This window comes from Camelus ferus, chromosome 18 (genome assembly GCF_009834535.1).
Source record: "Camelus ferus isolate YT-003-E chromosome 18, BCGSAC_Cfer_1.0, whole genome shotgun sequence".
In the NCBI taxonomy this organism is placed as follows: domain Eukaryota; kingdom Metazoa; phylum Chordata; class Mammalia; order Artiodactyla; family Camelidae; genus Camelus; species Camelus ferus.
The window spans coordinates 5,121,044-5,191,528 of record NC_045713.1 but is presented as its reverse complement, the minus strand read 5'-3'; the positions used below and the strand labels follow the sequence as shown (position 1 = coordinate 5,191,528).

Here is a 70,485-nt window from a genome sequence, read left to right as displayed (position 1 = left end):
TCTAGAGAACTGGGAGAATTGGGACCAAGGAAGAAGGGAGCATCACTGTACATCCTTTGTATTTTTCACGTGTCCTATGAATGTTTTACTTATTCTAAGTCGAATACAGAAACACTTTTTAAAAAATACCTAAACAATCTTGTCACTGGCCAAAGAACCAACTCTTTTACTGGCTTCCAAATCTAAAGAATAATGACTATAAAAAGGGGAAACAACTCATATGTCCATCCGCTGATGTATGGATGAGTAAAAGGGGATGTGTCCATACAACAGAATATTCCTCATCTACAAAAAAAGGAATGACTGCTAATGGGTGTGAGATTGCTTTCAGAGGTGATGAAAATGTACTAAGAGTGAGGGTGGTGATGATGATTGCACAACTCTGCGAAGATATTTTTAAAATACTGAACTGTGTGTATAGTGGAGCCAGCTGGCACTCTCTAGAGTCATAACCCCCCCACTCCTGGGCGCTCTGTACACCTGGAGCCATTGACACCTTAACCCCCACTTCTCACTACAGGACCCTTCTCATACCTGCATTTCTGCAGGATAAAAACATCTCTTGTTGTGTTTTTACCCTGGCAAGACTCATCATCCCAGGAGAGAGTCCATCTCACAATATCCTAGGTGGACAGGTCTCACATTCTGCCCTTATTAAAGTTGTAAATCCTACAGTTCAGAGAAGTCCCTGACATCTTACAACCACGCAGCCCCCTACTCCTTGTGTGCAGAGCCCCTTCCTCCCAGTAAAAGAGCCTGCAGTGCCCACCCTCGGGGTTCACACAGGCTATGGCCCGCTGTTGCCTATAGCAGGGTACCTGTTAAACTTCCCTAAACTTTTCTCGGTCTCTGGTAATTCTTTCACCAACCCTCATCATTGGCCTGCCAAGTTGTACCCACAACATGTACTTTAAATGGGTGATTTGTATGGTATATAAATTCTATTTTAGTAAACAACAACAACAACAACAAAGCAAAACAAAATGATGACTATACACTACATTTTTCATCAATCAAAGTTACATACACATGTAGGCTTACAGTTTCCTGCCAATTCCCCTCCGTTTCTCCTCATCTTCTTTGCTGTCCAAAAAGAATCACTTCTCACCTTGTTAAGCACTTTCTTTTGGTCCTTATTTCCATGCTGGTAAATACGTGTGTTTTGTGGCTAGCTGTTGTCCTATATTTTAGGTGTTATCTCTTGAGTCCTGCTAATGATGGTTATTAAAACCACAGCCCACCTCCCCGGCCCACATGCCAATGGAATTATTTATATACCTCTTTGACTTCCTGTTAGTCATCTTTACAATTGAAGTAACAGCCTTGGAACTTTATTTATTTATTTATTTATTTATTTACTTGGAGGGGAGAGGTAATTAGGTTTATTTATTTATTTATTAAATGGAGGTGCTGGGGATTGAACCCAGGATCTCGTGCATGCTAGGCACACACTCTACCATTGAGCTATAACCTCCCTGCTGGGCCTTTATTTCTTGACCCATCCACTGCAGGCAGTATCTTTTCACACTATGCGATGAAGCTGTTGGCATCCTTGCCCTTCCCTTTGCTCTGCATGCCCACCTCTGCCTCCCCACTTCAGCCATCTGAACCTCAATATTTCCATTACTGAGGCTGACGACATTTGCATTCTACATGTGCGTGCTTTGCTTGGTCTGTCCCTTGAGCCTAAAAGTCATCAGGCAGCACTGACACTGTTGTAACGTCATACAGGGGATACACAGCCAAACCACCCTGATGATTACAGGGCTCTTCTGCGCAGCTATCCTCTTTCTGAAAGTTCTTTCTTTTTCCGCCTGGCACGATTTAAAAGAAACAGACCTCCACCTCTTCATGGATCTGGTGTATCAAGTTTTTTCCTGAAACTTCCTCCAAGGTTCTCAGACACTGCCTTCCCCTCCAGCCCCCATCCAAATGAGTTACTGTGAAGCATGAAGCTGTGTTAGGATTCCTATCTGTGTTAGCAGGTGCACAATAGTGTGTGGAATGGATGGATCGCCTCGTCTGGAATGCAAGAACATCATTCAAAATCTGACCCCAACCTATCTTTTCAATTTGATCTTTATAACTTTTCTCCGCAAACTCTCCACTGTAGCAGAACTGGACGGATCCAGTTTTTACATGCTGTGCATTTCATTCCTCTGAGCCACTAGGAATGCTGTTCTCTCCCATGTTTGTAAGTCCATATCCTACCAATGCTCCTGTCTCTGGAAAGATGCCCTGATCCCTCCAGGAGTGATGGCTCCCCTACCACTGTCCAGCTCTCCAAGGCCCAGAGTATTTACTACTTTTTTACCCCTACATTTACGGGTCTGTGGCTTGTGGTGACTGGTCTGCATGGACCTACTTGCATTTACTTACCTGCTGGGCCCTGCGGGCCCTCTGTAAGCACCATCCCAGAAGGCTTATTATTTGTGGAGCCTGCTGGCACTCTCTGGAGTCATAAAACCCCCATTCCTAGGCTATCTGTGTACCTGGAGCCATTGACACCTTAACCCCCACTCCCCAGTGCAGGACACTTCGCATACCTGCATTCCTGCAGGATAAAAACATCTCGTGTGTTTACCCTGGCAGGACTCATCACCCCAGAAGAGAGCCTGTCTCGCAATACCCTAGGTGGACAGGCCTCATGTCCTGCCCTTACCAGAGTGGTACATCCTATTATTCAGAAAGTCCCTGACAGATCTTACAACCAATCAGGTACCTGAACACGAATGGATCATGCAGCCCCTACTCCTTTTGTGCACAGCCTCCTCTCCGCAGTAAAAGACCCTGCATGCCCACCCTCGGTGCTCACGCAGGCACCTCTTGCCTGTGTGGCCCGCTGTTGTCTATGGAAGACTTGGTCTCCGGTAAATTCTTTTACCAGATTACAAGACTGATGTGCTGCCCACCGAGCTAAGAAGGCCACTGATTACTTTCTACTTTTAATCATGTTTCTGGAGTATAGGCCTCTCTCATCAGTCTGGAGTCCCTCCAGGGCAGGTCTGTCTCAGAAGCCTCCTCTCTCTGCCTCCCCGCCCCCAGTTTCTGCCAAATGCAGGCAGGATGGAGACATTTGCCAGATGACCACAGGGGATTCAGGAAAGGTGGCCTGGAGTTAAGAAGCTGGGGCTTGGGTGAAAGAGAGTTAGGGTCCAAGGGGCAGGGACCCCAGAGCCAAGGCTGGGGTGCGAGGGAGCCAGGGCCCAGGACTGTGGTCATGGCAGGACAAGGACTTTGCGGCCTGTCCAGGCTGCTGCTTTGTTGATTTGGGGAGGGCTATCTCCACTGAATCGCATGGACATTTTTTCCAGGTGAAGCTGCAGGCACCACTGCACTAGGAAGGTGTGATCTAAGTGGGGCGGGTGTCTGAATCATGGATCTTTCTCTGCCACAGGCAGTGAAGTCCCACACCCCAAGGTTCTCCTATATGGGAACAACCCAAAAAACCCAGGCCCCAACAACACAGAGAAAGCTCAGGGACTGAGGGGGCCAGAAGCGGGCCCCAAAAGCAAAGCTTCTTTCCCCAAGAGAAGCTTTTACACAGGGAGCATTTCACGAAGCCAAGGGATGTACTCCCCTGTACTGGTACTTTTGATCGCCATGATCCCTTGGAGCCTTTCCTTGTTGCGTAGGACCCAGCGTTTACTGAGCACTTGCAGCGGGCTTCCACGTGCTATGGGATGGAGGGCAGGAGCTAATTACCATATACTGAGCACCAACTAGATCCCGAGAGCTGTGCTAAACTTTCTACCCATGTTGCTGCAAATCTCTCAAAAGTATACACTATAATCCCCATTTGACAGATGAGTAAACAGAGGCTCAGAGAGGTGAAGGGATCTGTCCCAAGCGCCCCGAAATCCCACAACTAGTAAGTGTCTAAACTGTGACAGGGCCTGGTGCCCCCACAGTGAGCGTGCCAAGCACGTCTGAACCCTTCCCACTTCACTCCATCCCTGGGAGCCATTCTTCCCCAGTGATGGGCCTGGGTCACCCATCCAGCCCCGGGGGGCTCTGTTCCGCTCTCACTTTGGAGTGGTAACATTTCTCACGCTGGTGCACATGTGGTCCCTGCATCCACACCCAGGGCAGTTCCTTCCTTGGAGGGTTCAGCTTCTCAGGACCCTTGTTCCAGTTGGCCTGACTCTTCTCTGCTCTCTTTGACTCTGGCTTCCTCCTTCATGGGCACACAGAGTCTTATACCATCTCCAAGGTCATGCTTTGCAACCCCGTGCCTTGAGCAGGAACTCATGCTAAGCGTGCCTGACAGGGCCAGGAATGAGGCAGTCACCAAAGCGCAGAGGCCCAGAGCTCCGTCTGGATCAGGAGCCAGATTCTGCTTTGACTGCTAACCAGATGCACAGCCTCCCTAGATAAGCAGTTTCCTTATCCACAAAATGGGGAGAAAAATCCTGTCCTGTCCTCTTCTCCCAGGTGTTCTGAGGTTTGTGATGATGATCAAAAAATGGCTGTGATAGCAGGGTGGCTGGCTGGTACCCAAGTGAGCCTTATTGTGAAAGAGGCGAGGAGGGAGGAGCCTGAAAACACACTTTCCTGACCTCTAAGCCCTAGGCCAAATCTCGGGCCTGACCTCACGCCTAGGGTGACTCTGAACTTTCTGAAGTTCTTGGATGAGCCCTTGGCCCTGTCCCCATCTGAGGCAGGGAATGAAGGAGCACCATCTGGCCAGTGCACACCAAAGTCTATTCTTTCTCCATAGATGGGGGGCTTCTCTGCCCAAACCTCTTTTACAAAGAGCAGACATCCTAGTTCTCTTCTAATGCTGGGGACAGCTGGCCCAGTGCCCCAAGGCTCCTAGCTCAGGCCTCCTGGTAGATCAGGGCCAAGTCCTTATAAAACAGGGTAGAGGTCCGGGGTGTGGGGCTCACTAAGCCAGTTAGATGTGTGTGGCCCTGCTGGCTGCGGGGTGAGCTGGCGAGCTGTGGGCAGCTGTGGATATGCTGTCTGGAGACAGTGATGTGGGGATTACAGGAACCGTTCCCAGGCAACAGCTGAGAGGACGAGAAGTCACTGAAACCTGCGAGCTTCTGGAAGGGGCTGTGAGAGTACAGGAGAGAATGGAGGACCTAGCTTGATGTCTCAAAGGGCAGCACATCTGAATCGTCATGGAGCCTTTTATTAAAACTGCCAAATCCTAGGCATCCATACCCCCGGCCGTTGGATCAGAATCTCTGGAGGCCAGCCAGAAACTGAAATTTTTAATAAGCTTCATTCTTAGCCACACTGGAATATGAGAACCACTGCCTTATTCGGTTAACTTGGCCAGAAGTGGGATGGGGCGGGGGGTGCATGTCCACAGCATGGCTCATACAAAGGGGAGGAGGGGGCGGTTGCTTTGAAGGGTGAAACTGGGAAGATGACTGGCCTGGCTCCCTGAGATGTCAAAATTTCCCCAGAGCTCCCTCACAGATACCCTGCCACCCCCGTGCCCCTAGATCCTCTAATCGTGTCCAAAGTTCCACAATTTCAAAAAGGCAGCCCTGAAATGAAATAACAAACATGGCCTTTGGCAACAGCAGATCGGGTTTCCAGTCTGGATGCTGCCAAGGCCCAGACAGCTGCAAGACCTTGGATGGGTTTTGTGGGTCCTTGTAACACGGCTCCTTGGGGTTCGGGTGAGGATTAAACAGGTTAATGGGCGTAAAGTAGCCAAGTGCGCACTGGTTCTCAGGGACCAGGACTCCTTCCTCTTTCCTGCTTCCTACACGTGCCCACCCCTTTGTTCCTTTCTCTGTTACACAACCAAAGTTTAAATCACTCCTGGGTTTGCAGCTGGAGCTGGGGCCATGGCAGAGCAAATGGGAGGGTGGCAGGTTTTGAAAGCCACAGCTTCCCTCCCTCCCTTCACATTCTTGTCCACGTGCTGCTAGGCGAGAACCTTTGCCTTCTCCCCTCAGTGTAGCAAAGAGCGTGTGTTGCCTGGCTGCTGATCTTGCTGTTGCCATGGCAACCAGAACCCAAAGCCGACCATTGAGAAAGGGCCCCTGAGGCGAAGACTGCGTGGCTTCCATTAACATTCAGTTCAAACAGCACTTACTGAGAGCATCTACCATGTGTCGGCACTGAGCAGTCACTTGGCAGAAATGGAAGTGGGTTAGAGCTGGTCCCTGGCTTTGAGGGCCCGGCAGTCTCCTGGCCAACTCAAGATGGAGAACCAACTGGTCTAGTTCAGTGATTCTCAAAGTGTGGTCTCAAACCAGGACAATCAGCATCACCTGGGAATTTGTTCGAAATGCCACATTTCAGGCTTCTTCCGAAGTCTACTGAATCACGGGGGAGGGTACGAGCTTAGTGGTAGAGTGTGTGTTTAGCATGTGTGAGGTCTTGGGTTCAATCCCCAGTACCTTCATTAAAAAAAAGAAGGAAAAAGAAAAAGAAAACAAAGTCTACTGAATCAGAAACTCTGGGGGAGAGGGGATCCTGAAATCTGAGTTTTAACAAAAGCCCTACAGGTGATGCTGTAGTTTGAGAACCACAGATCTAATTACAACCTCACAGCATCCCAAGGCTCTGTCCTGCCCTGGTGGTGTAGCTGACAGCTTCTGAAGGGGCTGGATTCTCAGGTCCCTCCCGATATCAAATTCTACCTCGGCAGCACCTGTGAGAGGGTCACGAGCAGGTACTCCTCCTGGGTCCTGGTTGGAGACACTAGGCTCACAGAAGTATCATACACTGTGTCCAGCAGGGTCAGGGGCCGAGTTGGGACTGAGTAGAGTGACAGAGGCAAGAAGAAATGAAAACCTCACAGTGCAGCAGAGCAGAGCTAGGAGTAGGGTCAGAAAGAGCAGCAGCCCTGGTGACAACCACCTCCCCGAATGTGGGGGCGCTGAGCTGACATGATGCCCCCCAGCTGAGGCCATCCAAGCTGCTAAGCGCCCTCCTGCCCACATCCCAATTCTGAGAGCTTCTCTCCTGTGTTCACTCACCTGCACACTAGGTTGGTCTCTTTCCACCCTTCTGCCCCCACGAACTCTCAGGGACCCATCTTACACAGCAATCTGCCTGAACACCCCTCTCCCCAGTTTTGAAGTCACCTCTTTTGCAGCTAATGGCTTCCAGACTTTCTATGCACACATCCCGGGACTGGGTGCTCACTGCCTTTTCAGGCTGCCCATCCATCTGTGAAATCTCTGACAGGGTTAAGTTCCCCTTCACATGAGCTGACATCCATCCCAGTGTAATTTCCACCTTTTACAATATGAGTCAGGCTAATCCCTTGTAACAGAGATTACAGGCTTATTTTTAAAGTGTGATATGAACTAAGAATATCTATGCCAATGATTTCCCAAGCATCTACCTTTGCAGATAAACAAAACAGGTAGAACATACCAACTCATTACCTTGGAAACAGTAGGAACAACAAGAGGAGGTGGGGGTGGAAAAGGGCAGGAGGAAGTGGAAGGAAAGACCACTGACTTGGAGCCTCCATCTCGCCACTTCCTTCCCTCGAGACCCCAGAAGGACTGGAGCAGTTTTCATGGGAGCCCCCTTCAAGAAAAACAACACAATATGACAAATACGATCAGCCAGAACTTGTTTCATTTTGTTGAATAAAGTCATAGATGGCTGGTTTGTAATGACAGAAAAGTAAAACTCACTTCTAGTGTTTTCAGTGAAAGTTTTGCACATATATTATTGTTTTCAGCCAATGGGGATCTTGGAGCTTAAAGCGACTTCAGCTTTGTGGAAATCTGCCTCTGACCTTGGGCAAGTCGTCCCCATCTCTGGGCCTCAGTTTCTCATCTGTAAAATGGGGGTGAGCCTACCACATTCTAAAGTTGGTTTGAGAATTAAACAAGCTAAAGGAAGGGGAAATTATCTGTTGAGCTGTCATGTTCTCTGATTTCTAAAGATGAACGCTTGGAGTCTGGGTGTGAGGGAAACTGGTTGGTTGTTCCTAAGAAGAGGGGGAGGGGGCAGAAGGGCACCCATCCTGCTTGGAGGAGACCTCACCTGGAGTCCTGGCACAGAACCAGTAGAACCAGTGAGTTTGGAGGACTAGCTCTCTAGAGAAAGACAATGAAATGTCCCCTTGTCACCAATCACTATATTTGGTTTTCACGCTTCAGGATTATTTTTCATAGGATTCTTTGCAAAGTGGCCCTCAGTGCATTTCTGGGGGAGGGGCTTTGCCTACATTTGGGCTCAGAGAGACTTTTCAGCCCGGAGGCAGCCCTCCAGGGGTCTGTGAGCATTTTCTTCCAGGAGAAGGGTCATGTCCCACAAGGAAGGAAACTCTCCTGCAGACCCACAGGGATGGTAACAGGATTATTTTACTCATCTTGACAACACTGGCTCTGCCAAGTCTGCCAAGAGACAAAGATGTTGTGGTAGCTCGGGAAATTCAAACCACTCTGGCCTCATTCCGCAGAACGTGTTTTTCAGGAGGGATGAGTGTTTAGCAGAAGTAAGGAGCCCTAGAAACTCCTTCCTTGCCTTGGGCTGCCCAGCCTGCACGTGGCCACCCCCACCCTGCCTTGAAGAGGGTGTCTGCCTTGTCAAGGTCATCCTCCTCCCCTTTATAAAAGGTCTCTGGAGAACACCCCAACTCCTGGCCTAAGCAGGTGCGCTGGGGTCCCCAGTGCCAGATCCTGCTGGTGCCCACCCCACGGGGAGTCCAAGGGCCTCCCAGGCTGCAGGCAGCATCCTCATCCGTGTCTGTAGGGCTGCTCACAAAGGAGACAGTCTTACCACCATTACCCCACCCTCCCCACCCCTTCCCAGGTCATCCAGAGCAGTGGCTTCCAAACTTTTTTAGGTGGAGAAATCCCCAGATACCACGCCAAAGAGCCCCATTCAAGAGGCCAGGGCCCAGGTATCTGCACACGTTTTCATCCTGCAGGTGGTCCAGGAAGCTCAGAGCTAGAGAAATTAGGGGTGGTTCTCCAGGGACTCAGCCCGTACCCTGCACCTGGGCCAGCACCCCTGGAATTGTGCAGCAGGCCCTGAGCTTCACAGGCCAGTCCTGCACCTCCCAAGCAGTGCGGTCTTGGGCGCCCCACTCCCCTTCTCTCCACTGAAATGCCTGCCCAGCCTGCCTCCAGGAAGAGAGAAGATGACCACGAAGATCTGGGCCCCCCCTAAGGCTCTGAAAAGTTACCCCAACACTCCAGTCCCAGTCCTTGTCTTGGGGGCTCAAGGCTGGAAATCAGAAATGACTGCAGGATGGGAAGCGGGTGAGAGCAAGGGGAGGTGGAAGAGAGCGGGGTGCCCACACCCAGTCCCACCACAAACTCAAAGCAGAAGTAGTCAGCACAGAGGCGTCTTCAAGTTCATCACAGGCATTCCCCCCACCTTTTACAGATGAGAAAACTCAGCGCAGAGAGGTCGAAGCACTGGTCTCCCACTCTGCCGCTGGGTATGGGCATGGGTGGGGGGTGGGCTCCACACCAGCTCCCTCCTTTCCCGTTCTCTTCTGGGACAGGACAGAGGGCAGAGCAGAGCCCAGCCAGCTACTTGGCCTCCTCATTGAGGCTTGGCTACAGCCATCTTGCCTTCAGCTACCCTCAGTATCAGTTCCAGTTGACCTGTGCCCTCCTTGCCCTGAACCAGACTTCCCTCTGAGGGCCAGGGGTGGGGGTGGGGCAGCAGGACTGAAACCTCTGGGTGCTTAGCCTCTGGCCCCCTCCCCCTCCATCCTGCCCTGCCCCATGCTGAGAAGGCACCCACCTGGACATCTAGGGGTGTGGGCACCCCAGGCAGGGTTGACCAGCCAGGGGAGGTCCTGGGCTGAGGATCGTCCTGCCTTCCCAGGGCTTGAACCCCATGGTGGCTTTTTATGGGGCAGAGAGGTGTGGTGTGAGGGATTAGGGGTGGAGCCCAGGGTATCTGTATCTGAGAGATGTCCCCACCCTGAGTGCTCCTGCCAGGCTTGAAGGCAGCAGCTGAGGCTGGAGCTGGTTCCAGAACAGTTCTTGCCCTGGCTAAGGCCTCTCCCTTTATAAAACATCACAGAAGCCCCATTAGGCCAAGCCCAGGCTTCCTTTGGGTCTGGTCAGGGCCCAAAGGAGTGAAGCTCATTTGGGACACCTGACTTCCCCAGCTCCCTGGGGTCTCTCTTGGGGAGACTCAGACCCTTGCATCAGGAGCCCAACAGATGTGAAATTCCTACCTACTCTGAGACCTTGAAGAGGTATGCCACTTCTGTGCCTCAGTTTTTTTACTCTAAGATAGAAATAATAATACTCACTTCATAGGATGGACACGGGACTTAACACATAGCTACTCAATCACTGAATGCATGAATGGATAGAAATTGACTAGGTTGGTAAGCGGTCTGGAAACTCATCCTTAGCAACCTTATTTCCTCAACGTCTCACCTTGCTTGATTCAGACATGCCAAAATCTCTCCCTATTTCCCAGCTCCATCCATAGATGACCCCACTTCCTCTCACGGTCAGGCTGTGACTCCCTCTCAGTCCCGCTAGCTGGTTTCCTCTCAATAGCCCCTGTGCCCAGATAGTCTCCCAGATGGTGACTGGCTTAGGAGTGACACGTGACCCAGTTATGGTCAAAGAAATAGGAGGGGAAGTCTTCTGGGAGGTTACAGGGAGGGGGTTCCTGGCTCCCAAGAGAAAGATACTAAAGGAAACAGCTGCTTTCTGCCTCTGGATATTATGTCCAATGACATGGGAACTTGAGGAGCCTTCTTGTGGCCATGAGGGGAACTGGCTCAAGGACAAAGTCAATAATGAAGACCACAGAGCAGAGGGTTCCAGAACTGCTGGTCACACCATACCAATTGCCCATCCACTTCTGGGCTTCTTTCCATGTGAGATAATGAAGGTCCTCATTCGTTAAGCCAATTTGAGTCGGCGTTTTGTTACTCACAGGATACTGCACATATCCTACCTGATCTCCACCCCAGCCCCTACCTGCATTATTCCTCAACACTAGTCAGCAGAACCCCCACCCATGTGCCCAGCCCTGGGCTTTGTTCTAAGGACCCCAAGATGTGCCAGGCTCTGTGCCTGCCCTGGGGAAGTTCATAGTTGTGAAGGGAGGGCCTGGCAGGTAATCAGATGGTTACAAGCTTGTGAGCAGAGGCTGAGGATGTCTTGGGAGGGACAAAGTGTCCTGGGCATCAGAGAAGGATTCTGGGAGATGGGTTTTGAAGGATGCCTAGGAGTTTTACAAACAAAAAGAATACATTCCAGGCAGAGCTAACATAGTCAATGAAGGGGTAAAACTTGCTTAGAGAACATCTGGTGAGGCTCAAGTTAGGTCCACTGGGAAGTGGTGAGCAGGAGCCGGAAAGATAGAAGGAGGCCAGGTATGGGACCGAATGTCTCACCCAGGAGTCTGAATGCTGGGGAGCCAACAAAAGTTTTACACAACACGTACATTTTGGATTAGATGAGCCTGGGTGTTCAGGAAGTGACAAGGATCTCACCTGGATAAGGACAGGGGGGAGGAATGAGGAAACTGGTGAAAGAGGCATTGTAGAGGCCCAGTCCTGGGCCTTGGTGGCTGAGGGAGAGAGTAAGGGTGAAGGGGGGAGAGAAATGTAATGGCCAGGTTCCTGGTATGTGAGTGAGGAGTGGTGGGGGTATAAATCTTGGAGCAGAAGACTGTGACAGCCAGTCTCTAGCTTGGCCCCCAACAATCCTGCCTCCTGATAGTCATACCATTGTATAGCTCCCTCCTACAGTGCATCAGGGCTGGCCTATGTGACCAGTAGAGTATGCAGAAAGGATAACACGTAACTTCCAAAGCTGGGACATAAAAGACATCGTAACTTCTCCCTTACTGTCTCTTCCATCACCAGCTCTGGGGCCAAGTCAGCTGGCACACTGTGGGTACACTCAAGGAGCTTCGTGGAGACACTTATGTGCTACAGGATGGGGCCTTCTTCCAATAGCTAGCAAGGCACTGGGCTCTCCCACCAACAGCCGTGTGAGTGGGCAACCACGGAAACAGAACCTCTGCCCAGAGTCAAGCCTTCAGATGACACCTTGGCTCTAACCTCAAGAGAACCCTTGAGCAGAACCACCCAACTAAGCTGCTCCCAAGTTTCTGACCCACAGAAACTATGAGGTAACAAATATTTTAAGCTGTTAGATCTCGGAGTAACTTTTTATACAGCAATATAATACAAGGACCTAGCCCATCAGGATTGTACTTTCCTCATCCTTCCTAGAGAGAAGGAAGATTATCATTATCACTGGGCGAGGTGCTCCCCAGCCAGATGACCCATGCCTTCATCCACCTTTCTTTACAGCTTACAGAACATTTTCACATGAGCAAACCCTTCACTGTTGCGACCAACACCAAGAGGTGGTTATAATCCCTTTTTACTGAGGGGAAAACTGAGGCTCAGAGAGTTGGAGTGACTTGCTGAAGATTATACAATTTGTCAGTGGCAGGGCCTGGGCCAGAACCAGGTCTGCTCCGAGGCTCTGAGTGGATCCACAGTCTACTTGATGTAAAGTAAGGAATGTTGCCCACCATTCATTTCTACAAGGATTATGTCATTAGCCACTGTAGTTGCTGATCAACAGTACACCCTGAAAGGACAGGAAAAAAAACCAGATAAGGCACTCTGTGCTTTGAAAAAAATAGGCCCATAGAATAAATAGTTAGATGTATCTCAGGAAGAATTTTAATGGACCCAGATTCTTTCATCTTCCCATACATAGAAAAAGCACTAAAATCATTAACAGACATCTGTTCCTTGTGACTAGCATTAACCTTTAATCGAGAGGTACACTTGATTGCATGTATTCCATAGCCAAAATCATATATACATACATACTGGCTTCTCCCCTTACCTCTTTGGAGAAGCCCCCTCAGAGATACTGAGAGGCTGTTTTCCTAGGCTATAGTTCTCATTAAGGTCCCTGAATAAAAACTGAAACTTACAACTCTAAGGTTGTGCGTTTTTCTGTCAGTCATCACTCAGCACACAGTAGGCCCTCAGCACAGCCTGGAGCCCGACTGGCCAGGTGCAAAGGCTAGAAAGCTCAGCCACCAGAGCCTGCTCCAGCCTCCCAGGACCTCTCTGGGAGGGTGGCTCTGGACTGTGGTCCTCTGCAGATGGTTCCCCAGCTGGGCGGATTCAGGATTCATGGTGGCCCTGGCATTTACAATGATCTTGGAAGGCCAGCCTGGGTCAGATGACACCCCCTGTATTATTAGGTGGCTCTTCGAAGAACCCAGCTCCTCTACTTTCTGGGACTCATGTCCAGGCTTAGGAGCCCTAGAGACCAGGGATGGAGGGGCTGTTCCCATCCTTTGAGAAGTGCATGTGCATGTGCACTTCTCAATGAGGGAGTCAGAAAGGGGGAGCCCAGAAGCATCCTTATTTGATGCTGAAAGAAGCTGGTACAGCATCCCTTGCCTTGGCCTCATGTTCCACATTCTATTATAGCCCTTTATGCTGTGCTGGGTGGGGGGCCATGAGGAAAGACCCTCAAGGGACATGTGGGTCCACAGGGAGACAAGCAGACTCCTGGCAGCCTGCTGAGTAGGACAGAAGGTGCTGTGGGTTGTATAAGAGGCCCTGAGGTGGGAGAAGACACCAACTTGTTGGTTCTTCCAGCCTGCAGGCCAGGGTGGGCAGGGCTCCATGCTTGCCTCTGCTGGTGGACATAAAGGGCCTGGGCTCCCCACAGTCCTTCTGATTCATTCTTTCCAATATCTCCATACACCCCACTGGCCCTCCTGGCTCTGGCTGTTATTCACAGTGGGGCTTCTCACCAGCCTGACTCTTACACATTCTGCAGCCAGAAAGCAAGGCCCCCAGAGTCCTCCCATCTTGTTTTGTCCAAGCTTCAACCCCAAGAATAGTCTCTCCCTTCATGCCCACTGCAGAGCCCCTGAACACAGGTGAGGGCACTTTGTGGAAAATAACCCAAGGAGAATTTAGCAAATAAAAATACAGGAAGCTCAGTTAAAATCTGAGTTTCAGATAAACTACAAATTTTTTTTAGTATATCCCCCAAATTACATAGGACTTCCTTGTGCTAAAAAATTGTTCATTATTTATATGAAATTCAATTTAACTAGGCATCCTGTATTTTATCTGGCAACCTAGTACTAACCGTCTGAAGTCATTGCTGTTTTCACTTCCACCTGGGAGTGGTCTTGGTCCTCAGAAACTTTCTCTTCAGTTAATGTACACTATTGGACTCTAACTCACTGCCAAACACTCTGATAAATTCAAAGGCCCTGAAGATGAATAGGGCATGATCCTGGCTCTCAGGTAGGGAACCAAATAAATTATAAAGTGCTGGGTGTTAGGGAGGCACTTAGCTGCCAGCAACAGAAAACCCAGCAAACAATGGCTTAAATGAAGAAGGCATCGTCACTCACATAAAACAAGAAGTCCAAAAGTATGTCAGCTGCTGCCTTTGGCTCAGCAGTTCAATAGTGTCAGAGCCCACATTTCCCTAATTTCCTTGCCTTTTCCCTCATGGTCTCAAGGTGGCTGCAACAGCTCCAGCCATCATATCTGTCTTCAAGATGGACTAAAGAGTGGAAGGCAAAGGTTTCCCAATCCTGCCTTTTGAAACAGATATATGTTCATATCTTATTGGGCAGAATTGGGTCGTGTGGCCACCTCTAACTGCAAGAGACCCTGGAAAAGTGGACCACATGATTATGATGACTGGATTAGATCAATCCCAACGTGTTGCCAGGGCTGGGAACACTGCTACCTCAAAGAAAACCAAAAAGTTCTTTCAGTAATGAAGAAGAGAAGAGTGGGCATTGGGCAGACCCAACTGGTCTGCCATGTGCTCCAACAGAGGTTTGTATGTAGTGCTATGGGAACCCCCAAGGACAGAGTGACATGTTCTACCTGAGGAGTGTTGGGCAAGGGAGGCTTCATGGAAGAGGTGGCTTTTGAGCTGAGGCTTGTGGGATGATTGGGTATTTGCCAGGAGGAGAAGGGGCAAGGCAATTCCAGGTAGGGAGGACCGTGCAAACAACTGCATGGTCAGCACGGTGTTTGCTGTGGCCAGAAAGTGGATGGAGATATCAATGAGGCCATCCTGAAGGGCCTTGGTGGCCATGCTGAGAAGTTTGTGCTTTACCCCAAGAACATTTGTCTCTCATCTTACTCGATGCCTCAGCGGCATCTGCCTCCTTCAACTGCTCCTCCTCTTTCCCCTTCTGCAGCAAACGACCCTCTGGCATGCTCTTCCTCAGCTCCTGCTAAGGGTCCTTTGCAAACTCCTGCTCCTCTAAGTGGCCAGCCGGAGTCCTCTGTTTAAATCCCCACTGAACCATGTTCCTTTCCTCCAGAGCACGTGCTACAGTTGGTAATTGGATACTCACTTGTGTGGCTATTTCATTACTGGCTTTCTCCCGGCCAGCCTGTAAGCTGATCTTTGCACCCATGCCTGGCACATAGCAGACCCTTCATAAACATCCATTGATATTTATAAGCTGATGAACAAAGGGCAATGTGTGTGTTTTGGGGGCAGGGGAGAGGGAAAGGAGTGGCATTGAAGGGGTGTGAGCTGGGAAGAGCTGTGGCTTGTTTCCTTGTGCTCTGATTACTCCACCGGCCATTGATCAGAGGGGACAGGAATAGGGGTTGAGGTACAGGCAGGCTGGAGAGGGGAGACCAGATAGGATACTGTTCAGGTCTTTGGCTCTGCATCTGAGGACCCTAGACAAGTACAGGTGGGCCCCCAGTGAGGCAAAAAGAGGTCTGAGTCCCATCTGCTATATCTCATCCCTGGGCATCTGGCTTCCTCCTTGCAGGAAGAGGGTAACACTTAGCCACCCCCTCCCTGGCCGTCTGTGGGCAAAGGTGGCAGACAGGGACCGCTTAGTTTTCAAGGCGGCCGTCTTCCTGTGTACACAGCTCTCCCACTGCACTGGCTGGTCCAGGGTGGGGCCTACTCTCTAGCCATTGGCAGGAACATCCTCAGCAACCCGGTAATTCCCAGGAAAGCCTTGACAAGGGACCGGGGATGGAAGAACAATACCCCTGTAGCCGTGCTTGTTTCTGAGCAGGGGTCCAGACCCCTGAAGGGGTGAGTCTGCTGACACCACTGTCCCTTGAGCCCTCAGGGAGGTGCAACCCGCAAAGAAGGAGACTCAGGTGCAGGGTAGGAGGGAGAATAGGACTGACTGGCTGGCTCCGGGAGTGGTTCACACAGTAGGGAATAGATAGAAGCCAGCATGTGGGATAAATGCCTGTTATAAGGATAAGGCCCAGATAGACTGTGATCAGTCCAACTTCGCAGAGAGTGAATGGTCTTCTGGGTCCTGTAGGGTGGAGCACATCAAATTCCGCCCCCTACCTTACTCCTCATCTGCTCACCTTAGTGACGGGACCCCATGCTCTCCCAAGGCAGCTGGTTAACCCCAGATAGGCCCCACTCTGCTGCTGGACAAGCCTACGCAGTTGCTAGAAAAGGCCCTACAGTGGGCGACATGACCTTCATTCTGCAGCTGAGGGACCTGAACGGGGAGGCCAAGGTCACACAGTAAAGCAGGCCTTCTGACACCCATGTGGATGCCCCTCCAGCAGCATATGGGCAGCATCCCTGGGGTCCTCCCCTCTCCAATGCCCAGTCCTCTCCTCCTCCACACACACACACACACACACACACTTCCAGCACCAGCACTAAGGTTTGTCCGCATAGGGAGCTTCAACCACCCAACACCTTGGCTCACCTTTTTCCTTCTCCCTGTCCTGTGGTGGAAGCTGATCCTTCACCTTCCACAGCCTCTTGAGGAACCTTCTGGACTTTTCCCCAGGACTTTTCCTTTTCTCTGTCTGTGTCCCCAGCTGGGTGCAGTCCCGTCCACTTTAAGGGAGAGCACGGCTGGGCTCTCACTGCAGAGGGGTGAGGCCAGGAGAGGCCAGCGAACCACCAAGAAGAGCTCAGTAGGCTGGGCACCAGCCAGGCCAGGCCTGCCTGTGGGCCCAGGAATTGTGTTCCCAGCTGATGATGCATGTGTCCCAGTTGCACCCCACGCTGCAGCCAAGCGGACCCTGACAGTACCCAGCAGGCTGGCATGGTGGTTAGAATCCAGAGTTTAGGCACCTGCCTCCTAGTTTCAATCCTTGCTTCTTAATTGCATGACTTTTGATGATATACTTTGCTTTTCTGCACCTCAGTTTTGCAATACGACCATGAGGATGAGAGTTGCAATGATCCCATGAGTTATTACATTTATCCAGCACGTACTTGTTGAGTGCCTGCCTTGCACCAGGGCAGGAAGAACCAGAATGGTTCTGGGCACTGGCGATAACCTTGTGAATGAAACAAAGGGTCTAATCTCATGGAACTCTAGCGTGGGAAGAGCTCTTGTATAAGAAGTCAGGTGCTATAAGGAATGAAGAATCTCAGGGTGATTATGGATGCGGGGGCCCAGGAAGGCATCTCTGATTAAGCTGAGACCTGAAGGTCACATGTCACGTGAGCCTCGGGGACATCTAGGGGAGTAGCCACCAGGCAGAGGGAGCAACAGGGGAAAGGCCCTGAGGAGAGAGTGTGTCCACACTTGGATGTTCATCTGGGGCCTGGACTCGAGGGTTTCTGCAGCCATCACTTGGGCCCTGCCACTGCCCGGCCCCAGCAGATGAGCACTGATGGGAGGGGGCCTCAGCTGAGGCATGGAGGAAACAGTTAGGGGTCACCTTGGCCCCACCAGGTTCGGCCTGGCAACCTTTGGGTAGCACTTTTCCTTGCCTGGGCCCTTGTAAATGGCTTGGCTGCAGGGGCCCAGTGGCAGCAGAGCAGCCAGAAGTCATAACGTAATCTGGCTTCTGGCACTCCGTAGGCTGTCAGTTTACCTTGACTGATGTTCCCTGAAGATCAAGCTGGAAACCAAAGAAGCTGGAGGGGTGCTGGGGAAGGGCAAGCTCCCATGGATGGCCAGGAGGGTTGCAGGTCCCCTCCAACCCCCCGGGGGGTAGCTACTTGCCGGCCTCATGCATCCCCTCAGGTAACTACAGGGTCTTCCGCCTCCCAGGCCAGAGGCCAGCGCCTTGGACACTGTTCCCTAGCCGGGTAACTGCTGCTCCCCCATCCCTCACCCAGCATCCGGGATGGCTGTGGGTGAGCAGGTGAGGAGTTAGGAGCCAGGGGTAAGGATTTCAAAGTGACCCTCAGGAGTTAAATGGCAGCTTTATATTTGTTGGGGAGGGGGCTCGGTGAGAGAAAGGGGCTCCTGAGCTGGCAGAGGGGAGAGGAGCTCTCTGAGGAGGGGGGAGAGGAAGGTTCTGTGGGGGAAAGGGGGAGGGGGAAGAGTGAGCAGGCCCCGTGCAAGGGAGGGGCTCATGGAGGAATCCAGTCCCCCACCCCATTCACACGCACACGCACATGCATACGCACACGCATGCGCTCGCGTGTGCGCACACACGCACGCAAGTGTACGCACGCACATAGAAATAGACGTGCGTACCTGCACAAACCCGCACCCAGAGCTCTGAGAGGACCCTGGTGGGTTCTGCCACATCCAGGGGGCATTTTGGGCATCCTTTCTGCAAGCCCCTTCCCTGGCCCTGAGCAGCCCAGGCAGCGGGAGAAGCAGGGCAGGGTCAGTGGGCTGTAGACCTAGGCGCCCCTCGAGACTTTGCCTTTACTGGCCAAGTTGTTTTTTCCTGGAGCCTCAGTGTGCACATCCACAAAATGCGAGTGAGAGTCCCTGCCTCCCAGGGTGGGGTGCCAGGCTCAGGGACCCTGCAGGGCAGCAGGGGAGAATGAAGTCAGGTCTTACCCTCCTCCACCCTCACTCAGACGCAGCTCAGCATTTCAGGACAGGTGAAGGGGGATGGGCCAGGCTCCCGAAGCCTGGAGTGGGCAGGAACTGTTACCTAATGCCACCCAGAGCCTCCCAGAGCCAGCTGCAACCGGACCCAACCAGACCCAACCAGACCTTGGTTCTCAGGAAAACTGAACCTTTCCCAGGTGCGTAAGCTATAGGAGGGGCTGGCGCCCTCGGGAAGGGAGAGGTCCGCAGCCTGCAGAGCGTCTACTATCAGGACTTGGCACTATAGCGTGAAGGCTTAAGGCTAGACTCCAGGCAGAGACTCCAACCGCAAACATCCCAGGGGGCTAGCTGGACACCAAAAGGGACTGAGCCGCACTGGCTGGAGAGGCCTGGATGGAGGCTGCCGCAGGTCAGAGCAGGGCCTGGGCATTTCTTGCTCATGGGAGAAAGTCTCTGGGGGAGAATGGGATGCTGGTGTGTGGGACTGGCCTCCACTCCCTGTGCAGCCTCGGGAAAGACTTCTTTCCTCTCAGGACTAGGGGGGCTCCGAGGGCCTTTGCAGCACAGCCATTGGTGCCCCTGGGTTGCACCAGCCTGGGAAAGGACCTTTTCCACTGGGGAAATTTTCAATAGACCACGTCGTCCACACCTTCAAATTTATCCACCTGCCCCAACATTGAACACACACACATAGTGATGTATTCACCATCAACCTCTCCAAGCCGCTGTCCTCACAAACACTCAATTTCTCCCTCCTCCTTTCCTGGGTTCTTCCAGGCAAGAAAGAGTGAGGGGTGGGGGTTGCTGTTACTGGGACCTGCCATTCTCCTCTCCAGGCCCCAGGGGAGGTTCTGGTCTCTCTTCTCCCTCCTCACAGATCAGATAAGGAGAAGGGATACCAGATTAGCGGAATTTGACACCTGCATTCAGGCCAGCTGACTCCTCTTCTAGCTGGGGACAGGAGGGATGGGGCTCACGGCTGTCCCAACACCCACGGCTGAGATGGCAGAGAGCTTACCTTCCACAGCAGAGCCCTCAGGAAGTGAGCCCCGAGAAAGCCTCCTTTTCTCCCACTGCCCACTTCCTCAGATGCCAGAGAGGGGATGAACTCGGGGCAGATGGGAGCTGGGGAGTGGAGCACCTGGGCTCCATCCTTCTTTGCTGGGAGTTTGGCCCTGCCCTACCTCACCTGTAACCTTGCTGTGCCCCTGGGTCCCTGAGAGTTAATAGAAGAGGAACCACACCTGGGAATGGAGAACAACAAAGAACAAGGAGGCTCAAGGGTTTTAGATTCCTTCTCTGCCACCCACAGGAATGCCTCCACAGGAGCCCAGAGAGCCAGCTCACCCTTCAGCAGAGAGCTCAGGCAAATGGAAGGGCCAGCTCTGCCTGTCCTTAAATGTCCTCCCTAGCCCCATGAGACCTGGGTTCACGAGTTGGGAGGGGGCAGCCCTCGGGGAGATGCCCCGCATCAGTCGGGTAAATTTGCATGGACCCCCTCCAGACCCCTGCACAGTAAAACAGGGAAACCGAACTGCAGTCTCCACCATGCACAGGATCCAGTCCAAACTCCTTAGGCCTGCCCTCAGGGCCCCTCTCACCCTGGCCCCCGTGCCTCTCCACATCCATTTCTTGGTGCTGGCCCCGTGGGCCCTTCCACATCATGCTTTCTAGGCTGTCACGCATCTTGTCACAGGCTGCTCTCTCCTACTGGAACGCCCTTCTCCATGTTCTATTCTGGAGAGGCCCACTCAGCCCTCCAGACCGGGTTAGGGCATCACCTCATCTGGGACACCTTCCCTGGGTCCTGGTGGGCGGGCTGCTCCCTTGTCTGTGCTCTGCAGTGGGTGAGCAGATCTCCCTCCCAGAGCCAGTGCCTCCTGGGATTACTGTTGGTTTCTGTCTCCCTCGCCAGACCGCACTGGGAGCCGGTCTAGGTCATCCCTGTGCCCCTCCACCCCAGGGTTGAGGCCCAGGATGTAGCAGGTGCTCAGTAACTATTTGATACAGGAGAATGAGTGAGTGAGTGAGTGAGGGTGGGCACTGCCAGGGCTCAGCCTCCCAGTATCTAAGGCCCTTGACTGTGAGCTCCCTGTGGACCAGATGGACAAGACATCTGGGCTCAGAGCACCAGTGCCACCCCCCAAGCCCAGACTGCCCACCTGTGGATTCCCAGAGCAACACACACTGATTGAGCACCTACTGTGTACATCACCCCAGGCCATCCTCCCCCTTCCCATCTGGCCCTCTGCTCTTGTCCCTCTGTCAGCCTGGAACGCTCTTCACCCTGGTCCTCTCATGGCTGCTACTTGGATTCCATCAGGTCTCAGCAGAAAAGTCACCTCCTCAGGGAGGCTGTCCAGATTTAAAGCAGCCCCTCTTTATGCCTCATTGTCCCGTTTTAATGCCCTGTACCACAGTTATCACCAGCTCCTATTTTTCGTTTATTTGTCTGCTGATTGTCTTTCTCTCCCTTCCTGCCCCGGACACACAGAGTAGTAAGCTCTTTGAAGGCAGGCATTTGGCCGCCTTGCTCTCTGCTGCATCCTCACCCCTGGAATAGTGCCTGTTACATAGTCGGTGCTCAGCAGATGCTCAGTGAACGAGGGAACGCAGACTTTGAGGATGAGGGCCCAAGCCAAGACAGTCCCTGTCCTCAGAGTTCTCGGTGCAGTAGACAGACACCTACTTGGAGAAGGCCACCAGAACTGGTGCAATTTGCCATAGTTGACAAAAGCCTTTCACGACACCTGGGAGCTGTGTTCACATCACGTCAGGTGACTGTCCTTTAGTGCTGACAACCTCCCTGAAGGTGGGGATGACGCAGGTGAGAGAAGGAAGTTCAGGTGTGCTTGCCCCTGGGTCAAACACTAGAAAGAAGAATGGTTTCAGCCCTCCCTCTTTGTTATATATCTGATCTCCCTCTGTGGGGCAGGCACAGTTCTCCCTGAGCTCAGAGAAGTCAGGTGACTTGCCCAAGGCCTCATAGCCAGGGAGAGGTTGCTGGAGCCTGGAGGGCGCCCTCTCCACACCCTCTTGCCTTCTGATCAGAGCTCCTTCCTTGGGCCTCAATTTACTAATTCCAGCCCCCACCCCCACCTGGGGGTGGGGACTGAAGTCTATAGTGTCCAGAGTCTGGGTTCTGGCACCATCTCTTTGCAATGCCTCATGCCATCTCTGCCTTGTGACCTCGTGAGGTGACAATGACGGCAAAATCACACCACCCTAAATAGCATATCCCCTACCTGCAGACCACCTCCCTCTTCTGGCCTTCCTATTTCCAGCAGGGACTCGGTGACCTGAGCTCAAAAGGTCACTTCTCTTCCACTCCTTCTCCCCCTTTTCCTCCCACTGAATGAGAACAGGATGCCTTAGGAGGAACCAAGTTGCCAGTGGAGAGATGGCGAGGGTGGGGGTGGGGGAGCCGGCTGTGGGGAGCTCCCAGGATTCTGAGTGGGATGGTGATGTCTGGATGTAGCCATATGGGGAGAGGACCTTGCCTTTATTAGCTTCCTAATGCTGCTGTAACAAAGTGTCCCAAACTGGGTGGCTTCAAACATTTTCCCTCTCACAGTTCTGGAGGCCAGGAGTCTGAAAGCAACGTGTCAAGAGGACCCTGCTTCCCTTGAATGCCCTTCCTTCCCTCTTTCCAGCTTCTGGTGGCTTCAAGGAATCTTTGGTGCCCCTCAGTGGATAGACTCATTGACCCTGTCTCTGCCTCTGTCTTCACACTGCCATCTTCTCCCTGTGGGTCTCATGTGGTCTTCTTATAAGGACACCAGTCGTTGGATTTAGGGCCCATCCGAATCCAGTCTGGCCTCATCTTAACTCATTACATCCACAAAGACCCTATTTCCAAATGACATCACATTCATGGGTACTGGGGGTAGAACTTCAGCGTATCTTTTGGGAGGGGGCACAATTCAACCCATGACAGTGACCAAAGGATGCTGGATGGCATGGAAGACCTTGGAGATGCTACCCTGACGCATGTCCCCGGGGAGGGGTGGTCACTGTCTGAGCTGCGCTACAGGGCGCAGCGAGGGCAGTGGGGCGCCTGCTGTGTCCACCCTGCTGCGGGCTTTCCTCCTCCCTCTAACCTGCTTCCTCCTGGGCGATGCCTGGGCTCTGCCAAGGGTACGGGACGGGGGTGTCCCTGCCTCGGGCAATGGGCTGGGCTGGGATTTGTTGGGGACCAGCACACCCCTCCCCAAGTCCTTTCATTCCATGCTTGGGGGAACCTCATCCTACAGGATTATCCTGCCTCCAACCCTACTCTGGGCCCTTCTCCATCCCACCTGAGTGAGTAGGCACCTTCAGGCAGCGCAGGAGCGCTGGACTTAAGGTGGGAGAGCTGTACGCACACTCTCAGCTTGGCCACAGGCTTGGTGTGACTCCAGAAAGTCACTCTGTGTTCTCGACTCCGTTTCTGCCTGTCCCACCCCACTGCCAGGGCCTCAGGCCGGCCTCCCATCACTTCCAGCCCGGGCTACTGCAACCAGCTCTTTCCTACCTGCCCTCCCAGTCTCCGTGCTCACATCCTCCGTCCTGCCTACTGGATCCCCGCCTTCCTGTCTTTGCTCACATTGTCGCCCTTCGTCTTCCTGGCCCTGCTGTTGCCCAGTTACTCTCCTCCTCCTGGAAGTCTCTTCTCTGATGCCACCTCCCCTCCAGGTGGGCTCCCCTCACTTCCGTACCTGGCTCCCCTCTCTCACTCCATAGAGCACGCCCCCTATAATGAACTACGGGTGCACTGAAGACAGAGCTCATACTGTTCCATCTTTGCATCCCCAGAGCCTAGCGCAGGCCTGGAACTCAGTAGTTGCTCACAAAGTGTTAGTTAAATGAAAAAAGGAGGAGCAGGTGAAGGAGGGAAGCCTCGTGGGGTGGGGTGTCTGACTCTCACCATCCTCTTGTGTTGTAATTATCTGCAAAGCTGACTCCCTCCGAGGAAGGGGGAGGGCATTCCTCCATGGACAGGAGGGAGCCCTCTGCCTCCTGTACCCTCAGCGCTAGCCCAGGCAAGGGTTTCAGAGGTCGCCAAGGGGGTGGCTTCTTTGCTGCCCTCTGCTGACGAAGAGGGGAAACTGGACAATGTCTGGAAACTTCTTTGGCTAGTGGGTCCCACCTGGCCTGAGGACCAGAGAGAGGTTTCTGGCGTGCAGGGAATAATGATCTTCTCTCCTACCAATGATGCTAGATTCTTTGTTCTCCTAACAATAGCCAGCCTGGAGCTCTGGGAACACGCCTTCTCCCCAGGGGCCTAGTGGTTTCCTGCTGCTGCCAAAGCTTCCTGTTTACCCTTTCAGCTCTCCCAGGACCTCTGCAAATGATGCCCCGACAGATCCCCCACAGGGAGTCAGCCTGATTACCTGAACACGCTTTTTTCCGCCATCTCACTGAGCTTCGCCACTGCCCTCCGCGCTCCTTGGCCAGACCACGAAGAGACCACACACCAAGGGCAGGTTGGAGGCTGCTTCTTTATACAAAGGTAATCAACACCGTGGACCCAGCAGCATGCTGCTGCGGCTCACTGGCCCATCTCACCACACGAGAGAGGGCAGAATTCTGGGGGGGGAGGGGGGGCTGCTGCAGGGGAGAAACACTATGCAGGCCCGGGGACTGGCAAGCAGGCCAGCTGGGAGCTCCCGAAGGGCACACACAGACACACGGACACTGTATAACCAAGAGCACTACATACAAGGACAGCAAGGAAACGGAGAGCTGAATTAGCCACTGACAACCAATGCCCTCATCGCCCAGCTGTTCTCTGGGAGGCAGGTCAGCGGGTGGGAGGCGCCTGGGCCTGGAGCCAAGGATCCCAGCTGTGCCGCCACTGGGCCACTCGACTTCACGTCCTCACAGAGCATCTCGCTTCCCATCTGTAAACTGGGGACGATAAACTGTACTTCACAAAGGTCTCAGCAGGATGAGTGAGACTGAAATAGGGACATATATCAAAATACTCAGCACAGAGCCTGGCACAGAGAGGTGTTCAATAAATAACTTCTTGTCAAGAAAATCAGCTCTGAGAGGACCTTCAGAAGGCCGAGATGGGAGATTACTTCCCTAGAAATTCTCTCTCAGGGGATCAGGACCCTTGAGCACTCCTTGGAGCCTGCAGCCGCTGGAGTAGCCAAGGCCCCAGAATACACTGTGCCCGGGCAATTGAGGGGGGCGGGGGGCTGGACCCCCAGGGAGGCACCCGCAGAAGCTGGGTAGACACCGGAGGAGTTAGGGGTTGTGCCAAAATGGTTCTGCACATAACACAGGCCAGAGGCAGGCTGGTATGGGGGCAGGCTGGGCATGTGCCCAGGAGTGCTGGCTGGCCAGGACAGGGCTTTCTGGCCACTGGCGTGCTGCATCTGGGCAACAGGGTGGTTTGGGGACAGGTGAGGGTGACCGCTCTGCGTGGGGTAGGAGCCGGGCACAGGGTTCAGCCTGGAAAGGAACAAGAGAGAAAATGGTCACTGAGCTCATAATGCCAGGGCAGGGCGCCTCCAGCTGTCACTCCACAGGAGAAAAGCATGAGGTCACCGTACTGCTTTCTATTACAACGCGCTTTGGACATTTCCTGTAACTAGCCATAAAAGCACCATGTGGGGAGAAAGGTTCATCTCAACTGCACAGAAAACAGATGCCCAGAGAGGGCAGGGCCCGCTCACAGTCCTGCAGGAAGCCAGCAGGATGAAGGGGAATCAGGCCCACGCCTGAGACCCCCTGAGGGGTAACTGACTCACAGTAGCGTGCCAACCTGGTGGAGACGGGGACCAGATCACAGCAGTCAGCATGTCTGTGGCCGGCTCAGCCATTCTACCCAGAGGAAGTAGACCCACCTCTGTTGTGGGGAAGGGAGGGGAGGGCTCTAATGGGGTAACACAGGGCTTGGGCCCAGGCCTTGTCTGCTGGGTGATTTTCCACCTCTGACTTCAGGAATAAAGACTCACAGCTCAAGGTCCTGGACAGGACAGGTGTGGGGAGCTGTCTGTGTCGAGGTTAAAGACCCCACCACAGACACGTGTGCCTGGGACCACGAAGGCAGAAGCACCCTAAGCGTTTCATCCTGTGAACTTTTGTGCAGAGTTCCAAATCTAAAGAACGAATGTCAACACCGCTGATACTGGTGTTAGGTAAAGCACTAAAGCTGTATACATTTCAACCCAAACCTGACCTTACAAATCAGCTGCTTAAGTACAGATACAGGACACCTAGTAGTACTTCTGAGGTTTTTAAAAATATGGAGGTTTCGGCCTATAAGAAGCTTGCCAAGAGCCTCCAGGGAGGCAAAGCCAAGTCCACTGCCAAGATAAACAAGCGTGTTGTAACACTGCCTGTGTCCCGTTGCCAGGCCATCGAAAACATCGTGTTCTGTTCTGGGTGCCTACTGAGGCCAAGATAACGAGGGATCGAACACCACGCCAATGCAAAGGACGTGGAAGGGATTGAGAGGGTCACCATGTCCCCCAACCAGATCTGCAGGCCATGAAGCAGAATCAGTGTCAGAGCCCCCAGCCCACAGGGGCCGTGAGTTAAGGCTGGGTAAAGTACATTGCCAGCTGTCTTAGCAGGGATCCCTCCACAGGTGGGAGGTTTGCAAACAAGGACCCTTAAGTCCTCCCTAGATTCTGTGAGGACAGCAATTAAGAGCCAAACAGCTCCTACACCTAATTCTGTTTTGTTTGTTTGTTTTTGTTTTGTTTTGCTTTTTGGCCAGGGAGGTAATTAGGTTTTATTTATTTATTTTTAGCGGAAGTACTAGGGATTGAACCCCGGACCTTGTGCATGCTAGGCACATACTCTACCATTGAGCCATACCCTCCCTCCCCCACCACCCAATTCTAAACAGTCTCCCACCTATTTAGACTCCAGCAATTACTTGCCTGAAGCCAAACGGGTGAGTGTGCGTTTCTGTTTTTTCCCAGTACCCGTCCCTGCCTTTCAGAGATGGTCAGGGGGCTCTGAACCACTGAAGCCTGGGAGTGTCCCCCTCCTGAGAGAAAGTACAAGGTAAAGGACAAGGTGCAGCTTCCAACTCAACCAAGACCCTGCATCCAGGTCATCACGGAGGCCAAATTCCCTCCACAGCTGGCTGAACGCAGAAAAGGGCCACTGAAAAGCACCCTGACTTCTCAGTGAGTCCTTTCTTCGGGAGGGACTGTTGAAGAAACCCTCCTCCGTCATGAAATCTCAGCATCTCCAAACACCAGGGAAGGCTGGCTGCATGCAGCAGTGCAAAGGGAATAAACAGGACCCAGAGCAGGAGACCCTGGTTCCAGACTAGGCTCTTCTGACCCTGCGGTACCTGGAGAAAGACTCCTGTCCTCTTCGGGCCACCTCTCTGAAAGGAGGGAGGAGGGCCCTGGCGGTGCCCAGCACTCTCCACTACGAATCAACGTGCCTGGACTGGAACACGGTAAACCTCGCCTTCTCTTGCTGGGCGGCCAGGAAAACCCTGCCTCTCAGGTTGTGGGCTGTGCCGTGTGGACTGTGCTTCTTACAGCCTTCAGGCCGGAGCCCGATCCCACTGCACAGAGCGCTTGTCGGCACTGAGGGCTGGTGACAGCCCTAGATGGGGCCACCCGGGATTATGCGCCAGAACTTCAAATGCCTCCCCTCGCCCATTCCTGCTCCGCCCTGACCTCGATGCAGCTGGGCAGATTCCAGAGAGTGCAGAAGAAATGCATGCGTAGATTTTTCTGGGCCCAGGCTGCCCACACCCTCTTCCCTTCTCCACATGACACTGAACCAGGCGCACCGTCTACAGGCCCTGGAGTTGCTTTAGGAATAAAGAACAGGGTTCTGGAACTTACTTCCGGCTGTGGGCCGCCCTTCTTTCAGCTGAAGAGCCAGAGATGTACTTGAACATCGAAATCCTCCTCATCAGGCTGAAGGGGAACTTCTGGTCGAGCTTCAGTGCGACCTGCTCGGGGAGGTCGATGGAATAGCAGTAGGTGAGGCCGTCTGAGGTTGGCGAATTAAGGAAAACCGGAAGTGGCTAAAGGGAGGGCTGAACCCTCCCCACAGCATACAGGGGAGTCAGCACTTAGTCCACCTGGAGCTTCAAGCTCAGGGGAAACCAAGAGTTGAGCTTCCATGCCCGCAGGTACCTCCGCAGGAACGTGGTCCAGCAACAGGAGAGGGCGGAGAGGGGCTAGCGTTTCACCTCTCCCTACGCCCAGCCATCCCATCTCTCAAGCCCCTCCAGCCCCTGCGATCACAGCCGTAAGCCAGCACACACCCGTCTGTGTAGTGGGATGAAGCAGGGAGCTGTCCTGGTACCTTCTGGGGGAACGGACGTCTTCTTGTACTTCTGTCCCAAACAGAAGGACCCCTGCCTCAATGTGACCCAGGGAGCTTCCTGTGGGCCTCCTTGGCAGCACTTCCTCCACACTGTCACCTCTCCCACGGATGTGATGGTACTCTGGTCATCCGACCCGTGTCAGCCCATCACTGCCTAGACAGCCACAAAGAGTCAGCCTTCAACCATCCATCCATCAACAAGTATTTATTGAACATCTAGTATATACCAGGTACTAAGACATAAGGAATGAATGCCAGACAAGGAGTAAGTAATTGGGGTAGAATAGTGGTGATAAGCAAAATTTATCCACAGATGACCATGCTGGGGACCCTGACCTAGTCTAGGTAGATCTGATGTGTTTTTCTCTAAGAAGTGATGTGCAGGCTGAGCCCTAAATCGTGTAGCAAGAGCGAGAAGTCAGGTGGTGGCAGAGAGAAGGCTGTAAGAAAGCAACAAGAGAATGTTTTTCCTTGAGGCAGTGTTTTCACTGGAATGCCCTGGTAAGGTAATTCTGTGCTGGGCCAGACTGTTCCACTCATTAGGACATCGAGCATCCCTCGCCACTGGCCACTAAATGGTAGTAGCACTTAGTCATTGTGATAACCAAATATGCCCTTGGGTATTTCTAAATTCTTTCAGGGAGGACAGTGTATTTCTAAATACCGATTCCAGGTGGAAACCAATGCTGAAAGGATGTCAAAAGTTGTGGCTGATGACTTCAGAATGATCTGAAGAATGTGTGCTGCTTCTGACTTTGAAGAAGTAATAATACTAGACTGGTCTTCCCAAATAAATAACTATAACCAGCATACGATATTTTCCACAACTGTTTTCAGACTTTGGACCACAAACACTACCAAACTGTGATACCCAAGATAAGGGAAACAAATTAAGTGACCCTCAAGATCAAGCTGGCTTTCCCCACACTAACAGTTTACAGAATCACAAGTTGGAAGATATTTTAGGAATGCACCTTGCCCAACTCCCAACACTACTAGTTCTGAGGTTCCACTTTGTACTTTGGAATTTCCCCCCAGTTGCCAGAATATGCACACAGGAATATGAGGTTTCTCCTATGTTTTTAACCACCCATATGGTAAAAGCCTATCTTTAAAAAAAAATTTTTTTTTCTGAGAGAATGACTAAGCCAATCAAAAACCAACCAACCTGTTCCCTAGTCCTTTCAGCTCATGGGTATTTCAGATTCCTCCAATAGAGTCTTACCATAATTAGTCAAATGTAGGTTTACACGTCAGTTTATAAGGAAAAATATCAAATCAGAATATTTCACTAACTGGCAGTGCTGGGCTGTTGTGAGGAGAGAGCTACGGGGATCTTTTCCTGATGAGGCAGTTCTGGCCTAGAGAAGGGAAGTGACCTGCCCAAGGCCACATGGTTTTCAAAACTGAAGCCAGAACACAGATTACCTACATCTGGGCCCCCAGCTCCACCTACTTGGCCCCCCAGGCCTTCCAACTTGGTCCACGCTTTGACATGTCACTGTTCTACAGTCCCCTCCTAGGAAGGATACATGTTAGCCCAATTCCAAGCCCACAGACGTTACTGAGGAAGGAGGTCTGGGGAATGAGCCAGGAGGCACACAGCAGGAGCCATGGCACCAGCACTGAGGGCACGACCATGCCAAACACCAGGGCCCTCCTCATCCGAGAGCGGACGGAGTTGACACCCAGCATGGCAAAAGCCACTGGCGTGAACCCTCTGGCATCCTCCACCTCCCCCAGCTTTGACAGCGAGGACACAGCTTCAAACGACAGGAAGATGATGGCGGAGAAGAGGGCGAAGATCACAGTGAAGAAGCAGTGGCGGACGGTGCCCACGGTTCTCTCAAAATTGCCAGCAAAGCGCCAGATGATGATAGCACCGCAGAGCAGGGAGACGGGATTCTCATAGACAAAGATGTAGGTCACCAGCCTGTAAACTGCAGAGGGGGCTGAGTTAGAGGCGGGATGGGGGCGTAGCTCCAAGAAGGGAAAGCCAGGTTACAACCCACCTAGGAAATGGGGAGCACCTGGCTTTTGTTGCCAGTGAAAATCAGCCCAGAGCCAGTGGAATAAACAGTGGGAGGCAACAATGAAGGATCCAGGACTCAAAGTAGAGGCGTGGAAATCTAATCTCTGCTCTTTCCCAGACCTGGAGCAAGTCTTACCAGTGACTGGCTTCCACGTGGGGGAAAAAAAATAACACTTTTTAGCAACTTGAATTTGTAATGTGCTTTATAATCCTTTTTTTTTTTTGGTTTTAATACTGACCTATCTCACCGGGCAGTTTGAGGGTTAATTAATTGTAACAGCTTCAGGTGGATTGGGTGGGTGTCACTTAACACTCTTTGTGCCCGTCTCCTCGGCTGTAATCCTGACCTCTCCTTCCATAGTGGCTGTTTAGAGGAAGAAAAAAGGGACCATGAATTATTTTGCACCTATAAAGATTAGAAAACTATCACTAATAATGTTGATACAGAACTCAGAAGTCTCCTGAAAGTGTTTATCCAAGCTTACAGGTAGAGCGATGCTTTATATGCAATAAGACAGCAAAGAATCTCATTTTTATTGTTCTAAAAGCAGTCCTCTCTTATGTACTTTTACACCCCTGCAGGCCAAAACACTGAACTGAAGGAGGGAGACCGATAAAGTGGCAGTGATATTGGACTTGGAAGTGGAATCAGGCTGGCTGAGCTCAGTCAAGTCACAGGCCCTGTCTGCTTGGGTTTTCTCAATGTGAAGGAACAGGATTACACTTGAGGCCTTCAAAGATCTTACGTATCTAATACTCACATGCCCATAAACCCAACACTCAAAGAAGCTGTGAAGTAAAGAAAAAAAGAAGGGAGCTCAGTTAAGCTGGCATTTTGCATCTGTCTCTGAGGACAGATGTGCTGCGTATCTAGGGTGGGGGTGGGGGAGTTTCAGATTTGAGCAGGGAGGCAGGCCATGAACCACACACCTCAGTCAGGCCATCTCTATAAGGCTCCATTATCTGAAAAGTACGTCATAACTTGTTGACTAGTTCTGACACTGAAATTCCAAGTACAAGTATGAAGATTCTAGAAGCAATTCTATATAATTTGGGGCTTATAAACCCCAAGGCTCCAGTTCCAAAACATCACACAGTAAAAAGAAAAATCTGGGTTCCTGTCTCGGTTGTATGACTCAATAGACCTGCGAGTCTCGCATTAAGCCTCAGCTGCATCTAAATAATCGGCAACAATAAAACCTACATTACGTCATGGGATCATCGTGAGGATTAGATGAGATTAATGCGTGAATGTGCTTTGCAAAACAGCAAGTCATACAAATTCCCCATTTTCCTCCCCTAAGAACGTCTTACATGAGCAGACGTTTATCCTTAATTGGTCTGCAAAATTTCTCACTCCCCAGAGAAAACAAACACCTCTCCCAAAGGTACAAGATGCCCCCTTCCGCTAAGAGCTGGGAATCGGCATCAGGATTAAGATAAAAACGAAGAAGCAGAGGAAATTCTAAACCCCAGGAGGCCACAGGTGAAGCTCAAGTGTCTTGACGAAGGTGAAAGAAAATTTTTTTTCCAATGGGGGGGTGGTTAGGCTCTAAAGCAGACGTAGGTGTGAATGTGACAAGGGAGGGGGAGAGGAAAATGCTTCTTCTCGGCAAACGAGCAGGGGTAAGTGAAACCAATTTGCTACGAATGGATATGGGGGCCTTGACCAGTTCGACGGCGACAGGGAAGGGAACAAATCCGAGTAGGGAAGGATTACAGTGATGACGAAGATGGGGCTCTGCACAAAGACGTGGGATATGGGGCTGATCCTCTAGGTGGGGAGAATAATGAGGCGTATGGAGACGGGTAGCACGACTGCTGAGAGGCCAGAGCCTAGGGCCTGGCAAGGCAGGAGAAAACGGCTGGCATCGGTGCCCGGCCCCGCCCTGCTCACCTTGCCAGTTGCGCAGGGCCTCGGACCGTAGCGAGAGGCCCGAGGGCGCCAGGGGCGGCTGCAGCAGGAACAGGCGGGGCCCGGACACCAGCAGCGAGAGCAGCGCGGTGAAGAAGGTGGCGGATGGCACCTCGGGCCACAAGGACCAGCTCCGGGACCCGGGCTCCGAGACCGCCATGGCCGCCAAGGATTCCGCTTTCTTTCGCGGCTCTGGCTGGTTCTCAGCTCCTTCCGCCTCCCTGCGGCTGTCTCCCCTGGCAACAGCGGAGGAGGTGGCCAGAAGCCCCGCCTCCCCGAGGCCCCGCCCCCTTCAGAGTTTCCCAATCCGGTCGCGCCAGCCAGCTGCCCCCGCGCGGAGGCAGCTAGGAGTCCAGCCAGCGCCCTCTGGCGGCAGCATACCCGGGGCCGAACGAAGCCTGGTGTGGGAGCCGCTTCAGGGGCTAGAGTGGTTTTGATCATCACTGTTCTAGCTACCTAATGATTATTGTGCCTTACCGTTTAGTTTACAGACTCCTTTCTCTCCCTCCCTCTTTCTCTCTCGCCTACCCTCTCACACACACACACCCCTCCCTTATCTGTGTTTAACCCCATTATACCAATGAGGTAAATTAAAATCTGGAGAGGTCCCTGGGAAATGCAGCTAAACAGCAAAGACAATTAGAACTCAGGTTCCGGAATTGGCTACTGGCAAGGGCAGGTTTCAGTGCTTGGGTTAGAGAAACAGGGGTGGGAGAGAAAAGAGGGATTCTACCAAAGGCCCTGAAGGATTAGGGATATAATATAACAATAACAATAAAGGTCAGCACTTAAATTTCAGCACTTAAAGTCCGAAAAGCACCTTCACCAGAGAACAGCTGTGTAAAGTAGACAAGTGGAATTATTGTCTCCCTGATTGCAGGTGCTCCAGAAGGTGAGGTAACTTGCCCAAGGTCACAAGCGGGAAGTGGTTGGACTGGGACTGAAATCCCTATTTTCTGGGCCCTCATTTTCTTCTCTCGTCACTATTTCCCTCTAATATCCTGCCTACTGTTACATGTATGTAAATTTGACTCCTGAAAAATAAACAAATATTTCACTCTCTGTGCTGGACATTCAGATCCATTCCCAGCCCTAGTCTTCCTCCTCTCAGTAATCCTGGCAGTGTCTATGTTCCCAGGAACCTCAGGAAGAGAAGCTGAGATTCTCTTCATCTTTTTTGTTTAGTACTAAAATATAACCGTACAATTTTCTGGATATAAATATAAAGCAATGGGACACATTTAAATGAGTGATGCGTATTTAAACTAATGCTCATGATGCAGCAGTGGGCATGGAAATTAAGGTTTTACTCAACAGGAAGCAACATGTGACTCAGGAGTGTGCTGGAGCTGCTAAGAATAGCAAGTGGGAACCTGGGCTGCTGGAACTGAAGTCTGAGCCTCGGAAAGAGGAAGGGGATGGTGGTCCCACGTCCTCTGTGCCCATCAGGCCACTCTAGGAGTTCAAGGTCTATTTCTAGACACATGGTCTGAAAAAGGATGTAGAAAATTAGAGCTTGTCCAACAAAAAGTGACCAGGATTGGCAGGGAAAAGGGGACTTCAAGTAATATCTGATGAGGGACAATTAAAGGGACCAGAGAGACCTTACTGGAGAGTCTTTGGGGTCCTGACCACTGGCTATAACTATGTGAAAAGCTTTCCTGGAGGAGAGGCAGTTGACTTACTGTGTGTTATTCCAGAGGGGAGAACTGAGGTCAAAAGGCAGAAATAATAGGACAGCACGTTTGACTTAAGAATGAGTTATTTGACAATTTGGCTCATCCATCCATGGCATGAGCTGCCTTCATCGGTAGTGAGCTCCCTGTGATCAGAAGTATACAAGCAGAGGCTATCTGGGGACTTGCTGAGAGTATTAAAGAGATTCAAGCATCAGGTTGGAGGTGGAGCTAGATGCTTTTAAAAATCTTTTTGGATCCTCAGATCTAAGACTCCATAAACAAACACAAACGCATATGGAGGGTTGATTTATTTACTACTTACCAGGGGCTTGGGCATTTGGTCTCCTGGCAGAATAAGAGTTGTGGTAACATCATGTATCCTATAGCCAAGGGCTGTGTAGTCTAACACAGGGAGCAGCCAGCAGGTCTCCTGTCTCTCTGATTCTGCCTCCTTCTTCTAATTTTTTTCTGATTATGCCTCCAGAAAACCCCCAAGACCTTCTCTTAAGCTCAGGGGATGGAGGACTTGAGTAAGCAAAGCAGAGCCGTCTTCAGCAGGTGGCGTGGGGATGGGGACAACCCAGGACTGTGAATCTTTTTTGTCCTGCCTGCCTCCCCTTTGGTTTGCAGAGAGACTTCCGGGCCTCAAACGTGCTACCCAGAGGTGCCTTTGTTTACAGTTCCACCGAGCATCCTCCTACTTGGAGACTGTCTGGTGCTCCACATGCCAGACATGGAGGCTGGGTGACAGGTGACTTCTCAGGGAGCACACGTACCAGTGTGGACATTTCTAGATCAAACCCATGAACGAATTCTGTTGGCTCCACCCTCAACCCGTTCTCCACCCAGCAGCCAAGTTTTTGGGGGGTCGGGGTGAGGTTTGTTTGATTGTTTTTAAGTAAATGAGAAGGTGCTACTCTTATTACAGTTTGTAAGAGCCTAGGTCCAAGATGGAATAATGGTCCCCAAAGATGTCCACATGCTAATCCCCAGGTCCATCGTGTATGTTACTTTATGTAGCAAAAGGGACCTTGCAGGCGTGATTAAGTTAAAGATCTTGGGACAATTATCCTGGATTATCTAAGTGGGCCCAACGGAATCATCAGAGTCCTTTTAAGGAGACAGAAGGGTCAGAGAGAGAGAAGGTGATGTGATAACAGAAGCAGAGGGTGGAGCTCTGTGGTTTGAAAATGGAGGCGGGCCAAGAACCAAGAAGTGAGGCAACTTCTAGAAGCTGCAAAAGGCAAGGAAACAGATTCTCCCCTTGAGCCTCCAAAAAGAACATAGCTCTGTGGACACCTTGATTTTAGCCCTGTGAAACCCATTTCAGACTTCCAACCACAAGAACTGTAAGGTTATAAATGTGTGGGGATATTTTTCCAAAAATTTTTTCATTATGGGAAAATACACATGTTTACCATCTTAGCCATTTTAAAGTGTATAGTTTAGTGGTATTAAGTACATTCATGATGTTGTGTAACCATCACCACCATCCATCTCCATAACTCTTTTCATCTTGTAAAACTATACCTATTAAATGGTAATTCTCCAGTTCTTGGCAGCCACTATGTGACTTTCTGTCGCTATGAATTTGACAATGCTACGTACCCTGTATAAGTGGAATCATACAGTATTTGTCCTTTTTGTGACTGGCTTATATCACTGAGCATCATGTCCCCAAGTCTCATCCATGTTGTAGCCTGTGTCAGAATGTCCTTCCTTTTTAAAGGTTGTATAATATTCCATTGTATGGATGGACCACACTTTGTTTATCCATTCATCTCTTGATAGCCACTTGGATTGCTTCTACCTTTTAGCTATTGTGAATAATGCTGCCCTGTGAGACCTAACTTTCAATTCTCTTGGGCATATACCCAGAAGTAGAATTGCTGGATCATATGGTAATTCTATTTTTAATTTTTTTAAACATTTTTTATTGAGTTATAGTCAGTTTACAATGTTGTGTCAATTTCCAGTGAAGAGCACAATTTTTCAGTTATACATGAGCATGCGTATATTCATTGTCACAGTCTTTTTCTCTGTGAGCTACCACAAGATCTTGTATATATTTCCCTGTGCTATATAGTATAATCTTGTTTATCTATTCTACATATGCCTGTCAGTATCTACAAATTTTGAACTCCCAGTCTGTCCCTTCCCAATCCCCTCCCCCTTGGCAACTATTTTTAATTTTTTTAGGAGCCTCCACAGTGTTTTCCACAGTGGCTGCACCATTTTACATTCCTGCCAGCAGTGTACAAGGGCTCCAATTTCTCCGCATCCTTGTCAACATTTGTTATTTTCTGGATTTTGGATAGTGACCATCCTACAAGGTGTGAAGTGAAGATTTGTATTGTTTTAAGCCACAAAGTTTGTATTAATTTGTTATGGCAATGATAAGAAATGGATTAATTCCCTCAGTCACTCACTGCACTGGTCTCATTTCTGTTTTTCAAACAAGCCAAGGTCTTTCTGACCTCAGGGCCTTTGTATGTGCGCTTCCCTTGGCTTAAATGCTCTTCTCCTGGCTCTTAGTAGCCTGGCCTCCTTCTTAGCCGTTAGGTCTCCAGCTAAGATGCTGCTCCTCTGAAGGGCTTTCCAGGACCATCCCTCTCTCCTACTTCTTTCAGGGCACTTACTGCAGTCTCAGATTATCTCACCTATTCATGCCTTTACTTGTCTGATTGTCACATTACTGGACTATAAACTCCCTGAGGGCAGGGACCTGCTGTATCCCCCAGCACCTAGAATAGAACCTGGCACACAGTCGGCGCTCAGAAATACTTGTTAGTGCCTCCTCTCCACAGTGTCTCTGGGGAAGGAAAGGCGTGGAGGGTTTCAGGAGATGCTGATGGGAGATGCACAAGTACAGGATAGGGGGCAGGGTACAGCTCAGTGGTACAGTGTGTGCTTAGCATGCACAAGGTCCTGGGTTCAATCCCCAGTACCTCCATTAAATAAACAAGCAAACCTAATTACCTTTCCCACACACAAAAAGAAAATATTAAAAAAAACAAAAACAAACAAAAAACCAAGCACCAGGTGTCTCACTTTGCACAGCTGAGACAGCGCTGGGACCAATGCCAACCACTCATCTTGGTCGGGTCTGGGTGTTCCTGGATTACCCCCACCACCTGCATCCACAGTGCACGTCTGCAGAAGGCACAGAATGACCGCCGGGCTCTGGAGGGCTAGGGGTAGAGGGGGGACTGACCCTCGTCCATCCCCAAGGACGTTCCAGGGGCACAGGGGCGCAGGATATCAGGTCCTTCGGGTCCCTCTCGGGCCGGAGCCCACTGAGCAGCGTGGCTCCTTACTGGCCTGTATGTCTCTCTCTTTCCTCCTCACTCCCTGCGGGACGGCAGCGGTGCACAAGGACGTTGTTTACCAGTTCCCATCTCAAGCTTCCATAAGCCACTCTGGAGCCTCCAAGCCACGTCCTTACTGCCCCCTGGTGGACAGCCCTGTGCCTTGTTCCTCCAGTCTGTTGGAGAGGCCGTGTCCCAAATCAGAATAGTTCCCCCTGCTGGCTGTCCTGGGAAGCGGCTCACATCTAGGCTTTAATTGGGGGATTGCTGAATAAGAAGCCCATTTAGGTCCGAAGCCCTGGATGGCAACCCTTCAAGATAATGTTACTTCCTCCTTCCGTGGCAGTCGTGTGCTGTGCCATCTCGCCCCAGCTCTCTTTCCACACTCATAGGATAGGACGCACAGCAGCAAGCTCACTGCCTAAACGTACACACCCCAGGGAAAGGAATATCGATTCCCCTCACCCCTTCTGGCTGGCACCCCGATGTCTACAGTGATCCTCCTGGCTTCAGTGTGGCCTGGGAAGTGAGGTTGGCAGCAGCCAAACAGTGGAAGCCCTTGCAGGCTATGGTGAGAATGTGGATGTTTTCCAAGACAGTGGGAAATTTAGAGGGGTTAAGCCAGGAGTCGCATGACTCATTTATGGTTTAGCAAGTGGGGAAATAATGAGCACTCTGAAGTGCTGCTGAGAGGATTGAACGTTGGTTCAATTTCTGTAGAAGGAAATTTGGCCATGTCTTTCAAAATGGCGGATGCATGTATCTTTGATCTAGCAATCCCACTTGCAGGATTTTAACCAACTGATATACTTGCATCAGTGGAAAATGTCTTATGTAAAAAGCTATTTATTGCAGTGTTGATTTCAATAGGAAATATCGAAACCCAGATGTCCGCCATTGCAGGAATGATTAATAAATTATGGTACATCCCTCCAAAGGAATACTAAAACCCTTGATAGGATCATATGCCAAAAGGAATGAACTTTCCTGTGTGTAAATTTAAAAATAAAATTTTAATATGAAGAGATTTCAAGTGTCTTGAGGGTAGATCCTATGTCTACATCAAATTTATAACTCCTGGAGAGTCTAGTACATTGCTTTAGCTTTGTGGTTGTGTATTAAAGTAAATGATAATTAAGTCAAAGTTACTGTCTCTGGGCAAGCATCAGCACTTTAGGGCAATTACTCTTTCATTTCCGTGGCTCAGTGCTGACAAGCGGTTCCTATTTCTCAGTGATTGACAAACCCTGAATTTGCACGTTGACCTGGAAAGTCACTTTCCAAGGTGCTGCCAACTGCCAACCCCGGGTCAACGTGGCCTATGCCTTCCAGATAAACAAACCCTCCACCCACCACTTTTTCTTACCTACTGTCTGACACAACTTCCTCCATCCCCTCCCCAGAGTTTCTACACGTGTCCTCACACAGACCCACGATGGATTGTGACATGAGCAAGGCCTGATGTTTCACTGGGTCAAGCTGCTGAGGCTTGTAGGTCTATCTTTCTTATCAAGGCCCTGGAGTAACAGCATGGCAGACACACTCAAAATGGGAAACTTGAGGGGAACTGGATAAGGTGACGATTTGTAACAGGGCAGGCAAGGTAGGCTGGTGCAGTACCCCAGGGCTGGGAGTGACCAAGAGCCATTGCACCTCCGGGGCCTGAGGGGCCAGAGGAGGGCATCATTCCTGGGCCTGATGAGGGCAGCTGTACCTGTAGAGGGATGAGCCGACTTCCTGGTGCCCCCGTCAGCCAACCCCTGAAACCAGAGGGCCAGGAAGTCTCCTGCTGTAGTGCCTAAAGGTCAGCCTACTCCACGGAGAAGGATGGAGAAGGGTGGAGGGTGTTTCTTGGGGGTGGAAAATACCCTGCCCACCCTGCTGTAGCCTCCACTGCTAAAGTTACACATGAGCTCAGAGTCACATCTCCTTCACCGGAGCCTATTCCCTGGAGTTTGTGCTGGGGGGTGGGGGGTGGGGGCTGGGGACAGGGTGGAGACACATGCATCAGCCTTTGAGTCAGAATACCTCAACTTAAGGGGATGGTGAGATTTACTTCCCAAATCTGTGAAGAGGAACAAACAAGTCCGTATTTGTGGAAGTGTTTTATAAAGTGCTGTATGAAAATAATTTACTGTAATCACTCCCCACCCCCGTCCCTCCCTAGGGTCACCGGCCAACTCAGAATGCATTCCTGAGGACTTATATCTTGCCCTGGATACGTACAGTAAATTCCCACTGTGCTATCCTCATTTTGGCCTCTGTCACCTCCAGGAGCTTGGGACACAGGGAGGACACAGACATTGGAGCCAAATAGATGTGGGGTTGAATCCTGGTTTTGCCACTCATTAGCTGAGGGCCTGGCTTAATCCTCTTAACTTTAATGTTCTCAGCTGTAAAATGGACCCCCCAAAAAGCTTTCCTCCAAACATTACACGCAATATATGTGAGACACCTGACAAAGCAAGCGGCCAGTAAATTGTTGCTATTATTACTGAGTTTCCACTGGTGCCAGATCAGTATCCCCCGGCAACACGGCTCAAAATGCACCTGCAACTCCTCCCCACCTCAGGTGAAGTATCAGCTCCTCACTGTTGGGAATTATGGTCCCAAAGGAGAAATACTAGCGAGAGCCTGTGGTTCAGGAGATGGCAAAGGCACCCACTGGCTGGAGGAATAAAAAGACACAAATGCATAGGCTGGGAGAGATGACAGAGGTCCACCTGCTCTTTCCAGGAGATTCAGACCTTGGAGAAAGAAGCAAAATTATGAGAAAAGGAAGCAGAAGGATGGCCTGGTTTGCATTCTTTTGGCAACAAGGGTGAGGAAGGCCAAGAATACAGAAGGAAGTGGCGGGGTGTGTGTGTGGTGTGTGTGTGTGTGTGTGTGTGTGTGTGTGTGTGTGTGTGTGTGTGTGTGTAAGAACCCAAGGGAAATCCCTTCCTGTCGCCCTGGCAACAGACTCCGCCCCCACTCCTAGGAATGCTTGAGGAGCGAAAATTCCTGTAGACTTGGCAAGAGGAATCGGCAGGGACCAGATTCACACGTCTTGGGGCATATTTGTGATGATTTTGAGAAGGCTTTGTGCCTCTCTGATCGGCTCCTGGGCTGCCGCTGCCGCTGCCAGCAGTACGGTACATCCTTGAATTGCACGTCGGTGATGGGTTGCCTCCGCTGTCTGTCCGCTTTGCTGCCTGGAAAGGAATCACAGCCTGGTGAAAGGCGAAGACCCCTCTTCAGGGGCCCCACGTGGGTCAGCCTGGGACTGGCTGGGATCCTATCATCAGCCAGGCAGCCATCCCCTGGGGACTGCGGAGTGGGACACGTGCTCTGAGACACTCAAGCTCCCTCATGGGTAGACAGGCAGCTGGGGGCAGGGGAAGGAAACTTGCCTGGGAATCAGAAGACCAGAGCTTCCATCCTCAGTGCTGCCTTTTACGGTCTGGCTTTCAGACACCATTTCAGCCCCTCTGGGACTGTGAAATAGGCCTAATCAGTCCCGATAAGGCTGTTTTTATTCAGAGTCAACCAATTTTTATGGTTTCTTAAATGGCCACTTTGGGGAGTGGACTGAGGGAAATGGCCACAACTATATGTGCTCATTAAACACAAAGAAAAGGTTTATATGAAATCAACAGATACCACTTTGGATACATGAAGACACACAGAAAATATTCCTCAAATCTTAACCTTTCTACCCAAATGGCAATTCTCTCTCTATGAAGCACAGCCCGACCTCTCTTAGGTACAAATCGACCCCTCCCTCCCCTGGAGCTGGGTGACACTGAACTACCCAAATGGGACTTGAGCAAGCTACTGGTCTTCACTGACCTGTTTCCTCATCTGAAAGATGTCTATGTCTTAAGTGTTTCTTCCTGACTCCTGAGGTTTTCGTCCATGTGAAGGGAGTTTATTAGCATTATACTCTTGGCCTTCCTCTGTCCGCTTACTCTGTTCCAGGGAAGTTGGAATAACCTACCTGCCTGGAAAGTTTGGAAGGAGAAACCAAGGGTCTCCCCCTCCCCCTCCCCCTTCCCCTTTGCTTAAGAGCAGGTTCCTTCCTTTGGTGTATGCTTTCAGCTCTTCCAGAAGCAGGTTATCCCCACAGGCCTGCCTCATCCAGCAAAGCAGTGACTGGGCAGTAAGGTTTTTAATTCTGGGCTTTTATATCAGTGAACCCATTTTGGCTGTTATACCAACCTGCCATCCTCCCATCTGGGCTATATGAGCAATAACAGAGTCATTTTGATTGTCTTATGTCGCAGTTCAGAATTCAGGTGAGAAAGAAGGTTCTGTTCATTGGCCCTGGCATGGACTGTATTACTGTTCCAGATTTTCACTGTTCTTCCCTGTGAGATTATTACCCCCACACCCCTAAAGTCAGACATGACCATTTATTGAATATGGCTGATGAACCATGTGAGTAGAAGTGTTCCACCATTGCTCTTTGTCCCCTTCCTCTGTCCTGAGTCTGGTTTGTTCAGATATGAGCTGCTCTTCCAGCCTGGGACATGTGAGCATAGCTGGGGCTCACCACAGAATAACATGTAAAGTGAGCAAGAAATAGCTTTTTTTTTTTTTGTAAGCTGAGATTTGTGGATGGGTATTGTAACATTATAGTGAATACTGACCTATAGAAAAATTGATACCTGGAAGTACGAAAGTCTAAAATAAGTGACCTTGGCTTTGGGCTTATTGGAGATTGGGAAAAAAAATTGCAGCCCATGTTGCACAATGGCAAAACTGTTGTCCAAACTATCACTTGAACTAATGGGGAAGAAAGATAATTTAGCTAATGAATTTTTGGTTTTAGGTAAAGAAATGAGAAAACAGAATTTTGGTAGCGTGAGTTGGTTTCTCTTGGTTGCATTTGACAAATATTCATGAAGCCAACTAAAAATTTTTTTTTGATGGAGGTACTGGGGATTGAACCCAGGACCTCATGCATGCTAAGCATGTGCTCTACTACTGAGCTGTACCCAGCCCCTGCCAACTAAATTTTTGAGAAAGTTGTAGCATCAAAAGAACCGTTAATCTGAACTGAAAGAAAGAGTGACTATTTCAATCCTTGAAATAATCCTTGGACCCTCCAACGTTCTACAGGCAGCAAGCAAACTAAGACCACTGCTCAGTCTCCATGGAGAACTTACGGCCTAGTGTCTACTTCAGACATGGTCACTGAGTAGATAGAGACTCTCAAAGAGTGAATCCAAGAGTCACAGGGAATGACGGGCTAGGGAGATCCTTCCAGAGATGGAACCAAGACCCAGTCAAGGAATTTTCCCCAATCCCAAGTAGGCAGGCTCCCATCTTTCCCCTGTCTGAGTGGGAGTGTTTATTCTGGTTAACCATTCCTGTTCCACCGTTATATGTTGGTAAATACTGAGGTGGGGGGAAGTCTGGAAGTCAGGGAATTTCTCCCCAATCCCAGGTAAGGAACTTTTGCCAGGGGGACTTAAGAACTGCTCATTAAAATATTATTTAATTGTAAAATTAAGAATCATTTCCTTTAGAGCAAATATTCTCCCATTCGTATGGCCTGGTGGTGGCAAGAGGCTCATATTCCTTAGTGAAACCTTCACTGACGTGAACACATGTTGACTTGGGTCCCTTGCTGAGATGCTGCCAACTGCCAACTGAGGTCAACATGTGCTACGCCTTCCAGAGAAATGATCTCTAAGTCTGAATGTGTCCCAACCAAAACTTCTTCTACACATTCTGACCCAGCTGCCATCTTCCCAGCTGCAGCTGAATTTCTCAACACACACACACACACACACACACACACACACACACACACAAGCCTATCTCAGTCCCTTGACAACTCCCCAGACCAAAACGTTCCCTTCTTGCTGGAGGTCAGTTCTGCGGCAAACCTCAAATCTGCTGACAGCCTAAATTTAGATTGATCTCATTCTTGCTAAAGAGTTAGGAACTTTTCTTCACAGATAGAACCCATCTTGATTTCATAAGAAGTCCCCGCGTCCTACTCTGAGTCACAGGCAGAAGCACCAGCCCATTCAAATGTTGCCTTCTGTGTGAAGGGATCAGGGGAAAGTGTCCAATCCCTTGGCCAATGGTGAGCAGATCCTGTTCTTTGGAATCATGTGAAATTAGACTCTTCCATTCCAAATGGTGGCCATTTGGGGCTTTACAGTTGGCAGTTCTGACCCCCTGATTTTCCTCTTCTTCAGGTTAAATAGCCTCATGTTTTTCATGTATCTTCTTAAGAAAGAAAAGGACAAGTGTTTCATAAAGTGTGTAGTGCCATGGACATTTAAGTTACTATGTTGCACAGATTCAAATTAAAACTTCAGTCTCCATCTTGGTCACTCTCCTCTAAACACAAACCACTTTGTTGATAACTTTCACACAGAAAATTACCCAAAATCTCAGCAAGGCTTCGCATGCAAAATTATTCACCGCAATGTTATTTATAATGGCAAAGAAAATCCAAAAATTAACTCCAGTGTTAGTAAGATGGTTGTGTGTCTACACAGCAGTGTTATATAACTGCATGCAATATTATGCTGCAGTTTAAGACTGTGTTTATTAACCCAAGAAAAGTGAAAATATGTCCACATAAAAACTTGTTCCAGGGTGTTGATAGCAGCATTATTCATAATAGCCAAAAGGTGGAGACACATAAATGTCAACTGATGAATGGATGAACAAATGTAGGATATCCATGTGTAGAGTATTATTCAGCCATAAAAAAGGAACAAAGTACTGATACATGCTACAACATTAATGAACCTTGAAAAGTTATGCTAAGTGAAAGAAACCAGTCACTAAAGGCCACCTATTCACCTATTATATGATTCCATTTTTATGAAATGTCCAGAATAGGTAAATTCCATGTTTGATATTTTCATCATAAGCTCTTTGCCACAAGCATTTTTTGCCACAAAACTAATTGGCCATAAGGCAATTTTGCTGTAAAAGACAAAATTACAAAAAAATAAAGAGAGATTATTAAAAGGGACACACTGAAAACATGAAAACTGAATAACAAAATTAAAAAGATTTTATTGCAAAATAAAAAATATGCAAATAGATTGAACATGTGTATAGATTTGTGGCGATACTGCAGAAAGAACTGATTTTATTTTGTAGGCTGTACTAAAGCACTTGTCTTCGACATCTTTCGTTCATAGGATCATACATTTTTCTGCTTGTTGATTCGTCTCCTCATCATCCTTTTTTCTTTTTTGCTAAAATTTCTTCTTTCAAGAGAGGTGTCAGTTTCCAAAAACTAGGATGCATATTTGTAACTGAGCTCTGTATTGTGTTGGGAAAGCTTTTACACCTGATGGATTGTATCGTTGATAGATGTTCCAAAGTTCTATGGGAAATGGGAGTTCAACTCTGTGGACCCTCAGCCTCTTTCTCCTTCAATGTAGTGTGTTTCGAAATAAGAAACCAGCTCTTGGGGCAAATCATCACCATCTGTCAGCTCGATAAAACCATCAGTAATGTCACTAACTGGAAGAAATACTAACGCATTTCAACCAGTTGAAACCAAACTATCTAACCAAAGTGTCAACCAGTTATTTTATCTTTCACAGCAAAAATGCCTTATGGCCAATTAGTTCTGTGGTGAAAATGTGGCAAAAACGTTTGTGGCAAAGATAGCTACGGCAAAGACACTTGGAGATGAAAGTACCTATGACTGTTTTGAAGGTTAGATAGAATTCTTACCGTCCTGCTTGTGGTGATCCTTGTCGGTGGTAGCTTCTCATTACTTGGCAGGGAGATTATCTTTCTGCTTTGAGCCCAAGCTGCAAACACCTGAATACGACTCTTTGGGCCAAAATGTGGGCACTGTGACACAAAACTAGGGGGCAAAAGGGGCAGGGAGGGCCAGCCTGGAAAATAAAACTACTTTCTGATCAGATAAGGCTTCCCAAAGCTAAGACAACACAACTAGTGTCTGTTGAATGTCTACTTTGTTCTACAGGGTTCTTCTGTGTATTGGGTCCAGTGGTCAGCAAGAGGCCTGGAGCTGGTGAAAAACCAGACTCCACAGAGGGTTAGCAGCAGAGCTGAAACTAGAATTCAATTCTCATCATCCTGATTCAGTACTAGGGAAGTGTCTTTTATCGCCGTGGGTGGGAGTTGTATTTCCCCTGCAAGGAGTAGAAATTTCACTTTAAGTCATCCTGGAAAGAGGCCAGTCTTTGGACAATAAATGAGGTGTGGGGAGGCATAGCTCTAGACTGAAGGAAAGTGAAAAGAAAGTCTTCTCTCTTTCCTGATTCAGGAAACCTGGGCTCCGAGGCACAGGCAGTGGGGTGGTTCATTTTATTGACAACTTGGCTAGGCTAAGATGCCCAGATGTTGGCTGAACACCAGTCTAGATGGTGCTGTGAAGTTATTTTAGTCATGATTAACATTTAAGTCGGTAGACATTGAATAAAGCAGATCACTCATTATAATTGGTTGAGCCTTGTTCTAACAGTTGAAGGCCTTAAGAGCAAAGCCTGATGGTTCCTATAAAAGGAATTCTCCAGCAGAGTGTCACCGAGAAACCCTGAGCTTCCAGTCTGCTGCCCTGTGGAATCTGGACTCAATGCTGTGACCTCAGTCAGAATTTCCAGCCTACTACCTTGCCCTATAGATTTTGGACTTGCCAGCAACCATAGTCACATGAGTTAATACCTTTAAAAAAAAAAAAAAAAAAAAAAGCCTAGCTCTACTTCTGTGTCTATAGCTCTAGCTAAATACCCCATTAGCTCTGTTTCTCTGAGAACCCTGACCCAAGCAGTTTCTCCAGAAACCGACTCCTACTGTGAGGGCTGAGGCTGGGAGTTGGGCAAGGACAGCGCTGGAACCTGGGGGCGGACCGGCACCCATGGCCGCTGGCTGCAGCCCCTCCCAAGACTCAGCTGGGAGGTCTGGATCCGGGTCAGCAGCTGATGCCTTGTGAGCCAGTTCTGCTCCAGCCCGTGGTGTGCAGCCTGTGGAGTTAAGACTGGGTTTTGTATGTTTAAAGAGCGGTCAAAACAAACAAACAAACGAAAAGAAAACACGACAAAGACTGTATGTGGCCCACAGTGCCTAAAATATTTATTATTTGGCCCTTTACAAAACCAATTTTGCTGAACCTGCTACGGATTGTTGCCCATTCACATCCAGTATACTCTTGTCTGATGTTATAGCCTGATCTTGGCTGCTCTGCAGGGAATCAAAGGATGTCTGGTGTTGAAGGAAAATTAGTGTCTTCTCTAGGAGTCAGAAAGGTTGGGGCAGAGGAGATCACCATCAGAAAAGGTGTGTGCCCAGAGCATGAGCATCTCACAAGAGACAGATGTGGTCAGAGAGCCAGAGGGGAGGAAACTGGGAAATTCACCTTGAGTCCACAAGAAGCAGCCCCTTAGGGAACACACAGAAATGACAGATGGGTAATATGAGGGAACCCAGGTCCCAGTGTCAGTAAAGCGGGCTCTAAGTACATCTCATTTTGGGGGTTTAATGAAAATGATGAGACTCTATTTAGGAAGATCTGAACTTAACATTTTTGTGGATGGACAATCAGAATTATTCAACATGGAAACCGAGTTGGTAAAGTGAGGTGGTGAAGGGCATAGTGTCTTGGCCAGTCTCCTGTCGCACAGATTCTGCTGAAGCGATGGGACAATAGCTCTGCTCCAGGAGTGAGGACACCTTTTTAATGGTGGGATCCTCTTGTTCATTACAGAAATATGCCTCAAAAGCCAGAATATAAAAAGACCATGAAGAAAAGCTTCTTCTGAAAAAGTCTAAAATAAAAGTTATTTTCCCGCAACTTGAATATATAAACATAGAGGGAGGCAAAAGTCTATTTATAATACTATATTTATAATATTTATAAAATGTTATTTATTAATTTAGGTATATGCTCATTTTAAAATATATCATACAGCAATTTATTAATCTACAAATACTGGATTTTCCACTATGATTTCATGAAACCATTTTTTTTCAAATCCTCCCCTGAATGTTTGACACCAGTGTCTTTATCATTACTGGAACCTTCCTCTTAAACACACACAGACACGCACACACACACACACATACCCCTTTTTACTACAGAACATTTTAAGCATAGAGAATAGGATAGTGAAACCCCAAGTACCCATCACTAGTTTCAATAATTGTCAATGCCTGGCCAATCTTATTTCTTTTATGTCCACCTGGTTAATCTCTATCCCCCCAGATTGATAAAATTGCTCAATACAGAAATGTTGGAAAGTCATTCCCAAGGATAATGCAATGTGTATTTCATCACATATTTTTTTCCCTCTTTTAAAAATCGAGGTAAAAAAACACATAAGATTAACCATTTCAAAGTGTATACAATTCAGTGGCATTAAGTATATTCACAATACTGTGCAAACCACCACCTCTGTCTAGTTTCAAAACATTTTCATCAGCCCCAAAGGAAACCATACACCCATTAAACAGTCACTCCCTCCCCTCAGCTCCTGGCAACCACTAATCTGCTGTCTGTCTCTTTGGATTTACTATCCTGGATATTTCATATAATGTGTGACCTTTTGTGTCTGGCTTCTTTCACTTCGGTTTATGTCTCTAATAAAGAAGACTTTGGGGGAGGATAATGTAATTATAAGGACATCCTTCATTATAATATAATCATAATGACCATTATGACATCCTTCAAAATCAGTAATTTTTTAGTGTCACCAAATACCTAGTCTGTGTTCAGTTTCTCCAATTATCTCAAAAATGTGTCTTTACCATTGGTTTGTCCCTGGTTTCTTAAGTGAAATAGTATTTAGAGATCACAATCTATGTCTCTTCTCCTCCTGTGAGGACCGCAGCCATATTGGCTTAAGGGCTTGTGCTACTCCACGATGACCTCATCTTAGTTAATTACATCTACACTGAGCTCTGAAAATCTCACATTCTGAGGTACTGGGGGTTAGAACTCATTGCTACCAGAGTGGCTATGCTTCCAGGCCTTTTCCATGGACAGAGCTAGGAAATATGAATTTCTTTTTCTTTTTTCTTTATCAAAGAATAACATCTTTACTGGTAGAACAGTTTGTTCCGTGGTATTCCTTGGGCCCAATACATGTTTCAGAAAATACATACAAACAGCTATGATTATTATTGTTATCAGCTTCATAAATTACATGTTACATATTTTCTTTTGAATGCATCCAAAACTTGGGGGTTTCCTCCCCCATCTCAGTAAATGGTACAACACTCCTCCATTGGCTCCAGTCAAAACTTCTTAGACTCTGTTTTTAAACATTAAAGATTTTTAAAAGGTAAAACAATTTTTAAACCATCACAAAGATTTTTTTAAATTTACATTTTGGTGCAAGGGAGAGTGTGAGGAATCAAAATTCCACAATTACAAGTTTGTGAGTCTTATCCAGATGGCCAACATACAGAAAAATTGGAAAGGTGCCCAGTGAGCACCCAAAGCACCTAGATTACATATTTTTAAACATTTTACTATATTTGTCTCATCACACAATACTCCATCTATCCATACTTCTATTCATCTGTCCATTCATCTTATTTTTTGATGGATTTCGAGTAAGTCTCAGACATCTATGCTCTTTGCCACTAAACACTGCAGCATGCATTCCATGAATTTTTTAATGGTTTTTGCAGATCTTTGGTCAAATTTATCCTGACAGTTCTATTTGGACACTATTGGAGCAATTGAATTGTTAATTTCAAATTAGTCTTTGCTAGTATTTAGAAAATACATTGATTTTGGTATATTGATCTCATATCCTCTGATTCTCCTAAAATCATTTATTAGTTCCAGTAGTTATTTTATTAGATGCTTGGGATTCTCTATGTAATCATATCATATATGAATAGAGAAGATTTTAGTTATTTATTTCTGATCTGTTTGCTTTTTAATTTACTTCTCTTGCCCTATTGCACGGGCTCTGGCCTCTAGGACAATGTTGAGTAGAAGTAAAGAGAATGAAATCTTTGTCTCATTCCTAATTTTAGGCAGAAAAGCACTGAGTCTTTCACCATAAGATGATGTTGGCTGTAGGCTTTTTGTAAATGTCTTTTATTGGATTGAGGAAGTTCTGTTCCTAATTAGCTAACAGTTTTTATGATGTTTATTCAGTAGAATTTTGTCAAATGTGTTTTCCTATCTATGGAGCTGATCGTTTTTCTTCTTGTTTTCTGTTTATGTGGTGAATTGCACTGGTTAATTTTCAAGTATTAAACCTTGAATTCCATTTGATGCAGTTATATACAACCGGATTCAATTCACTAATCTTTTATTAAGCATTTTCACATCCACATTCACGAAGAATGTCAATCTAAAACTTTGTTTCTTTGTTGAATTTTATCAGAGTACCAAGGGTTATGCTGGCCTCATGAAATGAATTGGGAACTATTCTTTCCTCTTTTATTTTCTTAAAGAGTTCATGTAATTCTGGTGTTTTTTCTTCCTTATATTAGATTTTCTGGCACATGCTTGTGTCTATTTTGGCAAGTTTCGTTTCTCAAGAAATTTGTTCATTTCATCGAAGCTGTTGAATTTTTTGTCAGAATTGCTCATAATATTCCCTTATTTTTTAATAACAGCTTTACTGAGATATATTTCCATACCACGAATTCACCTATTAAAATGTGTAATTCAATCGTTTTTAGTATATTCACAAAGTTGTGTGACCATCACCACAATTTTAGAACATTTTCATCACCCCCCCAAAAAGCCTGTGCTCATTAGCAGTCACTCCCCTTTCCCCCTCACGGCCTTTCCACCTGCCCCCAAACCTTAGGCAACTACTAATATACTTTGTGTCTACAGATTTGTCTGGTTATGACTTTTCCTTTGAACAGAATCATACAATATGTGATCCGTTGTGATTGGTTCCTTTTACTTAGCATACGTAACATTGGCAAGATTCAACCACGTAGCATGTATCAGCAGTTTGTTTCTTTTTATTGCTGAATAATATTCCATTATACGGGCATACTACATTTTATTGATCCATTCATCAGTTGATAGATATTTGAGTTGTTTCCACTTTGGGGCTATGCTGCTATGAACATTTCTGTACAAACTTCTGTGTGGACGTATGTCTTCATTTTTCTTGGTTATATACCTTGGAGCAGAACTGCTGGGTTGTATGTTTAACCTTTTGAGGAACTGCCAGATTGTTTTCCAAAACAGCTGTACCATTTTACATTCTCACCAGCACTGCATGAGGATTCTACATTTTCCACCTCCTCACAATACATATTATTGTCTTTCTGATTATAGCCATTACAGTGGGTATCAAGTGCTATCTCACTGTGGTTTTGAATTGCATTTCCGTCATGACTAATGATGTTGAGCATCTTTTCACATGCTTATTTATCATTTGAACATCTTCTTTGGAGAAATGTATATTGAGATCCTTTGTCTATTTTTTAAATTGGGTTATTTGTCTTTTATTATTGAGTTCTAAAAGCTCTTTATGTATTTAAGATACAATTCCCTTATCAGATATATGATTTACAAATATTTAATCCTTTTCTGTGAGCTGTCTCTTCACTTTCTTGATAGCACTCTTCACAGAATAAAATTTTAAATGTTAATGAAATCCAATCTATCTGTTTTCTTTTTGGTTGCTTGTGCTTTTGGTGTCATATTTAAGAATCCATTGCCAAATCCAAGGTCATGGAGATTTATCCTTATTTTCCTCCTTATGTTTTATAGTTGTAGCTCTTACATTTAGACCTCTGATCCATTTTGTGTTCATTTTTGTATATGGTATGAGGTAGGAGATCAATTTCTTTCTTTTGCATGTGATATCCAGTTGTATCATCTGTTGAAAAGACAATTCTTTCCCTTTGAATGGCCTTTGCACAAAAATCAATTGACTGTAAGTGTGAGGATTTATTTCTGGAGTATCAATTCTATTCTGTTGATCTATATGTCTGTCTTCATACCAGTACCAAACTGTCCTGATTGCTTTAGTTTGTAGTAATTCTGAAATCAGGAAGTATTAGTCCTCCAACTTTTTTCCTTCCTTTTTGGCTATTCTGGGCCCTTTGAATTTCCATATGAATTTTAGAGTCAGCTTGTCAATTTCTGCAAAAAAGCCACCTGGTATTCTGCTAGGGATTACGTTGAATCTGTGGATCAGCTTGGGGGAATACTGCCATCTTAACAATATTAAATCTTCCAACCTATGTACATGAAATTTTTTCCATTTATTTAGGTCTTCTTTAATTTCTTTCAACAATGTTTTGTAGCTTTTAGTATATAATTCTTTCACCTTCTTGGTCAAATGTATTCCTGGTTATTTTATTCTTTTTGGTGCTACTGCAAATGGAATTGTTTTCTTAATTTCATTTTCAGATTGCTCATTCCTAGTGTGTAGAAATACAATTTTTTAATATTGTTCTTGTATTATAAACTCATTTACTAGCTCTAATTGTGTGTATGTGTGTGTTATTTAGGGTTTTCTATACATAATATCATGTAATCCACAAATAGAGATAGTTTCATTTCTTCCTTTTTAATCTGGATACCTTTTCTTTCCTTTTCTTTTCTAATTGCACTGGCTAGAATGGCCAGTAAAATGATAAATAGAAGTGATGAGAGGAGGCACCCTCGGTTTTTCCTGATCTTAGAGGGAAAGCATTCAGTCTTTCATGATTAAATATGTTGTTAGCTGTGGGTTATTTGTGGATGCCCTTTATCAGGTTGAGGAGCTATCTGCCTAGGTTTTGAGTGTTTTTATCATGAAGGGGTATTAAAGTTTTGTCAAATGCTTTTCCTGCATTTATGAGATGATCATGTGTGGTTTTTCCTTTTATTCTATTGATATAGTGTATTGTATTGATTGATTTTTGTTAAACCAGTCTTGCATTCTTGGGATAAATCTTGCTTGGTCATGGTATTTAATAACTTTTATATGCTGCTAGATTCAGCTTGCTAGTATTTTGTTGAAAATTTTTGTGTCTATACTTATAAGAGATATTGGTATATAGTTATTTTTTCTTGTGATATTTTTGTCTGGTTTTATTTTTGTCTGGTTTTGGTATCAGGGTAATACTGGCTTAATAGAATGAGCTGAGAAATGTTTCCTCTTTTATTTTTTGGAAGAATTTGCAAAGGATTGGTGTGAATTCTTCTTTAAATGTTTGGTAGAATTCACTAGTGAAGCCATCTGGGTGGTTTTTGAATACTAATTCAATCTCTTTATTTCTGTAAGTCTATTCAGAGTTTCAAGTTAATTGACTCAATTTGGGTAGTTTGTGTCCTAGAAATTTGTCCATTGCATCTCAGTTATCTGTTTTGTTGATGTATTATTCCTTTATGATCTTTTCCATTTCTGCAAAGTGGTTAGTAATGTCCTCTTTTTTATTCTAAATTTTGCTGATTCTTTTTTTTTTTCAGTCTACCTAAAAGTTTGTCAATTTGTTTATCTTTTTAAAGAAGCAACTTTCGGTTTCATTGTTTTTTCGTGTTGCTTTTCTATACTATTTTTCACTAACTTCTGCTCTATTCATTATTATTTTCTTTATCTATTTGCTTTAGGTTAAATTTGCTCTTCTTTTTCTAGTTTCTTAAGGTTGGTTTAGGTTATTGATTTGAGATCAGTATCTTGTTTTAAGTGTAAGCATGTACATATATAAATTTCCCTATATGCACTGCTTTAGCTGCAACCCATGAATTTTAGTATATTGTATCTTCATTTTCATTCATTTCAGACTCTTTTCTAATTTCCCTTATGATTTCGTCTCTGACCTATTGGTTATTTCCCTTATCTTCTTAATGTGTATAGAATCTGTAGTGAGAAGCCCTCTTTTTTTCTTTATCCATCTAGTTAGGGTTTTATCAATTTTGTTCCTCTTTGAAACAGCCAACTTTGGGCTTTGTTAATTTACTGGTTTTTTTTTTTTTTTTTTCTATTTGACTGATTTTTGCTCTTATATCTTATTTCCTTCCTTTTGCTTACTTTGGGTTAATTTTGGTGTTCTTTTTCTAGCTTCTAAAGATGAAAATTAGACCTTTCTTTCTCTCTGTCTCTGGTAAGCATTAAAAACTACAAATTTCCCTCTAATCATTGCTTTAACTACATCCCACAACTTTTGATATATTTTCATTATTATTCAGTTTGAAGTCTTTTCTAATTTCCCCTGTGATTCCTTCTTTGATCCATGGATTATTTAGAGATGTGATGTTTAATTTCCAAATATGTTTTTCTAGATAAGCTGTTACTGGTTTTAATTTAATTCCGTTTTGATCAGAAGACTTTTTTTTTTAATAGTTCAGTTTTGGGAGGAGGCTATAGCTCAAGTGGCAGAGTGCACGCTCAGCATGTATGAGGTCCTAGGTTCAATCCCCAGTCCCTCCTCTAAGAATACATACATACATACATACATACATACATACGTAAACCTAATTACCCCTCAACACCAAAAAAACCAAAAACAAAAATGAAAAGAACTTGTGTTCTTTAAAAAAATTTTTTTTTAAGTTTTACAGTTTTTTAAAATGTATTGAGGAATTGGCCAAGTATATGGGGTGTCTCAGTGGCCGTATTATGCATATTTGGGGAAAAAAACGTATTCTGCACTTGTTGGATGTAGTATTCTATAAATATCAGTTAGATCAAAGTGATTCGGATCTTCTATGTCTTTACTGATTTTTTTATCTGCTTGTTCTAGCCATTACTGAGAGAACTTTGTTATAATCTCCAGCCATGATTGTAGATTTGTCTTTTTCTCCCTTTAATTCAGGCAATTTTTGCTTCATGTATCTTTGAGCTCTATACAGGCACATACAGATTTATATTGTCATGTCTTGCTGATGGATTATTATGAAAATGTCCCTCCTTATATTTGTATAATGTCTTTTCCCACCTACTTATTATCAGTCTACTTGTACTTTTATATTTAAATGCATCTTTTGTAGACAGGGAGTCTTGCTCTTTTATGTGGTCTAAAAATCTCTGCCTTTTAATTGGAGTGTTTAGTCCTGTGCAGAAAAAAGTAAACACAGTAGATCTATTCTTAGACCTAACCTTAGAAAGACCTGCTTGCAAGTTTGACCTTCAGTTGGCATCTGGGAACTTGGTCCTTGGAATGTTCCCAGTCAGCAGTTAACTGATAAAGTTTATTCACTGTGTCCAGACTGTGTACAAACAATATAGTTTATGCTGAACACCTGGTTTCCTTCTGGGATTCTGGAATTTTGGTATGTATTAGGCAGAGTGTGCCTACCTGGACAGCCCCCAATAAAAATTCGGGCACTGAGTTTCTAAAAATGGGCTCCTCTGGGCAGGAACACACATATGTTGCTGCATTTCCATAGCTGGAGGAAGAGTGTGCTCTGTGTGATCCCTCATGGGAGGGAGAGAGCCAAAGTAGCCAGTGTATGGATTCCTCTAGATCCGCCTGAATCTTTTTTCCTTATAATCCAGCTGTGTGTTCTTAATACATCAGTGCAATACATCTTAGGCATGAGTACACTATATCCAGGGTCCTGACTCCTTCTAGTAAATCTCTGAATGAAGAGATAGTCTTGGGGGCTCTAACATGAGTCCACTTACATTTAATATAATCGTAATCATCAATATAATTGGGTTTAAGGCTACTATTTTACTTGGCTTCTGTTTGTCCTATCCTTTGTTTTGTTCTTGTTTTATGTTCCTCTCTTCCTACTTTCCTGCCTTCTTTTGGGTTAATTGCATATTTATTTTATAATTTCTTTTTAAGCTACATCTATTGGTTCTTTTGCTATATCTCTTTACATTAACTTTTTAGTGGTTACTGTAAGGAATACAATATATGTCATTAACTTTTCAGTCTACTTAGAGCTAATATTCTATCATATGACATACACTTTAAGAAACTTGCAACCATATAGATTAATTTCTTCTCATTCTTCATGCTGTAGCTATCATATGTATTATGTCTACATATGTAATAAGCCCCTCAATAAAATGTTTTAGTTTTTGCTATAAACAGCCATATATAAACATATACACTTTAAATAAATTAAAAGAAAAAATATTGCCTTTCATATTTACCCATATATTTACCATTTCTGATGTTCTTCATTCCTTCCTAAAGATCCAGGTCTGTGTTCCAACAAACAGCACTCATCAGCCTTCATCTCTGAATAGGAGCTGCCATCTCACACTCACTAACTCAGCTAAGTTCTTGACAATGCTTTTGGGCTGGTATAGCAGGGTGGGAATCACTATGCTCATCTGACAGGTGGGAAAACTGAGGCTCACGGAGAGTTAGTGACTTGCCTGCTCGGCTGGTAAGCAGCAGAGCTGGAATCAGAATCTAGGTCTATCAACTCTCAGTCCAGTGTCTTCCCATGTTTCTCAAAGATTGCAAAATAGTCAGAACTCCTCATGCTGTATACACAGCTTCTCCTGTTGGAGACATCATATTCCCAGAGACTGCATCCATCAAGGGATCATTCCTTATAAGGAGCCATTCTTTAGGATTCTTGTCCTTGGAGGTAGAAACCAGGGAGCAGATGAGCAGAGAGGGCTTTCTAGTGTGCCCTGTCTTTCCTCTGAGGACAGAGAGGGTTCACGTGCACAGTGGTTGGTGTTAAGCCTCTTCCCACCTCCCCTCAGTGCCACTGTCCATCTTGGTGCCTCCCACCTCTCCCAGGGGCTCCTTTAGAACCCCATCTCCCCCAGACGCTCAAAACTCACTGGGTAGCTCACTACCCAGCTCACTAAGGACTTTCTTGTGGACTGAGCCATTGAGCGAATGAGTAGGAGCTCTTTCCCAGAGGTCTTGGATGAATGGGGCATTGCTATCGCTCCATCATTCACTTCTGCTCAATGCTTTGATGTTTGCAAAGTGCTCTCTCATTCAAGCCTCCCAATGGTTCCACGAGGTGGGGCAGGCAAGTATATCCTAGAGGCTTAAGATTCCCAATTATTCCAATCGACCCCATGAGATTTGGGGTCAAGTATACAGGAAGAGTGTGTCTGACTCCAGACCCAGACCTTCAATATCTCTGGGCAGCCCAGTGAAGAAGCTGGGTCTCTGCAGCTCCAGCCTCAGGTTTTTCTTCTTAGGGAAGAAATCCAGCTGCACCAATCCTTCAGGGAGAACGCCCTTTCACTTCTCCTTTTATTGAGGGCCTCAGCCACCAGATTGTGTGGATCAGCAGAATCTGATTCTTCCTTGGCTTCCAAGTAAGAGCTGTTCTCCAAGGGGAAGGATGGGACCTGGCCTCAGGCAAGACAGGAAAACTGCGTGGTTAGGAATTCCTGTTCACTTCTGCCCTGGGACTCCTTGCCTTCTTAAGGCACAGCCTCCTCAGCTGTGGCTCAGCAGAAGGACCCTTGTGCGCATGCTCAAAGGCCTTCCCTCCTCCTGCACCTACCTGCTCTCAGTGAGCCTCCGGAGAGGAAATACCTTCCAACCTCCCTCTCAACACCAATGTTTCTCCTCCTTGCATCTCTCAGAACTTAAGGACCATGAGCCCCTTAAGTCCTCCTCCCGAGTCCCACCCAGTGGTATGCCGAAGTCAGCTCACCCCCGACCAGGGGCAGCATGTCTCCCCAACTCCACTTTCAGGGACACCAGGTCGAGAGCTTGGAATCAGCCATGTTAGGAATGTATTTTACATCATAGGAATCAGCAAACACTGAAGTCAGAGCTTTCCCCTCAGAGCCAGTTAAACATTTACCAGCACATCACTGGTCCCACCGTACCTGTCTGTCAGCCAAAGACCTGCCAAGGTATTGCTGATAATCACTGGTGTTGATATTAGCCACTTCTGTGTGGAGTTCCTGAGTCCCCCTCCCCAGCAGGTCAGCCTGGCCCCAGTGGCAGAGCCAGCCACGTGGTGGCAGACAGAAACCAGACCGGCATGCCCTGTGACAAGGACAAAGGTATACAGGCAGAGCATGGATAGTTTTTACTACAGACTGATTACACACACACACACACACACACACACACACACACACACACACACAAACTCTCTCACTCCTGGTCTACTTTTTGTTTGTTTGCTTGCTTATTGGGGGGGGAGTAATTAGGTTTATTTATTCATTTTTTTTTTTAAGGGAAGTACTGGGAATTGAACCCAGAACCTCATGCATGCTAAGCACACGCTCTACCACCAAGCTATCCCTCCCCACTCTGTTCTACTTCAATACTTGTGGATTTGTTTCAATGTGTATTGGAAAAAATACAGCTGGTCCATTAAACCTGTGACTTCATGGATATTTTTTGGATGAAGTCAAAGTTTTAAAATCCATTAAATGTATGATACATTGGGTGGTGGGCAGAAATGGTAAAAATTATGGAGATGATGGAGTGGATGAAGTTTAGTTGTTGGTAATGGGGTCTTAGTGAAGAATTTTAGGCAGGGGAGTGACCAGGGCTGGTTTGCATTCTAGGAGAAGCATTCTTGCATCTGTGTGCAGAACAGATTGGAGGGAAGCAAGTTGGGAGGCACCAGGAAGGGGCCGAGAAGGAACAGACGGGTCCAGGAGTTGTTAAACAGGTACAATCAACAAAATTAGGGACACTATTAGATATGGGGAGGAGTACCATGGTGACTTCCCTGGACAGTAAGAATTATACATTAGTTGCCTTGGGGACAGGATGCATGAGGTGTGTGTGTAACCTCTGTCCCCAGCATCCCAGCCTCACCTCTTCCCATCACTTGCTGGAATTCAGCCAATTCAGTTACTCAGCAGGCTTCCAGTTGGCCTGGAATGCCGTTGACCCCTTGTCTCACTAAAGCTCCTGCTGCTTCCTTGTCTGAAACTTCCCCATCTGGCATGCAGAGCGGTGTCTCCCTTTGCGTTGCCAGAAACCTTTGTACCTTTGTGCCCAGCAGGTGTTTGGCACTAGCAACGACTCCCCTTTGTTAACCTTTATTGCAGACCAGGCACCATGCCAGGGACATTATGTACAGTGAGCGGTTCACTCTCTCCCCATAACACCCCTGGGAAGCAAATTCATTCCCACTTCATAGACGATAAAACTGAGCCTGAGAGAGGCAGGATCTGAACCCAGACCTAACTGCTTCTAAAGCTCAGGCTCTTAATCTCTCTGCTCCCTATGCCTTATCGAGCTATAGTGTAATTGTTTGTTTATGTGTTTGTCTTTCCATGTGGACCCTGAGTTCAAAGAGCATTGAGTCAGAAATGGGTCCTTCCTCAGACCTCAGAACCCTGGAGCTGAATGGCACTTCCGCATCCGAAGCCTGAATTTCCTACTTGGAGCTCTGCCAAGAGGCACTTGCGTGGCCCCCTAGCTGGGGGTCTCATTCTCACCCATGGTGGGCAGATCTGTTTCTGGATGGCTTTGTCCACCACCAACGTCTGTCTTCTTTGAGCTTTACATCTTGATCCCTGCTTCTGTTCCCCTTGGGCCTCCAACAACTAGAAGGTAGCAATGACACTGAGACATATGAGGGATCCCTAGTTCCCTTTGCTTTACAGCTGTCTCAGTTCACCAGGCAGGCTGGGCCAGCTGGTTAGCAATGCCGCAATCCCTGCTCCTGTTTCCGTTAAGTTGAGCTCTTAGAAGCCCTCCTATCAAGAGACAAAGAGCAAGGCACTTCCTAGCTGCCATCTGTCCCCCGCTTGCCCTGCCTGGGGCCACATCCCTTCCAGGACCAGGCTGAGAGTGTGTGGGTAGAAGTCCATCCTGTCAATGGCCCCCCACCCTGCACATTTGCACCTGTCAAGGTCTGCCTGATGTCAGGAAGCCAACATCTCAAAGGTCCTTATGAACTTTGGGCTCCTGAATTTTCAAGCCAAGCAATCATGAAATAATGCAGGAGGCTCCCCCCACTGCCCAGGAGGCCCCTCCCCTCCTCCCTCTCTCCCAGACCTGGTAAGTGAGGGGAAACATTTCTACACTTGGTGCTGCAGCTGTCACTTTGTCACCTTCAAGTAAGTGGCTCCCAAAACCACCCTTTGGGACTGCGTGTGTGTTTGGCGGGGGTGGAGGGAGGGTACCATGGGTAGCAGTGACCCCCCCCCCAGCCTGCTCTCAGGAATCTCCTGTGCTCTCCACCCCGGTGCCCATCCATCCTCCTGGCTCCTGCCACCATCTCTCTTGTCCCTGGACCCCAGACTCTCTATCTTCACCCACCTTTAGTTAGGAAACTGAGGCAGGAATCCAGGAGGGAGCTTATGGAGACTGACAGAGGTGGTGTCAGTGAGGGTCAACAGGGAAGGGGTGGATTGAGAGGTACTGAAGACTCAGAGTGTCGGCACTGGCACCACGCAACAGAGTGGACCCCCTGGTGCCACAGTTCTTTACAAGGAAGATGTGGGACTGGCCCTGCTGCATCATGGCTTTGGGGCTTAAGCAAGTCATTTAACCTCCCTGAACCTCAGTTTCCTCACCTGTGAGATGGGAATAATAAGAGGATCAGGTAAAAGTTCAGAAGAGCCAAGTGGGGCTTTAAGGAAATAGCCGAAGGGGTGCTGGTCTGGTCTGGTCTGGTGGTGATTTGTCAAGTCACAGAAGGCAGGTCCTGAGTGGAGTCCATCACTGAGGCTCAAGAACCCCCTCCCCAATCCTGGGAAGTAAACTTTCACACCCTCTTTTCCAGCAAATTCTCTGAGCTTCAGAAAAGTTAGACACTTGGCCTGGAGCCACCAAGGGAGCCACCAGGGGCAGAGCTTGAACCTGGGATGGTCTGCCTCCAGGGCTGTGCTCTTCCCATGGCTGCACTGTGAGGGGCTGGGGTAGGGGCTGGGGGTGGGGGGCTTTTGGATCTGCACAAACTCTGTGGGCCTCCAGTTCCCATCTGCAAAATGTCAGGATAGGTGAGACCCCTTAAGGGCCTTCTTGCTCGCATAGTCTATTGGATGTCCAGATCTATCCCTCACGCCCTGCCTGACACATAATAGAAGGCTCTTCTCAACCCCCCAGGACTCTGAACCCAACAGCCTCACAGAGCTTTCACCTAGACCTGCTTCTGCTGGTGGGTCCTCTTCCATGAATGTCCCACTCCCCCACACACACACCCAAGTCTGAAACCTGCATGTTACCCTGGTCGCCACCTTCTCCTTCCTCAACCCGCAGGACACCAAATCCTGAGGAGTCCACTTTCTGAGTAGTTCTCAAATCCTTCCCCTTCTTTCTACCCTCACTGCCACCACCTCTCCCTCCTGAGTCCCCACCCCGGCCTCACAACTCTCTCTCCACTCTGGTTACCTGCAACCAGAGTGATTTCTGTAAAACTCCAGACCTGACCAGGTCACCCCCTCCTCTTGACCTCACACCCGTGGCCTCCAGGGCCTGGAACACTCCTCTCTTTACCAGGTCTGCACTCTTCCCCACCCTCCTGCCCCTCAGCCCCCTGGTCAGCCTTACTCAGCTCTGGAGGCATCTCTCCTAGGACATTTTCTCTGACATCTTCTGCTCTCCAGTGTGGCCCAGGGATACCTCCTCCATCTGGGCCCCTTCCGCTTGTGTCCAAACTGCCTTTGTCTCTCACGGGGCAGAGTGCGTTCCCAGAGGGCAGCCCCTGTGCTTAGCTCCCCGCTGGTGTGCCCGGGACGAGCAGGGCCCCTGGCGGACAGCAGTGTTTGGTGAGTGGGTGGCTGGGTGGGTGGGTGATTATTAAGATTTATTAGTGGGTTTACACAAGGATTTGTTATTCCTATCAAGAAACACCTTTGCATTTTAACAAAGGGGGAGTATTTAAGAGGATAATTGTCAATGATCTGTATCAGGCTTGTAGGGCCAGGAGAGAGAATTTTTTCAACCCCTTAAAACACATCCACTTCTTCTACCCTAGGAAGGATCTTGAAACAGCCATCTGTCACCCAGCCCCGAGGCCCCAAGAAAAGGACAACTCCAGTATTGTTGGTCCTGTCTTCCAAGTCATTTTCCTTCTTCCTTAAAGTCCACTCAAGAGCCAGCAGGGCCAGACTGCCTTGAAGTCCAACTTTAGGGGCCCAAGAAAGACCCCAGTGACTGCATATATTTTCTCCTCTGCTGTCTAATGCCTGAAATGGGCTTCATTCCTCTAGTTTAAGGCTCTTATTGCTGTTGGATGGTGGGCTTGCAGGGGCACCATGCTTTGAAGTTGACTGAAAGCTCTCATATCCATAACTTCCTTGGAGTCTCATGACCATGTCACCCCCACTTCCCACTCATTTCATAGATGAGGAAATTGAAGCTTGGAAGAAGTAAGTGACTTATTCAAGTTCATGCGTAGGTTTTAGCAGGTCTAGGAGTAGAACGTTCCAGTGTGCCATAGCTGACTTTCTCCTTAACTCCCTAATCCCCAATCTCCAGAGGAAGACACAAAAGGGTTTTAAGAAATTTGTCCTCCACTCTTTTTTTTTTTTTTTGAACATTTTTTATTGATTTCTAATCATTTTACAATGTTGTGTGTCCTCCGTTCTTTATTTCTTCACTATCGAGTTACTAATTTTCTCTTTGTAATTAACCAGTGATTTGTGGGGAGATACTTTGAGACTATGTAAATATCCCATTTCTCATCACATTTTCATGCACTAATTTTAGCATCCATGTAGGATTTTCTAACTCCATCACTTCTTCTGTATTTCGTGGTTGGCATCCTACTGCAGGGGAAAGCTTTCTCTTCTCTCCCTAGTTTGCTAGGGCTGCCTCAACAAAGTACCATGAACTGAGGAGTTTAAGCAACAGAAATTTACTTGCTTACAGTCAGTTCTGGACACTAGAAGTCTGGGATTAAGGTGTCAGCAGGGTTGGTTCCTCCTGAGGGCTCTGAGGGAAGGATCTGTTCCAGGCCTCTCTCTTTGGTTTGTAAATGACCATCTTCTCTCTGTGTCTTCACATCATCTTCCCTCTGTATGTCTGTCTCTGTGTCCAAATCTCCCCTTTTTATAAGGACATTAGGGCCTGCCCTAATGAATTCATTTTATTCTGATTATCTCTTCAAAGACACTATCTCCAAATAAGGTCACATTCTAAGGTACTGGGGGTCAGAACTCCAATATTCATTTTGTGGGGAAGACAAAATTCAACCCAAAACTTACTTTGTTTGTTGATTGATTGATTCTTATTTCATTCAGTACATCACTATCAACTGTTCCTGGTCCAACTGCCCCAGATTTGGCAAGTATGAGCTCCTGAGAGCTGGCTCCTAGGTCCTTTTGACACATCCCCATGATTCCCTGAGCACCTTCCCACTCTGTGGCACCAAACAGATGTTCCTGGTTCTACTTTCTTTGCCCTAGAATTGGAATCCTTGATTTCTCCAAGGAGAAATGTCTTTGCTAGGAATGCTCACTGCTACTGGTGTATCACTGCCTCTAAAATGACAGATACACAGACACCTCTGCTTTCAATTCAGCATCCTTGGGTTGCATATTTTCAACGCCATCCTCCAAGAGGGAGAAGCCTGGCTCCAACTGTCCTCATGTACAGAGGCCTAGAATACAAAAAACCTCTTATTTTAAGCTGTTATCAGTCACTTATGTGTAGAGGGAAGGAGGGCCTTTTATTGCCTTTCTGCTGAGTAGGTTTTGATATAAGAAGGGACAGAGGGTGTAAGGAGGGAGGCACAGGGGACTAAGGAGGGTCCCGAGGAAGAAAAAGAGAGAGAGAAGGGGGCCCTCAAGCTTCTACCCTCTAAGGACGCCACCACAGGGCCCACTGAAGGAAGCTTTCTTTCCTGCCAGGAAGTGTGCCCAGGGTAGGGGAGGACGGGGGAAAGCCCTGCCCTCTGCCGGCCTGCGCCCTCTCAGTTTCCAATCTGATAAGTCAGACCGCTGGTTGAAGGCGGGCTGTGTAAGGGAGGCAGATGAGGTCTTTGAACCTGGCGAGGCCTTCATAAAGCCAACAAGGCCCCACCATTTGAAGGAACATTTTGAATGTTTCCTCAGCTTCTTCTCTTTTTTTCTTTACTTTTTCATTGAGATAAAAATCCACATACATAAAATTTATCATTTTAACCCCTTTCAAGCATACATGTGAGTGGTACACTCACAATTTGTTCAGCCCGTAGTACTATCGAATTCTAGAACATTTTCATCACCCCCAAGAGAAACCCCGCCTCTCCCCACCTTCTCCTCTGAGGTCCCTGGCAACCATTTATCTGCATTAAGTCTCTATGGATTTGTCTATTCTGAACATTTCTTATAAATGGAATCATACAATGTCTGGCCTTTTGTGTCTGACTTCTGTCATTTAGTATAATGCATATATCAGTACTTCATTGCTTTTTTGTGGCTGAATAAAATTCCATTGTATAGATATACCACCTTTGTTTATCCACTCATCAATTGATGGACATTAAGTTGTTTTCACTTTCTGGCTACTATGAATAATGCTGCCATGAACATTCATGAGCAAATTTTTGAGGGAACATATGTTTTCAGTATTCTGGGGTATATACTTTGGAGTGAAATTATTGGGTCATATAATAACTCTATGTTGAAGTTTTTGAGGAACTGCCGAACTTCTCCGTAGTGGTTACACCATCTTACATTCCAATCAAAAATATATGAGGGTTCCCGTCTCCTTGCCAACACTTCTTATTTTCTGTTGTTTTTTCTTCACAGCCTTCCTGGTGGGTGCGAAGGGATGGCTCATTGTGGTTTTGATTTGCGTTTCCCTGTTAACTAGTGATGTTGAGCATCTTTCCATGTGTTTATGGGCCATTTGTGTGTCTTCTTTGGAGAAATGTCTAGCTACATTTTTTGCTTATTTTTAAATTGGGTTATTTGTCTTTGTATTGCAGGCTTTTTCATACATTCTGGACACTAGAATGATCAGATGATTTCTAAATATTTTCTCCTATTATGTGGGTTCACTTTTCACTTTCTTGGTAGCATCCTTTGATTCACAAAAGTTTTTAATTGTATTTATATATTTATTTAAAAAACATTTATTTTTAATTGAAATACAGTTACAATTTTTATTTACTTTTTTATTAAAAGTTTTTAATTTTAAAGAAGTCCAATTTATCTATTTTTCCTTTGCTCACTTGTGTTTTTGTTGTCACAGCAAAGACACTGTTACTTAATCCAAGGTCATGAAGATTTACACCTATGTTTCCTTCTAAGAGTTTTATTGTTTTAACTCTTACATTTAGATTTTTGATCAAAAATCAATTGATGATAAGTGTAAGGGTTTGTTTCTGGACTCTCAACTCTGTTCCATTGATTTACATGCCTGTCCTCAAGCCAGCACCATACTGTCTTGATTAAGGCAGTGTGCAGTAAGTTTTGAAATCAGAAGTCTTAAATCAAGTCCTCCAACTTCATCTTTCTTTTTCAAGACAGTTTTGGCAATTCTGCATTTCCATATGAATTTTAGGATCAGCTTGTCCATTTTCCCTCTCTTTCTTAGCCTTTCTCTCCCTCACTTCCCCCATAGTTCTAACACCTGTATAGTGGCTCAGATTTCAGCTGCAAATTGGAGATGTAGTCAGGGACCATGTGACCATGAACAAGACACTTCACCTCTCTGTATGATGAAACGAATACTATCTACTCTACAGGTCATTATTGTAAAGATTAGAGTAAATGCCATGCTGTGTTAAAAGGCACAGAAGAGCCTATGGATTCCTTAGTCAGCTTGTAAACAAATTCTAATAAAAACAACAAAGCAAAAATGACCACCTTTTGTTTGCTGAAAACTAACAGGTATACTTTACTGAACTATCTCTTTAGTAAATAAGCCAATATTTTTGTAAAATTTTTAATGCCTCTAGGTCAATGAAGAGTTTATAAAAGGCTACTCACAAAAGGCATCTTACATGCCATCATCTGACACCCCCTGCCTGCTCGCCGCCAGGCACAGTTCTGCCCCTCCCCCTCCTCTCCAGGGCCGGCTTCATTGGTGTACAGAACATGGAGGGAAAAGGCCCTCAGAGGGGACCTCATCCAGGCTTCCCAGACTTTAGATATTCTTGGACCAGTGTCAAAGTTTGTCATGTGTGTGTTCACCATGTGTTTCATGATTTGCTTAATTTACTTGTTTTTTCAGCTCTTTTTTTTTTTTATCACTGTCATAACTCTAAAACCCCTTATTATAGAGGGAAACCACAACAAGACAGACTTACATGACAATGACAAACACTCAGTCTTGTGTCACAGGTGGTGGTGTGACTGCCACACTTGGGGAAACGCAGATCTGGCCAAAACCCCACTTCTCAGATAGAGAAAGCACGACCAGCTGGGCAAGGGGCCGGATCTGAGCTAGAGCCGGGGGTCGGGGGGTTCCAGATGCTTCACAGCGCCCCCCTTCTCTCCTCTCCTCTCCCCTCCCTTCCCCAAGTCTTTGCCTGTGCCCACGGTCTTGCCCTCCTGCCCCTCATTCTCTTTTTCTAGTTACTCCTTTCTATTCTGCTTTCCTGGAACCCCTACTTCTCCCACTCTTACTCTGGATAATCGCTCTGGCTGTTGGATTCCCCCCTTCAAGAGGGAAGGGGCAGGTTCCCATTTGGGGAGCCGGGATAAATGTTCCATGATGGTATCTAGTCACTTACCTTTTGTAGATTTCAATTTTTCCTTTTGTAAAATGGGTTGACCATCCCTGCCTTACCTACTTTCCTGGAGAGAGCATCAAGACCCAGTGTGTTTTTAAAAAGCATCTTGGGAAAGACCTTAAACAGTGTTACTAATCAGGGTGAGGTACCCACCCCAAACCTCCCATCCGATGACCTTCTGCCATCCCACTCTGCTTGCATCATGTGGAAAGCGTGGGAGGTCTTTCCACCCTGCTCAGCCCTGCCCTCACCCTTCTGTGTGCTGCCTCTGCCTCTTCATCTCCACTTCCTTCTCCTGCCACTCCTCCCAGCGCCCACTGAGCCATAAAACCCAGACAAACAACAGGCTATCCCCCTCCAAACTGCTGAGGAGCAACGTTTAGAAGGGGATGTCATAAAATGGAATTATGGGAAGCCCTTGCATAAGTCAAGGGCTCTCATTTAATACTCCCCAAACTCTGCCAGGTGAGGGTTGTTACTGCTGGCCTCCCTAACTTCAGTCTTGTCCCCATCAGAGGACCTGCCTCCTGGCTCCCCTGTGTACATGCTGACCCCCGTCATGCTGGACAGAGATCACATAGGAGTCTCTGATCCAGAAGAGAGTGACTCAGAGTTTGTCCATTATATATTTATTCCAGAAATACTGGCCATCTGCTTGGGGCTTGGTGGGCACAGAAATGAGACTAAGGTGCTCATGGTCCAGTGGGAGACACAGACACACAGCTGGTCATCATCATCCAGGCGATGGGGGCCATGGTGCTGCTACATGGGTGTGTTCCCGGAGGCCAGAGCAGAGAGGCTAGAGAGGTGGAATGGAGGGGACTGGGAGAGGGTGTGGGAATGGAAGGAGCAGGGACAAGAGTCTCTAAACAGGGGGTCTCAGGCTGGGACCCTGGAATGGGGGGCAGAGTGAGGTGGGTGTCATGTCCCACTCCGTATCAAGCCCAGCATGGTCCCCACTGCCTTTCATCCACCAAACCTCAGCACAGCCAACCTCACACTCTCCACAAGTGCATCCCCTACTCTCCTCCCAGCAGAACTGGCCAGTCCTTCCTATGTCCCCCACCCCCCAACGCACACCTCTTGTATCAGGTTGGGGTCCTCAAAGGAGACCCAGAGATGAGGATTCATGGTCCAGTGTTCTACTGGACACTGCTTGCAGAGGAAACCAGCTTGCAGAGGAAACCAGCAGGACCCCGATTGGGAGGGGTCAGCCAAGTCTCGCCTCGTGGAGGGAAAGTGGTGGGACTCTGCTGGGAACTCAGAAGCAGTGTAAGTCACGCAGGACCCGGAGTCTGTGCCCCTCCTGTAGACACTGGTTGGCTTCCTGGATGATGTCAGTTTCTGGGCATTTCCCACTTTCCTCAAACCTGCAGGCTAGGTGACTTCAGCAGCTTGGGGGCTGGAGCACAAGGTCACCAAAAGCTGGTGTGCTTGATCATGGGAAAGGGGTCTCGGGGGATAGGGATGGACAGTGACAGCATCTGCTGACTTTACCCATTTTCAACTGAAGAAACTGAGGCTCAGAGAGGTGAGTGACTTACCCAGGGTCTCAAAGGGAATGTGCGGCCCCGCCAGGATCCCCATCAGCCTTTTGATTTCACTTCACATCCAGTGCTTTTGCACTTGGCCCTGGTGGGGCAAGGCTCTCTTCCCAATTTCTTAGAGTGCCCAAGATAACCCCTGACTCAGCTGGGCAACAATTTCCTCTTTACAGATCGCAGAGGCTTCTAGGACTTTCAAGGGGGGGAGGGGAAAGCTTTCCAAAGAGGAGAGTCTATATAAGCACACACTTCCTTCTAGCTGCCCTGATCAAGGACAGAGGGTAGCCAGAGTGCTCTGCAGGCAACCAGGCCTCTTGTCCCAGGCCCTCTCCTCCTGCATCCCAGCCTTGAGCCCTGAGCTGCCTCCTCCACCCTCCAGGACATGGCAGGCCCAGTGACCATCGCAGCCAGCCTCCTGCTCCTGGTACTGTGTGCCTACTGCATGTCCCCTGCAGGTATGACCCCCACCCCCCACCCTGGGTCTCTCGGGCAGGACGGCCATCCCAGGGGCATGGCAGGGATGGCACAGCAGAGGGTGGAGGACCCACCAGCCTGGGTCTGGAGGGGAATGCTGAGAAGGGGGCAGCCCAGTGGCTGGACTGGAGGTGTTTGGTGGGGGAGGCGGGCTCCATGTTATAGTCCAGAGTCCAAGGCAGACTGGGAAAGGAGGCAGCTCTTCTCTCTCTGGTCTTTTAGGTTCCGTGACCATACCTTCTTCCTGCTGCATAACCTTCATTTCTAAAAAAATTCCCGAGAGCCGAGTGGAAAGCTACCAGCTGTCCAGCGGGAGCATCTGCCCCAAGGCAGGAGTGATGTGAGTAACTGCTTCTCCTTGGCCACTCGATGGGGGCGGGGCAGGGAGAGAGGAGCCTCCGGGGTCACCAAGGACCCAGCTCTGTGATCCTGGGGAAATCACTTCACCTCTTTGAGCCTTAGATTCTTTACCCACAAGACTAGGAACAGGATTCAGAGTCGATGATCATGTATTTATTGAGCACCAAATATATACAAGGTGCTATTCAGGGCATATAACATTCCCTGAACTAACCTTCTCAGCCATTCTATGAGCTCGGATGGATTATCCCCATTTTATAGGGGGAAACTGAGGTCAGAAAGGGGACCTACTCAAGGTCACTCAGGACTCCAAGTAACTTCAGAGTTACGAGGCAGCAAGGGCAATCTCACTCTGTAAACAGTGGCATGCCACAAAAGTGTGATCTTAGTATTGTTAGTAATTTTCTCCACTGGCACCAGACCCAGCTCCGCAGCCTGGCACCCGCCACTTAGAGCTGGCTTGGAAAAGGGCATCTCACTGCCCCGGCCAGCTCTGGCATCCTTATTGGTCACACTTTCTTGCAAAGTGTGTGAACTGGTGGCATCTGCCTTTGTTCTTGGGGGATTTCAATGCATCTTCTTCTTTGTGGCGAGAGATAGTGTCTCTCCCCTTGGACCCAGTGTTACTCAAAGGCAGCGCTGGGCCTCCCCCATCTGATAGGAAGGTTATTGAACAGGAGCATGAGGGATGGAGATGAACAGAGAGAAGATATTGCGTCAGGACCTTGACGGGAGGCTGAGTTAGCAGCTTGTCCTCTGGGCTTCCATGCGACCTCCTCATAAAGTGAAGTGACCTGAATTCCCCTGCCAGGCCTCATGTGTCACTCCTCCACAGCTTCACCACCAAGAAGGGCCTGAAGTTCTGTGGTGACCCCAGGCAGCCGTGGGTCCAGAGGTACGTGAAGAACTTGGACGCCAAGCGGAAGAAAGACTCCACGAGGTCGAGGGTGATGGGGAACAAAGTCCTCGTCCAGAGGCATCCTGCCAATGGCACCTCCATCTGACCACCGCCTGGCCCCCTGCCCTGCGCCTGGGCCTGGGCCTGGCCTCCTCGGCAGGCTACCTAGGGCCTGCTGAGCCAGCAGCAGTAGGCAGTAGTTCCTGTTTCTTAGCATCATTCTCAGGGGGTGTGTCTAGTCTATTAAAAACCCAAGACGGGGGGAGGCCTGCTCCTGGGGGCCGAGCCATGGCTCCAAGCACCCCGTGCCTCTTGCCTTCCCTGAGCCGGGGGAGAAGGTCCCAACAGGAGGGCCATGGTGACCCTTCATCCTCCCCAAGCTGGAGCTGGCCCTTCTCCAGGTTCCATCAGAGCCCACGTGCATGAGGCCCGGCCTGCAGACACACTCTGCTTGTACCCTGGCCTGCAGCTGGCTCCTGTGGGCCCTCTGGTCTTGCAGTGGGGCCTGTGGGCCGTCTATCTGTCTGTCTGTCTGTCTGTCTGGGGGACGGGTGGCCTTAGCTCTCCATCACGGTAGGGATGCTCCTGGTCTGTCCCACATGCAGCCTCCCATGTGAATAAAAACCCAGCAAAAGCCTTTCGCTGCTAAGTCCTGCCCTCCCTGCACACCTCTCATGGAATGTGATGAATAAGTTTTTCAGGAACTTATTGGCTTTGTCATGCAATGGACCTGGAGTGCCAGGATGAGGGATCAGCCTGAGGAGCTGAGCTCCTCTGTGAAGATACAGGTTTCAGGAGATGTCCTGTTTCTTGGCATGGCTTGCACCACGCTGCTTTGGAAACAAAGATCCACTCTGCCTTTAGGGCTGGTCTCTCACCACATTTTGGTGAGGGGAAGATGGGGTCGGGGCTGAGGGGGAGGGGATCCCAGCATTTTTTTTTTTTTCTAGGCAGGAGATACGATATGATTTGCATGTCAAAAGTGTAGGCAAACACACCTGCTGTTATCAAATCACAATCCAAATAAAATGTGATTTCTCCTTTGAAGGTGGTCTTGTCTTGCCTGTTCTCGCCTCTCTTGGGCAGCAGAGTCAGGGTGTGAACAGTGGAGTGTGCGCCAGGGACATCACCCCAAGTTGCCGGTCCGAGGCTGGGAGGGGATGAGGGTCCTGGCCTGCTCCTGGGAGTCCTGTTATGAGCTTTGAAAGACATACAGGCATAGCTGGAGTCAATTAAATTTCTAAAAAATTTTGACAGAACCCATGATTGCACAAGGAGCTGTTTTGGCATCAAGAGGTTAGTAAATGATAAAAGATGGTCTCTGGCTTCAAAGAATTAGGGAGAAAAATAATACACTCATAAATTAAGAGCAGCATGGGTTTAACACCACTCCTCATGGATAAGCTGCATGGCCTTAAAATATGTCACTTAACCTCTCCAAGCCTCAGTTTCCCTTATCTATAAAATGGAGAGAATGAGACTTTTCAACTTTGGGTTTTCCCTAGAAGCTGTCCTCGAAACAAAGATTTTGGGGTCAAATATTTTATTTGGGAGGTATAGGGCATAACAGTAGGAGGATGGGGGGAAATACAAGGGAAGGAAGGCAGCCAATAAGAGTGTGTTGTCAAGCCGAGGAGAATTAGCGCTCCATCCTCTGGGAGGTAGTGTGAGACCCACCCCCTCCAGCCTCCTGGGCGGTCTTCCTGTAGGTGGGGGCAGGGCAACCTTCCTTGGTTCAAAACAAGCCTGCAGGTACAGAGTCTGCATAGACTATTAACATTACCTGGGATACAAAGCAGAATCTAGGGCAGTGCTAACAAGGCAGAGGATGGGGGGAGGAG

The 70,485-nt window shown here is 48.0% G+C and overlaps 2 protein-coding genes across 8 annotated transcripts; one reads left to right on the top strand and one right to left on the bottom strand.

Moving 5' to 3' along the window:
* Nucleotides 1–24,160: 24,160 nt before the first annotated feature.
* RHBDD2 (rhomboid domain containing 2) lies at nt 24,161–32,196 on the bottom strand. 6 transcript variants are annotated; one of them, XM_014556049.2, is made up of 5 exons: nt 31,929–32,159; nt 30,271–30,395; nt 29,532–29,939; nt 27,510–27,660; nt 24,161–25,140 (listed from the first exon to the last, which is right to left on the bottom strand). In XM_014556049.2, exons 3-5 carry the CDS (start codon nt 29,692–29,694, stop codon nt 24,783–24,785), a joined length of 672 nt encoding a protein of 223 aa, XP_014411535.1. In that variant the 5' UTR covers nt 29,695–29,939; nt 30,271–30,395; nt 31,929–32,159; the 3' UTR covers nt 24,161–24,782. The 6 variants fall into 6 exon arrangements, with proteins under 6 accessions (XP_014411535.1, XP_032315467.1, XP_006181000.2 ...); XM_032459576.1 differs by lacking the exons at nt 29,532–29,939; nt 30,271–30,395 and adding an exon at nt 31,752–31,805 and having other exon boundaries at nt 31,929–32,196; XM_006180938.3 differs by lacking the exon at nt 30,271–30,395 and having other exon boundaries at nt 31,929–32,195.
* A 26,534-nt stretch (nt 32,197–58,730) lies between these two features.
* Nucleotides 58,731–69,691, top strand: CCL24 (C-C motif chemokine ligand 24). 2 transcript variants are annotated; one of them, XM_006180939.3, is made up of 4 exons: nt 58,731–58,817; nt 67,172–67,367; nt 67,609–67,726; nt 68,582–69,691. In XM_006180939.3, exons 2-4 carry the CDS (start codon nt 67,295–67,297, stop codon nt 68,748–68,750), a joined length of 360 nt encoding a protein of 119 aa, XP_006181001.1. In that variant the 5' UTR covers nt 58,731–58,817; nt 67,172–67,294; the 3' UTR covers nt 68,751–69,691. The 2 variants fall into 2 exon arrangements, with proteins under 2 accessions (XP_006181001.1, XP_032315466.1); XM_032459575.1 differs by having other exon boundaries at nt 58,743–58,817; nt 67,292–67,367.
* Nucleotides 69,692–70,485: the final 794 nt, after the last annotated feature.

Coding starts and splice junctions, on each gene's coding strand:
- RHBDD2 (XM_006180938.3), bottom strand. CDS start 32,106: ATGGCGGTCTCGGAGCCCGGGTCCCGGAGCTGGTCCTTGTGGCCCGAG. Junction 27,661..29,531: donor GCTTGGAATTGGGCTAACAT/GTATCCTTCCTA, acceptor CGCCAACCTCAG/ACGGCCTCACCTACTGCTAT. Junction 25,141..27,509: donor AGGGCGGCCCACAGCCGGAA/GTAAGTTCCAGA, acceptor GTTCCTTTCCAG/GCTGAACCCTGTGCCCGGCT.
- CCL24 (XM_006180939.3), top strand. CDS start 67,295: ATGGCAGGCCCAGTGACCATCGCAGCCAGCCTCCTGCTCCTGGTACTG. Junction 67,368..67,608: donor CTACTGCATGTCCCCTGCAG/GTATGACCCCCA, acceptor CTGGTCTTTTAG/GTTCCGTGACCATACCTTCT. Junction 67,727..68,581: donor TGCCCCAAGGCAGGAGTGAT/GTGAGTAACTGC, acceptor ACTCCTCCACAG/CTTCACCACCAAGAAGGGCC.